At 42.7% G+C, this 61,255-nt stretch overlaps 1 protein-coding gene and 1 pseudogene across 7 annotated transcripts; both read left to right on the forward strand.

The window, feature by feature from the left end:
• The first annotated feature begins 10,578 nt into the window (after positions 1–10,578).
• Positions 10,579–32,692, forward strand: TMEM254 (transmembrane protein 254). Of its 7 annotated transcripts, none has more exons than XM_004049665.5 (4): positions 10,579–10,888; positions 13,962–14,065; positions 14,266–14,325; positions 22,923–24,676. In XM_004049665.5, the coding sequence occupies exons 1-4, from the start codon at positions 10,592–10,594 to the stop codon at positions 23,041–23,043; spliced, it is 582 nt and encodes a 193-aa protein (XP_004049713.3). In that variant the 5' UTR covers positions 10,579–10,591; the 3' UTR covers positions 23,044–24,676. The 7 variants fall into 7 exon arrangements, with proteins under 7 accessions (XP_004049713.3, XP_063566357.1, XP_055208421.2 ...); XM_063710287.1 differs by lacking the exon at positions 22,923–24,676 and adding an exon at positions 29,877–32,690 and having other exon boundaries at positions 10,743–10,888; XM_055352446.2 differs by having other exon boundaries at positions 10,752–10,888; positions 14,266–14,338; positions 22,923–22,999.
• Positions 32,693–58,272: 25,580 nt separating this feature from the next.
• LOC101147275 (large ribosomal subunit protein eL22-like) lies at positions 58,273–58,649 on the forward strand (annotated as a pseudogene).
• The last annotated feature ends 2,606 nt before the right edge of the window (positions 58,650–61,255 follow it).

Raw genomic sequence — 61,255 nt, forward strand, 5'->3', positions numbered from 1 at the left:
GCATCTGTAAAGAATCTCTATTAACATAGCTAGATCTTTTTCTTCCAGACCCTCCCAATCCTAAAGAGATTAAGATCTGAATAGGAAACATTTTTCACCTATTGTCTCTAAGGCAGCTACTATAAGACTTCAAAAGAACTTTGGTCTCCAGTATCTTTATCTTAACCTGAACATTCCCTTTCTATCTATACCAGGTCTTTAGACAAACTCAACCAACTGTCAACCAGAGAATGTTTTAAATTCACCTATAACCTGGAAGCCCCTGCTTTGAGTTGTTCCATCTTTCTGGACCAAACCAATGTATTTCTTAAATATTTGACTGATGTCTCATGCCTTTCTAAAATGTATAAAACCAAGCTGTGCTCCAACCACCTTGGGCACATGTTCTCAGGACCTCCTGAGGGCTATGTCACAGGCCATGGTCACTCATATTTGGCTCAGAATAAGACTCTTCAAATATTTTATAGAGTTCAACTCTTTTCATTGATATTAATATCAAAGACCCATCTCTAGAAAGACTATTATAATTTCTTCTTAATCACAGCCAACTGAATTATATAACCCCTTTAAAAAAAATTAAATTCCTTTTTACTAACCTTATTATGACTTACATAGACCATTTACAATGTGCTTAGACTGTTTGTTTTGTCCTAAAGATCCCTCTTTCTTGAAAAACCAGTAATCTTATTTTAGGAACAATTTACCATACAAGATTCTCATATAAAAATTTTTTTCTTTTTACTTTCTTTACCAAAAATAACTCTTTATATCTGTAGCTTTCCTTACATCTCATATTTCCTAGTTCTGTTTACATTGTTTTATGCATAACCTTAAATAAGCTTTGAATTAGACAAAGGTATTTACTTTTTTAAATTTTTTTTAAATTCTTTTTTTTTTTTTTTTTTTGAGACAGAGTCTCGCTCTGTCACCCAGGCTGTAGTGCAGTGGCATGATCTTGGCTCACTGCAACCTGCACCTCCTGGGTTCAAGCAATTATCTGCCTCAGCCTTTTGAGTAGCTGGGATTATAGGCACCCGCCACTACACCTGGCTAATTTTTGTACTTTTAGTAGAGACAGGGTTTCACCATCTTGGCCGGGCTGGCCTTGAACTCCTGAACTCATGATCCACCCGCCTCAGCCTCTCAAAGTGCTGGGATTACTGGTGTGAGCCACCACATCTGCCATATTTACCTTTTAATAAGAATATTTTTAAAAAGTTTTCCTATAATTTTTAAATTGTAAATTACCCAGATATTCAATTAATACCTATTATTTAATATGACTTTAGATTCTAAATTTTATGACAAGTTTGTTTATAAGCATTTAGTCTATACATTTACTTGATTATCTAATAGTTTACCTAGGTTATTTATGAAAACAGTGATAGTCATCACTTCAAGTTAATTCTCTGTTAATTATTTTTATAGCTGTGAATTTCAGGTGTTTACTTAAGTAAGAAGCTTAAGGTTTAATATAAGGGTGTTTTTACCAATAACTCAGGATTTAGCTGTTTTCATTAAACCAACAATGTTTTGTGTCTTATTTATCAAAAATTATACAAGCAAAGATCATTCAGTTTTGGGCTGGGTTTTATAGTTTTATAACCCTTATGGTAAATCTTATAGCATTCTGCAGGAATAAAGCATGAAACCACTTGATCAATAAATGCAAACAAAAATACTAACAATTCTTAAGACATTTCTAGTATTATTTTACCAACAATTTTAAAGCAAGCTTATTTATTAAAGATTTTACTTAAGTCACATGTGATACAGAAGGGCTGGGCTCAGGGCTAAACCCCACCATTCAGCCTGGACCATGGCCCTAAGGGAAAACAGCTGACCCTGTTTTTCCCCCTAAATAATGCCTTTTTGGCCTGCCACACCCCTATCCTGTGCCCATAAAAAGACTTCAGTTGCTAAAGAAAAAATAAAAATAAAAAAAAAAACAGGAAAGAAAAAAAGAAAAGAAAAGAAAAAAAGATTTCAACTGGCAGAGCAACACAAGCAGCTGAGTGGTGGGAATACAAGCGGCTGAGTGGCAAGCAGAGAAGCAACTGAACATTCGAGACTATGGATAGACATGACAAACTTCAGACAGTGCGGCTTCAGACAGCGGCCCAGCCAGAGACAGCCAGGCTTCAGGGAAAGATCACCTTCTTCCCACACCATCCCCTTTTCACCTCCGCATCCCGATGAGAGCCACTTCCATTACCCAGTAAAATCCTCCTTATACACTACCCTTCAATCCATTTGTGTGACCTGGATGTCAGACAAGAACCCAAGTGCCTAGAGGACAGCTGCTGCCACCCTGACCCTCCACTGAGCTAGCTGGCACTTGGCCATCTCCGGACAGCAGAGCTGAAAGAGCATTGATTGTAATATACTTGGATGCTGCTGCGGGGCCCACACAGAGCCTGCTCCTGCCAGACAGGAGCAACAAGCCAGTTCCAGCATTTGTTCGCTCCAGTTCCTGCACTCACTTGCATGCATGATCCCTCTTGCAAGGAGTGGACAGCGGCAGGCTGAATGAAACCAGCCACTCCAGTTCCCACCCATGAAAGGGGTCAAGGGAATTATCCCATCTCACATGAACTTGAAAAACATTTGACTAGTCTTTTTTTTTTTTTTGATAAAGTATTTGATTTAAGCACTTTCATTTTTCTTTAAACCACTTAATGCAAGCTCTTTTATATCTTTTTAGTAGTAAAATATTATATACACAACACATAAATACATAGACATATTAGGCATACCAATAGAAGTACAGCTTACAGATTCATAAGACCTATTTTTTTTCCTTAGACTTTTAAATTCTTGATAACCCATTTTATTACCCTAGGCAGTTTTAGCTAAAGTACTAAATTTGCATATTAAAGGAAACAACTCAAGTGAAAAATCAATTAGCAAAATTTACATCTCAAGAGGAAAGGACAGGTGTGCTAGAGTGAAGTTAAAATGAATTTAATTACCAATTAAAATTATATAAATCTACTATAAAAGCCTTTTAAATATATATACACAGATACACACAAAAAATCCCATAGCTTTTACTTCTGAACTTTAGTCATGAGATAAATACAAATGCACTGGGTTGAAGAAAAAAAAAAAAGTTTAGATCAAAAAGTGGTTTTAGGCCAGGCACTGTGACTCATGCCTGTAATCCCAGCACTTTGGGAGGCCAAGGCGGTGGACCACCTGAGGTCAGGAATTTGAGACAAGCCTGGCCAACATGGCAAAACCCCGTCTCTGCTAAAAATAGAAAAAATAGCCAGGCGTGGTGGTGGATGCCTGTAATCCCAGCTACTCGGGAGGCTGAGGCAGGAGAATCACTTAAACCCAGGAGGCGGAGGTTGCAGTGAGCTAAGACCGTGCCACTGCACTCTAGCCTGCATGATGGAGTGAGACTCCATCTCAAAAAAAAAAAAAAAAAACCAGTGATTTTTAATCTCAATAGAAAAGTAACAGCAGATGTAAGTCAGACAGAAAAGAAAACAAAGAAAAGGAGAACTTAAGAACTCTATAGTTTGCAGGTCAACCTTAGGTCTCTTTTTCCTTAATGTAAATGTGCACAAACACCATAATACTTCAATTTCACATAAACTCTAGTAAGTAGAGCCACCATAATACTGATGGAGTGCCCAAAGGGGGTTATTCTCCTTGTTTTCTCCTCATCCTTAGATTATTTGTTTCTCAATATTTTTTAAAGGAGGAACTGAGCTGTGGCCTAGGGCTTTTGTGGAATGGGTGGAAGTGTGCTGGTTGCAGGCAGGACTCCACGGTGTCACCACTGAGTCATTGTTGCACTCTTATGTGTCTCAATTTCTCTCTCTGAAGTTCTAGCACCTCTCAGAGGGCTCAAAACCTGGAGCTCCCATACGTGCTTCCTGGATGAGCCTTTTTAAAACTAATTTTGTTGGGGATTCCCTGTAGGGCTGCTGCGCTACATGTCATGATGGGTGGGTGAACCTCACAGACACTCCCATGAGGCTCCTGGTCACCCAGGGGTGCCTTTCAGCTGGGAGGAGGAAAATGCCCTTTCTCTTTGGAGCTAAGGAAACTCAGACTCTCATTTACCTATGAAAGCAACAGTTCAGTTTCTCATTCCATATCTATCAAAAATTGTACAAGAGAAGATTATTTGTTTTCTTTTTTTTTGTTTTTTTGTTTTTTTTTTTTTTTTTGAGACGGAGTCTTGCTCTGTCCCCCAGGGTGGAGTGCAGTGGTGCGATCTCGGCTCACTGCAAGCTCCACCTCTTCACACCATTCTCCTACCTCAGCCTCCCAAGTAGCTGGGACTACAGGCGCCCACCACCATGCCCGGCTAATTTTGGTATTTTTAGTAGAGACAGAGTTTCACCGCGTTAGCCAGGATGGTCTCGATCTCCTGACCTTGTGATCTGCCCGCCTCGGCCTCCCAAAGTGCTGGCATTACAGGCGTAAGCCAGCGTACCCAGCCGAAGATTATTCTCTTTTAAAAAATCTAGGTAGATTTTTAATTTCCTGGTTGACAGTTGTTATTGTATTTTTTATTTTTATTGATTTATTTATTTAGAGACAGGAACTCACTCTGTCACCCAGGCTGGAGTGCAGTGGCATGATCTCAGCTCACTGCAACCTCTCCCTCCCAGATTCAAGTGATCCTCCCACCTCAGCCTTCCAAGTAGCTGGCACTACAGGCATGCACCAGCACACCTGGCTAATTTTTGCATTTTTAGTAGAGATGGGGTTTCACCATGTTGGCCAGGCTGGCCTCAAACTCCTGGTTTCAAGTGATCTGCCCACCTCGGCCACTCAAACTGCTGGGATTACAGACATAAACCACCACACGCAGCCCTGGTTGACAATTGGTTGAGTTTATCTAAATACCTGGGATCAAGAGAAAGGAATATCTGGGTTAAGGATTGTGGAGACTCAAGTTCTTATTTGCAGAGGAAGCTTTCAGGTAGCAGGCTTCAGAGAGAACAGGTTGTAAAATGTTTCTTATCAGACTTACAGTCTATGTTGATGTCAATGCCAGAAAGGTATAATGAGGCATGTCTGACTCCCACTTTCAGTCATGGCCTGAACCAGTCTCTCAGGTTACATTTTAAAAGAGCCCTGGATGAGAAGAAAGTCCATTCAGATAGTTGGGGGGGGCCTTAGAATATTATTTTTGGTTTATATTCATATTTCCAGAGCCTAGCACCATAACTGACACTACACTGGTCTTCAGAAATTAAATTTTATTACTATTTTATTTTATTTTATTATTTTTGAGATGGAGTCTTGCTTTGTCACCAGGCTGGAGTGCAGTGGCGCAATCTTGGCTCACTGCAACCTGTGCCTCCCGGGTTCAAGTGATTCTCCCACCTCAGCCTCCTGAGTAGCTGGGACTACAGGCACGCGCCACCACACCCAGCTAATTTTTGTATTTTTAGTAAAGGCGGGGTTTCAACATGTTGGCCAGGATGGTCTCCATCTCTTGACCTCATGATCCGCCCAACTCAGCCTCCCAAAGTCCTGAGATTACAGGCGTGAGCCACCGCACCCAGCTGGTCTTCAGAAATATTTCTTGACTATTTGAGTGAATGATTCCTTGGTTTCCCTACCTAAAAAATGTAGCATTTTCCTTCTCCATTCTCATTAAACTGTTTCAATAATTTTTCTTCTTCTCCTCCTTCCTTGCTTCCAATTTTACCTCCATCCAATGTACACAAGATATGTTCACTCCACTAATTAAAACAAACAGACCAGGTATGGTTGCTCATGCCTGTAATCCCAGCATTTTGGGAGGCCAAGGTGGGAGGATAGCTTGTGCTCAGGAGTTCAAAACCAGCCTGGGTTACATAGCGAGACCCTATCTCTATTAAAAATAATAATAATAATAATAATAATAATAATAATAATTAGCTTAGCATGGTGGCCCAAGCCTGACCTGTAGTCCCAGCAGTTTGGGAGGCTGAGGCAGGAGGATCACTTGAGCCCAGGAGTTCAAGACCAGCTGGGCAACATAGGGAGACTCGTCTCTACAAATAATAAATACATTAATTAAATAAAACAAACAGAATTTCACTGACTCACCTTGGCTAACGGATCAAATCAAAACCCCTCGGTTTGATACCAAATGCCATTCATGATCAGGACTCCACCTGTCTTTGCAGCCTCAACTTCCTTCACTCAATTTCTTCACATTGTTTTTTTCTAGCAACAAAAAATTTCTCCTAATTCCCTGGACACACAATATTCTATTCAAATTTCTGTAAATTTGTTTAGGTCGCCCTTCCCCCACCCTGTAATCCTGGGAAGGTGTGGGAGTTTTTTGCTGTATCTCAGCACTTGTCCATCCTATAGCCACCTCATCATAACTCCCCAAGGAGGACTACTTATTAATACCTCTGTATCTCTCGATACTGCATTATTTGTGTATTTGTGTTTGGGAGTGGACAGTATTATTTAAAATATTTTTTCTGGAATAGATAACTAATTGCCCCAAAATAATTTACTGAATAATCCATTATTCCTTCCTTAATTTGAAATGTTACCTTTATTATAAAATAAACGCTTGGATATGTATATACCAGATCCATGTCTGGAGTCTGCATTATTTTTTCACTGATCCATTTGTTGATTTCTGCATGTCAAGTGCCAAATGTTTTACATTATTATAGCTCTTTACAGTGTGTCTTGATATCTAGTAGGCCAATCTTATGAGGAAAAACAATGTTATTTTTGCTTTATTTTGCGTATCCCATAGGGCCATTAAGATTGAACCATCCTTTCATTCTGCTTGGTCTCAAGTTTTCTCTTTTGAGGATGCCCAATTCATATCCTTTAATCATTTGTCAATTACATATACTGGAGAATTCCTTCTTCCAGGTATTCCAACTTTATTTACAGTGTCATTCATATGAATGAAGCTTTTCATCTGGATGCAGTTAAATTTTCAATCTTTCCTTCTATGGCTTTTAATTTTAATAACTTGCTAAAAGGTTTCCTTCCCCTCCCTCAAAAGTTGTAAAACTATTCTCCCAGACTTTCTTCATTATTTTTCATATTTAGGTCACTAATCCATCTAGACAGGGGGATAAAAATGTCCAGGGATGAGATATTTCTCTGCCAATTCAGATGGGACAGCAGTGTAGGGTGCCTGGACCTTAGAGAATTCAGTCACCCCTGCCATGTGTGAAGGGTGACTGTAATGAAGAAAGGAATGCCTTCTGAACATCCAGTTGACTGTAAGTTCTTCATGAATTTACATAAAGTACTCACATCTGAACAAAGATCTTCTGGTACTGTCTTCTGGATTCCTTATCTGTGCATGAGGGGCTAACAGTAAGATGTTTAGTGTTGAGCTGTTGGTGGCCAGGTACAGCCTCTAACTATAATCCCAGCACTTTGGGAGGCTGAGGTGGAAGGATTACTTAAGGCTGGGAGTTTGAGATCTGCCTGGGCAACACAGTGAAACCCCGTCTCTATTAAAAAAAAAAATAGTGTGGAGTTGGAAGACATAGGACACGAAGTAACAGGCTGGGCTCCAAGCAGGGTTGTAGAAGACGTGAAACTAAAACCTAGCTCCCTGTAGTCTGTTGACTGAAGCCATTTTGCCTCTCCAACATTTATTGTAGCATGAGTAATTTCTCCAATATCTCCCTCGTTGCAGATTTAATACCTAAATAGAAATACTGAAAAACGGCAGCCTAAAATTGGGGAAGTTCTTGAAACTTTTGGTAGGGTAGGCTGGGTATGGTGGCTCACACCTGTAATCTCAGCACTTGGGGAAGCCAAGGCAGGTGGATCACCTGAGGTCAGGAGTTTGAGACCAGCCTGGTCAACATGGCGAAACCTCATCTCTACTAAAAATACAAAAAATTAGCTGGGTGTGGTGGCATGCGACTGTAGTCCCAGCTACTAGAGAGAGTGTGGCAGGAGAATCACTTGAACCCAGAAGGCCAAGGTTGCAGTGAGCTGAGATTGCGCCATTGCACTACAATCTGAGCAATAGAGTGAGACTCCATCTCAAAAACAAAAAAAAGTTTTGGTATGGTAAAGGCTTGATCAGAACTGTACTTGAAAAAGATGATCCTGTTATTTGTCAGACAGATTCAATAAAGGGACTGCAGGTGGGCTGAAGTGGCAGGAAGTAGGAAGGAGTGACTGACTCATGAGACAGTGGAGATGAAGCCATTTAATCTAGAAGGATTAGATATTGTATTACCCAATCAGTAGAACTCTTGACAGCTGATTAGTCTGCAATCTTTATATGATACGGGGGAAGTCAAAGCAAGGAATCTGGGTACAAGGCAGAAAGAAAGTGCTGTTCACATAGACAGAGTAGGCCGGGCGAGGTGGCTCATGCCTGTAATCCCAACACTTTGGGAGGCCAAGGCAGGCAGATCACCTGAGGTCAGGAGTTTGAGACCAGCGTGGCCAACATGGTGAAACCCCGTCTCTACAATTAGCCAAGCGTGGTGGTGCACACCTGTAATCCAAGCTACTCAGGAGGCTGAGACAGGCGAATCACTTGAACTGGGGAGGCAGAGGTTGCAGTGAGCCGAGATCGCAACACTGCACTCCAGCCTGGGCAACAAGAGCGAAACTCCATCTCAAAAAAAAAAAAAAAAAACCATAGACACGGTAGCCTTGGTGAGGATGGACTCTGTGGATAATGATAATGGACTTCCTGTCTTTGAGGTGTGAGTAATCTTTGGTAAAGGTGACCAACTGGGAAGAGGTGAGGGCTGAAGAGATTATTTTAGTCATCTGAAGGTGAAAATTGAATCTGATAGGTACTGAGAACACAAAGAAGATAATAAGCAAAACTTATTTTAGGAGAGAAGAAATAAAAGGAAAGCTGAGAAAACAAGGAGTTATTCAGAAGGAGGAGAAGAATAAAGAGGGTGGTGTGATCAAGGATGATAAGGACTAAGAAAACACCAATTGTTACAATTGTTACTGTTAATCTTGATATTCAAGAGCACTGTGGTCTACCTGGGAAATGGATTTCCTCACATATTCTGAAATTCATTCTTTAAGACTTTATATCCCAAGATACTCACGTAAAAAATGAGGAAAGAGAACCTTGGTTGGTTCCAGAGTGCCCTCTCTGGAACTGGAACACTCAGCTGCCAATTGGTTTCCAGTATTCCTCACCCACTTGGGCATGACAGGACCCTGTGCTGTTTCTTCTTCTTTGAAATAAGGACAATAGTTTACTGCCTAGGATTGTTTTAAGAATTAAATGAGTTAATTATTGTATAGTACTTAGAACAATGCCTTGAACATAGTAGGTGTTCAATAAATACCAGCTACAGTATAGTAACTTTTTTTTTTTTTTTTTTTTTGACGGAGTCTCACTCTATAGCCCAAGCTGAAGTGCAGTGATTGGATCTCGGCTCACTGCAACCTCCGCCTCCGGTGCTCAAGCAATTCTCGTGCCTCAGCCTCCCAAGTAGTTGGGACTACAGACACGCGCCACCACCCCCAGCTAATTTTTTGTATTTTAGTAGAGACAGGGTTTCACCATGTTCCCCAGGGTGGTCTCGAACTCCTGAGCGATCCACCCACCTCGGCCTCCAAAAGTGCCAGGATTATAGGCTTGAGCCACTGTGCTTGGCCAGTAACCCATTTTTAAGGCCCAGGTGAAATAGTTTTTCTATTTCTATGATTTTCTATTTCTATGATTAAATAGTATTTAATCAGACACTTCAGCTGCATATACCTCCCACAGCTCATTGATGATACAACAGTTCGCACAGGGCCTGGCACACATGCTAAAGGCTCAGCAGTATTGATAATCACCCACACTTACAAAGCACTATGGGCCAGACACTGCTGTGCTTTCTTTAAGATATCAACTCATTTAACCCACCCTAAAAACGCTGAGGTTCCCAAAACTGGCATATCCTCATGTTACAGATACAGAAACTAAGACACAGCCGGGCTAAGTAATTAATCTAAGCTTACACAAATAGCCGAGACAGAGCCAGGACTTAAATCCAGGCAGCCTGTTTCACAGTCCCTGCTCATAACCATGGTGCTGTATAGTTCCAAACATCTTAACTAATGAGGACAGCATTATTTCTCAAGGTGCACAGCACAGAGAACTTCAAAAATTAGACTCTTAGTAAAACACCATCTTTTTTTTTTTTTTGAGACAGGGTCTTGCTGTGTTGCCCAGGCTGGAGTGCAGTGGCGTGATCTGGGCCCACTGCAACCTGCACCTCTCAGGTTCAAGAGAGTCTTGTCTCAGCCTCTGGAGTTGCTGGGACTACAGGCAGGCGCCACCGCGCCCAGCAAATTTTTTGTATTTTTAGTACAGACGGGGTTTCACCATGTTGACCACGCTGGTCTCGAACTCCTGACTTCAAGTGATCCGCCCGACTCGGCCTCCCAAATTGCTGGAATTTATTCCAACACCTCATTCATTCATTCATTCATTCGAGACAGAGTCTAGCTATGTTACCCGGGCTGGTCTCAAACTTCTGGGCTCAAGGGATCTTTCTACCTCAGCCTCCCAACGTGCTGAGATTACAGGGACACGCCACCGCGCCAGCCCGAACATCTCTATCTTAAACCCAGAAAAGTGACAGAGGAGTGTCTCCCCTACAAGATGATGACCAGCCCTCCAGACCTGAGCCCAGGTGTGATTCCAAGGCCCCTGTACTGGGGCCAGACAGGGAGACTCGCTCTCAGGGACTTCCCAACCAGCACCATCTTCTCCCTGAGGGAATGGCGAGGGAGCGCGGGCCCGCCCCGGCCCTGCCTCCGCGCTCGCGCTCGACGGTGTCCTGAAGCGCGCTCCCGGGGAGGTGTTGCAGCCATGGCGACGGCAGCCGGCGCGGCCTACTTTCAGCGAGGCAGTCTGTTCTGGTTCACAATCATCACCCTCAGCTTTGGCTACTACACAGTAAGGGCAGCCGCTGGAGCGCTACGGTCTGACGAAGGAGCGAGCGCTCGGTTCACCCCAGGACCTGGGCCCACAGGCCGCGGGCCGGGGGAAGTCGTGCAAGCACAATCCCGACTCCCGCGCGCTGGGAGCGGAGGGGAGGGGACCAGACTCCGCAATGAGAGCAAGCATACTGGTCCGCCAGGGTCTTGGGCGGGCGCCTAGGGCCCTGAGAAACCGGCTAGCCAGGCTTTTCTTATATGGGGGCGGGGACGGCTGGGGAGCTCCCAGCCAGCTCTGTGTCTGGGTTTTTCAAGAGGATGGTGAAGTCGGAGGCCAGCAATGCGGCTACCGCCTATTTCCGTCCAGCAAGACCCTTGCCCTCTCTGGTCACAGTCCTGGGGCTGGGCTACTTCGCGGTGAGGCGTGGGGTGGGGTGGGGCGGGGCGGGGCGGGCCTCTGTTTTGGCCCGCCGGGCCCTCGTAGGGCGAGGGGAGCTGTGGGAACGGGGCCTGTGCGCACGCGCATCTGACGGTTGTCTAGGTTACTCATGTAAGCGGAAATTCGGTGGGCTCTTAGGATAGTTTCTGCTTTCTAGTGTTCCTGTCTTTGGGTCCTCACCTCTGCATGGTTACTAACGGGTTATCCGAGCCTAAGCCTCTCACGAAGCGGAAAGTCAAGTTAACAGACTGCCATAGGCCTGCCAAGTCAGAATAGGGCTTCCGAAGCAGAATGTTTGAGCCAATAGGAATTGTTTGGAAAACGGGGATAAATCTAAAGGATGGGTAGGATTTAAGTGGTAAGGGAGGATAAAGAGGCTATAACTGTTCTGACATAGGTGTGGAAGCAAGAAGAAAGCTGTACCTAGAAAAAGAGCGACGTTTGTTTGGCTGAGAAATAATCTGTTTAAAGGATAACGAGAAAGATGCGTGGAAAAGTAGGTTGGGGGCTAAGGTGGTAATTTTGTGTTTTTTTGAGACGGCGTCTCGCTCTGTCACCCAGGCTGGAGTGCAGTGGGGCGATCTCGGCTCACTGCAACCTCTGCTTCCCAGGTTCAAGCGATTCTCATGTCTTTACCTGTAGCTGGAATTACACTATGCCCGGCTATTTTTTTGTGTTTTTAGTAGACATGGGTATTGGTGAGGCTGGCCTCGAACTCCTGACGTCAAGTGATAAGGTGGTAAAATTTTGAAGGAAGGCGAAGCTATTTGGATATACCAATAGATCCTGGAGATTGGAGATTTGTCTTGTCCACAGTGTTGTTTGTTGGTGTCAAATCTGACAACCTATGTCCTGATTTCCCCATATGTACAATGGAGGTGTTGAACTGAAAATTTTCAAAGATGCATTTCTGTTCTACGATTTAGTGTCTGTGACTAGTTAGAATATAGTTGGAGGAAAGCTTTGGGGACTTCAAACTGGGATCTTGTGGAGCTGGCAGATGCTCCCCTTTCCCTTTGGTTTGGGAGGATGCAGTGATATTTGTGCATTATTTAACTTTCAGATGTGAAACAACATCGTGAGAGAGGTAGTACTGCTCTTGACAAAGATTTGAATGGGACAATACATTTTGAAACTGTTGAGTTATTCTCAGAAAAGTCTTAGCTCACAGAAGTTACAATACAGAGGCTGAAAGTTAAGATTACGAAAAATTTATGTGATTAAGCAGTTGCTATTAAAATGTCACAACCTTGTCTCGCTTATTTTCCATCTCTATGCAGTGGATCATTCTCAGTTTTAGCCGTACAAAAAGGGAAAGCCGAGAAAGGAATTCTAAATTAAGCAGAGGTTTGGCTGGAGCCAGTTTCTGCAGTAAAGAAACTAGCCAAAGCACATGAACTCAAAATTTGCTAATATCTTTTATAAAATAATGGTTTTGGTGGAATGTATTAATAGGAGTCAGCCAGGCATGGTGGTTCACCCCTGTAATCCCAGCACTTTGGGAGGCCGAGGCGGGCAAATCGCTTGAGCCCAGGAGTTCGAGACCATCCTGGGCAACATGGCAAAACCTCATCTCTACACACACACACACACAAAATTAGCCATGGGCAGTGGCTCACACCTGTAATCCCAGCACTTTGAGAAGCCGAGAAGGGCGGATCACCTGATGTCAGGAGTTGGAGACCAGCCTGGCCAACATGGTGAAACTCTGTCTGTATTAAAAATACAAAAATTAGCTGGGCGTGGTGGCATGCACCTGTAGTCCCAGCTACTCTGGAGGCTGAGGCAGGAGAGTCGTTTGAATCCGCGAGGCGGAGGTTACAGAGAGCCGAGATCGTGCCACTGCACTCCAGCCTAAGCGACAGAGTGAAACTCCATCTAAAATAAATAAATAAATAAATAAATAAATAAATAAATTAGTCAGTCGTGGTAGCCATGCCTGTATTCCCAGCTACTTGGGGAAGCTGAGTTGGGAGGATTGCTTGAGCCCGGGAAGTCAAGGGTGCAGTGAGCCGTGATCATGCCACTACACTCAAGCCTGGGTGACAAAGCGAGATCCCTTCTCTACAAAGAAAACAAAAGAAGACAAGGAAGAAAAAAAGACTAGGAGTCATCCACTGTGGGCACTGAGTCTGATAACCACATACTTTCCTCAGCATAAGTCTCCCAGTAGAGTTGCTTTTAGAAAATAGAAGTCATCGTGGCACACTAGGTCATGCCTGTAATCCCAGCACTTTGGGAGGCCAAGATTGGAGAATTGCTTGAGCCCTGGAGTTGGAAACCATCCTGGGCAACACAGTGAGACCCCATCTCTATATACAATTTTTAAAAGTAGCTGGGCATGGTGGCACACACGTGTAGTCTCATCTACTTGGGAGGCTGAGGTGGGAGGATGGATTGAGCCCAGATGGTAGAGGCTGCAGTGAGTCATGATCATGCCACTGTACTCCAGCCCCAGCAGTGGAGTGAGACCCTGTCAAAAAAAAAAGAAAGAAATAAAATAGAAGCCAAGAATGGAGACCCAAATGACTGTTCAGAGTTTCTTCAGTCTGTAGTAATTTTTGTATTGTTTCACAGCCTTTCTCAAAAACAAAAACAAAAAACAGGTTTTAAGTGACCTAATAGGTATTCTGTGTCTCTGGTTCTCTTTCAGTGGGTTGTCTTCTGGCCTCGGAGTATCCCTTATCAGAACCTTGGGCCCCTGGGCCCCTTCACTCAGTACTTGGTGGACCACCATCACACCCTCCTGTGCAATGGGTAAGGAGAGCTGCACAAGTGGACTGTGGACACTGGAGCTCTGGTCTCATGGGAAACCTGGAAGGCCTGCAGCTGCCTTTTGGTATCTAAGAGTAGTGTCGGTTCACATTAAGGCACTTTTCTTTTTGAGATTGCTGTGTTAGATTTCATCAGCAGTTAACTATCACCTTAAAAAAGATTAACCTTTTTTTTGGTTTCAGGTATTGGCTTGCCTGGCTGATTCATGTGGGAGAGTCCTTGTATGCCATAGTATTGTGCAAGTAAGTCTTTGAAGTAGGTGCTTGTTGCCTTTCTCTTAGTAGCTAATATAAATTGAGAGTAGCCACATTTAAATAATTCACACACTTGTAGGCTGAGAACATTCTCAGGGTAGAGCGGAATCCCCATGCCTGATACTGAGCCTGGAGCAGAGGCAGTACCCAGTAAATGTTTGATGAATGCATTCATTTTGTTTATGTTGGTTAACCAATTACTTAGTTATCTAATTCAGATGACTTTTGTTATTTTTTAACAAATTTTCTGGGTAGCCCCAACTAGACCAAAAGACTAGGAATAGGAGCCTGGCTTCTAGTTTACAAAAGAGCTAAGTGACTGACCTAGGCCGATGACTCACAATCCTTGTTTTCCAATTGAGCCACCTGAGGAGCTTTTTCAAAATACACACGTCTGGTTTCCAGACCCAGAGATTCTGATTGGGTAAGTCTTGCCTCAGAGATAGGAATGTGCTCTTTTTAAAAGCTCCACAGATAATTCTAGGATGCAATGCTAGTTAAAAGCCCCCAAACCAGACCCCACTCAGGAGATGCTAGTATAGGTTAATACTGTGTGAGAATACAAGAAAAAATTATATTTGTACTTTATATAAGCATATACAGAAAGTAAGGTACAATGAAAAACATGGTTATGGAAATGCCAAATTGCTTTTTTCCAATTAATTTCTGGTCAAGATAATAATTAATTGAGTTAATTTCTGGTCAAGATATACTATCACCTCTATTATTTTTCTATTCTAAAAGTGGAAAATAAGATACTCTATTGCTATTACTATGTTTCAATAATAAAAATAATCAATATTGATTGGGTACTGCTATGTCAGAGACTGCTAAGTATGTTAAATAGAATGATCTTACTCTGTTTTCTTGTTTATTAAACAAATAAGCTAGACTTTTTTTTTTTTTGAGAGGGAATCTTGCTTTGTCACCCAGGCTGGAGTGCAGTGGCGCAATCTTGGCTCCCTGCAATCTCTACGTCCTGGGTTAAAACGATTCTGCCTCAGCTTCCCCAGTAGCTAGGATTACAGAAGCCCACCACCATGCCCGGCTAATTTTTGTATTTTTATTAGAGACGTGGTTTCACCATGTTGGCCATGCCAGTCCCGAACTCCTGACCTCTCAGGTGATCCGCCTGCCTTCGCCTCCCAAAGTGCTGGGATTATAGGCATGAGCCACTGTGCCTGGCCACAAGCTAGACTTTCTATGAAGAGGAGCAGAAAGTAACTTTATTCTTTCTTTCTCACCCCTCTCCAAGTAAATTTGTTTTGTAGATCGTTCCCCACCTTCCACCGTATCTCTGGATGGAATTTCAAACAGATCGTAGGATTTCCAGTCACCATCTGATATTATCTATGCTAGCCCAGTCTATTGTTAAAACTATAAACTTTCTTCTAATTCAAAATGTCTGTTTTCATCCAGCTGGGGCTCAGGAGCCTGCAGTGGGGAGAAGGGTGCAGTTGATATCTTCTCTTGCACTTCACCTTCTCCTCTATTCACTAATAATCGCTGCTTGTGGTCCCTTGGGATAGTGGGAATAGTTAGGGAGAACAAGGCTCAGCCTTAAATAGCTGCTGCTGGCCGGGTGCAGTGGCTTACACCTATAATCCTAGCACTTTAGGAGGCCAAGGCGGGCAGATCATTTGAGACCAGGAGTTTGAAACCATCCTGGCCAACATGACAAAACCCCATCTCTACTAAAAATACAAAAAATACTAAAAAAGCCAGGCATGGTGGTGCGTGCGTGCAGTCCCAGCTGCTTAGGAGGCTGAGGCACAAGAATCGCTTGAATCCGGGAGGCAGAGGCTGCAGTGAGCCAAGATCGCACCACTGCACTGTAGCCTGGGTGACAGAGCAAGACCCTGTCTCAAAAAAAATAAAAATTAAAAAAAATCAATAAACAGCTGCTGCCTTGTGATCAGGCAGCTAGGTACTGTGTATATTGCATATCCAGTATTGGCTCTTTCTCTCTAGAGGGGATGTGGTAGATTTTTGAGACACTACTCATCACCAGGGATCTCCCTTCTGCAGTTTCCTTGATGGTTCGTTCAGACATCCCCTCCAGCATGCCACTTGCAGTTTCACCCTCAGAGTCTGTGTTCTAGGGAGAATTACCCTTTTATTGAGATCACTTCCGTCCTTCAGGTGGGTCTGTGGTACAGGGTCCCTTTTAAACCTACTCATGTCCAGTGCCTTCTCCAGGATCTGTATGGCTCACAGTAAACAACTTCCGTATCCCTCCAGTGGGATAATCTACAAGTGCATGCAGTTCTCAGTATGGCGGTGCTTCCTTCTCTCCCAGCAAGCAGGCCAAACAGTGTTTACTCTTTGGAATCAGATATTAAACCCTTCCCCAAATTCCAGAGACTCATGTCAAGCTCTACAAATGGTTCTGTTGAGGCCATTCTCTGGGCTTGATTTGTGGGAAATGCCACAGCCCACTTGGACCTCTTTCCAATGACCTCTGCAGCATCGCAGTAGAATCTCGGATTGGAAGTGTCCGGTCCAGCCCCTCAACTTGGAATGTAGGAGTGTGTGACACCTATTTTGTTGTTGGCATTTGGAGTATCTGATGAAAACCAAAATACTAAAATTTTTATTTTTATTTTTATTTTTATTTATTTTTTTCTTTTTTGAGACGGAGTTTCGCTCTGTCGCCAGGCTGGAGTGCAGTGGTGCAATCTCAGCTCACTGCAACCTCTGCCTCCCTGGTTCAAGCGATTGTCTGGCCTCAGCCTCCCAAGTAGCTGAGATTACAGGCGCCCGCCACCAAGCCTACTTTTTGTATTTTTAGTAGAGACAGAGTTTCACCATGTTGGCCAGGATGGTCTTGATCTCTTGACCTCGTAATCCGCTCACCTCGGTTTCCCAAAGTGCTGGGATTACAGACGTGAGCCACCGCACCCAGCCCTCAAATTTAATATACAATTTTTTTGAAGGGCAGAGGGAGAACAGGCATAGAGGTTAGGTTACTCTTATGTACTTGAAATCATTTCTTTATGGTCTAACGTTAGAATGTATCATTAGTCACTATAAATCAGAATAAATATTCCTTTTGAATTATGAGATGAGTTGGGTACGGTGGCTCATGCCTGTAATCTCAGCACTTGGGGAGGCTGAGGCAGGCGGATCACCTGAAGTCAGGAGTTCGAGACCAGCGTGCCCAACATGGTTGAAACTCTGTCTCTACTAAAAATATGAAAAAAAAAATTAGGTGGGTGTGGTGGCACATGCCTGTTACCCCAGCTACTCAGGAGGCTGTGGCAGGAGAATCGCTTGGACCTGGGAGGCGGAGGTTGCAGTGAGCTGAGATCGTACCACTACACTTTAGCCTGGGCGACAAAGTGAGATTCTGTCTCAAAAAAAAAAAAGACAAGAAAAAGAAAGTGCCATTTTTGGTGAGGTGAGGGGGCAAAAAACCTTTTGCTATTTTGGTAGATTAAAAAGGGTATCTAGCCATTTTAACCTGTATTTATTTGATTACAAAGTAAGGTTCAACTCTTCTTTGAAAGGTGCTGTAATTCTTGTTACATAACAATACTTTAACAAGAAAAATAGAATGTTTTTTCCTTAGGGATAAATAAAATAGTATCTCTTTGAGGCCAATATTCATGTTCATTGTTACCTTTTTATAGTCTGGAGTTCCATTCAGAATATATGGCTTATTCTCTTAGTTCAGAAATTAGATTCTTGCTGCTTGCATACCCCAGTTGGCTCTGCAGCCCTTAGAAAGGTTTTTAAGGTTTTGCAAAAATTTGTATGTAGAGTAGATTTTATTACAATGTAGAAACAGAAAAGAAGTTCTTGACAAGTAGAAGTACTCTGTGACAGGGCAGCCTCGAATGACCAAAACAGGTAAATTGTGAAATTTTTCAAGTATCAGAGGTAACATTTTTTCCTAAGGCAGGAAAAAGTGTACTCACAAAGAGATTTTTGCATCTGCCTGGGTCTTGGTGGAATCATTAAGGGAAATGTGAATTAAATTAAGAAAACTTTCTTAAAAGACTTTTGTCTTTTAAATAGGCAAAAATGAGCTAAGAATACAGATAAAGGTATGCGAATGAGAACAAGTTATGATGACCCCAGGAAAACCCTTCTCCGGGTTACCTAGCCACCAACTGTGACCCTTCTGAAGGAGGAGGAAACAAGCACTGCTGTTCAGTGAGCCTGCTCTTCCAAGATGGCAACTCATCTTTATTTTTCTTTACTAAATATCATACACATTTACAGGATCATATGAATTTACTTTCCAAAACAAAATATTTTTGTTGTTTTGCCTATTTCAAAACAAACATGTTTGTTTTTAAAAGTTAATAATGTTGTGCTAAAAACTCAGCTAATAAAATTGAAAGTTGGCTGGGCGTGGTGGCTCACGCCTGTAATCACAGCACTTTGGGAGGCCAAGGCGGGCGGATCACCAGGTAAGGAGTTTGAGACCAGCCTGGCCAATATGGTGAAACCCCGTCTCTACTAAAATACAAAAAATTAGCCGGGCATGGTGGCGGGCACCTGTAGTCCCAGCTACTCAGGAGGCTGAGGCAGGAGAATCACTTGAACCCAGGAGGTGGAGGTTGCAGTGAGCTGAGATCACACGACTACACTCCAGCCTGGGCAACACAGCAAGACTCCATTTCAAAAAAAAAAAAAAAATTGAAAGTTGCTGGGCATGGTGGCTGATGCCTATAATCCAATTATATATATATACATATAGATATAATCTCTTTCATAATTGGTTTCCATTGTTATATATGCCTGTTTTAAATTTTATTTTATTTTTAAGAGATGGGTCTCACTCTATTGCCCAGGCTGGCCTTGAGCACCTGTGCTCAAGTGATCCTCCTGCCTCAGCCTCCCAAGTAACTGGGACTACAGGTGTGCCACTGTACTGGGCTAACATATCCCTATTTGTCTATGTCTATATATATAAACTTACCCATCCATTAATAACAGTGCATAGCATTCTGTTACATAGATATGCCTTAATGTATTTAAAAAATCTTTCTTCTGATGGACTTTTAAGTCTCTACTTTTTTACTATTACAAGCAATATGGCAGTGAACATTAATTTCATGCATTTGTCCCACTTTGGTATTTGTTCCCTTAGAAAAAAATTCCAAGATCTGGAATTTGAAGATTAAAGAATGAATACTTTTGGCTGGGCGTGGTGGCTCACACCTGTAATTCCAGCACTTTGAGAGGCTGAGGCTGGTGGATCACCTGAAGTTAGGAGTGCGATACCAGCCTGGCCAACATGGTGAAACCCTGTCTCCACTCAAAATACAAAAAAAAAAAAAAATTAGCAGGGCATGGTAGCGGGCACCTGTAATCCCAGCTACTCAGGAGGCTGAGGTAAGAGAATAGCTTGAATCTGGGAGGCGGAGGTTGCAGTGAGCTGAGATCACACCACTGCACTGTAGCCTGGGCAACAGAGCAAGACTCTGCCTAAAAATAAAACGAATGAATACTTTAAATTAAATGATATGTATTGCCATATTGCCTTCAAAAGTATGGAACTAATTTATGCTTCTAATTTAAGTATATGATAGTGCCCATTTCCCCACAATCTCACCAATACTCTTCAAATGGGCTGTCTGTCCTATTCTTACCTGTTTATAGGCACTCCTTGTTTTTTATGATCTTGAGTACTTTGTCCTTTAGGTGTCTTGAAAATATCCTTTCTCTCGGTCTTTTTATTCTGTTGGGCCTTTTGATAAACAGAAGTTTATCAATGTAGTCAGTTTTATTAATTTATTGATATTAAAGTTATATTCTTCTACAGTATCTTCTAACAGTTTTAGAATTTTTTTCTTTCACATTTAAGTTTTCAATCTACTTAGATCTTATTTTTTTTTAAGATCTTTACCTTTTCCATCTGGATGCCGTTATCCCAGAGCTACTTATTGAGACATTCAGTCTTCACTGATGTGCCCTATCTTATATCATACATACTTATATGTGTGGATCTATTTCTGAACACTCTATTCTGTTCCATTGGCCTGTTTATCCTTGGGCTAACACAACACTGTCTTAATAGCAGCAGCTTTATAATCAGTTATCTGACAAAGCATCTCCTCTCATCTTGTTCAATAGGATTGCCTTTGCCTACACCTTTGCATATTCTATGCATTGTCTTGTGCTACAAAAACCAAAAATAAAGATGTTGAGATTTTCATTGGATTGACCATGTGAAATAATTTGGAGAATATTGGCATATTTCCATTATGTTTTTTTCCTTTTTTTTTTCCTTAAGGTCAGGAAAGCATCAAATATTTCTATTATTGAGTCTTCTAAGTGATGAAATGATCTGTTTCCATTTATTTAGATCTCCTTTAATATATATGTAATTTTTAAGAGGTTTTACACATTGTTGTTACATTAATTTCCAGCAACATCTACTTTGAGATGTTATTATAAATGACTTTTTTTTTAAAAAAGATGGGGGGTCTCCAGGAGGCTGAGGCAGGAGAATGGCATGAACCCGGGAGGCCCCGCAGCTTGCAGTTAGCTGAGATCACGCCACTGCACTCCAGCCTGGGCGACAGAGCGAGACTCCGTCTCAAGAAAAAAAAAAACAAAAAAAAAAGATAGGGTCTCATTATGTTGCCAAGGCTGATGTCAAACTCCTGGGCTCAAGCGATCCACCTGCGTCGGTCTCCCAAAGTGCTGGAATTACAGGCCTGAGCCACCACACCTGGCCAACTTTTGTTGTTGTTTTTGTTTTTTGAGATGGAGTCTAGCTCTGTCGCCCAGGCTGGAGTTCAGTGGCATGATCTTGCCTCCCTTTGTTTCATTTTCTAATTTTCTAATGGTAGTTTGTATGAATATAGTCAATTTTTTATATTGACCTTATACCCAGCAATCTTGCTAAATAAATTTATTAAGTGTAACAGTTTATAGATTATTTTCAGTTTTTAGGTATAAAACTGTCCAGAAATACGGTTTTATTTCTTTCTTTCAATTCTGTATACCTTTTATTTATGTTTCTTCCCTTATTCTACTAGCTAGAACTTCCAGCAGTGCTGACCAGAAGTTTGCCTTGTTCTTGACCTCAAAGGAGAACTTTCAACATTTTGCATCATGTTTATTATAGAGTTTTGTAGATCTCCTGTGTCAAAATTAGGAAGTTCCATTGTATTTCTAACTTTGCTGAGAAGTTTTATTAGAAATGGATGTTGGGTGTGGATGCAGGTGGCTCACACCTGTAATCCCAGCACTTTGGGAGGCTGAGGTGGGAGAATCAGTTGAAGCCAGGAATTCAAGACCAGCCTGGGCAACAAAGCAAGACACTGTCTCTACAAAAAACAAACAAAAAACCTAGCCAGGCATGGTGGTGCGTGCCTGTGATGATCCCAGCTACTTGGGAAGCTAAGGTGGGAGGATAGCTTTAGCCCAGGAGTTTGAGGCTGCAGTGAGCTATAATTGTACCAGTACACTCCACTGTAGGTGACAGAGTGAGACCCCATCTCTGGGGTGGGGGTGGAAAAAGAATGGATGTTGAAATTTGTCAAATGCAGCCGGGCGTGGTGGCTCACGCCTGTAATACCAGCACTTTGGGAGGCCGAGGTGGGTGGATCACGAGGTCCAGAGATCGAGACCATCCTGGCTAACACAGTGAAACCCCATCTCTACTAAAAAAATACAAAAAATTAGCCAGGCGTGGTGGCAGGCACCTGTAATCCCAGCTACTCGGGAGGCTGAGGCAGGAGAATGGCATCAACCCAGGAGGCGGAGCTTGCAGTGAGCCGAGATCACGCCACTGCACTCCAGCCTGGGTGACAGAGCGAGACTCCGTCTCAAAAAAAAAAAAAAAGAAATTTGTCAAATGCCACTTCTGCATTTATTAAGATATTCATATGATCTTTCTCTTTTAATCTGTTACTGTAGAAAATTATATTGTTTTTACATATATTGTTTTTAAAGTTTGTTTTAAATAAAAGTCATCCAAGTGAGACTTATTTATGTACAGATAAGACTGTAGCAAGCCATTCCCTTCCATTGGTTCATCTTTTTTTTGCACTTCATTTTAGGCAGTTGAATTTGAATGACAATATAAGCAGGTGTTTATCATGACTGTGTGCCAGGCTCCTTCCTGAGCGTGTTGTGTGTATTATCCCATAAATCATCTCAGCTGACTCAGTGAGATAGCTACTGCTGTTCCTGTTTTTCAGATGAGAAAACTGATTCTGAGAGATACTGAGTGATTTGCCCAGGTCACAGCTGGTAGGTAGCCACGCTAGGATTTATATCTGGTCTATTTGCAAAACATTTGCTCTGAAACCATACCAGTGCTTTTTACTCCATCCGCTCATCAGAATCACATGAGAAACAGTCTTATAATACTGTGCCCTAGACAGTAGCCAGACTAGTTCTCAGGGAATAGTTTACCATCCAAAATACATTTGTTAGAAAACAAGAAAGATGAAAAATAAACGAACCATCCAAGATAAGAAGCCATAGAAAAGCAGCAAAATAAACCCAATGAAAGTAGTGGAAGGTATAATTTAAAAAATATATATATAGAAGACAATAACTCCCATGAAACTGTAAGATTAACATCTCGTGTTTAAATTTTGTTTTTTCTGTTTTAGACATAAAGGCATCACAAGTGGTCGGGCTCAGCTACTCTGGTTCCTACAGACTTTCTTCTTTGGGATAGCGTCTCTCACCATCTTGATTGCTTACAAACGGAAGCGCCAAAAACAAACTTGAAGTTGTCTGAAAGCTTGCTCTACACTTTTACATTCATCCTCATCTTTTTTTGTGTGGGGTAGAGGAGGTGCAGTAATTTACTCAGTGATCTTTCTACTTTCTAGAAACTGTCCTTCAAAGCTCTTTAAGACCCCCTCGTTAGTCAGTTTTTTCTCTTATATGCTCTGGTTGAGCTTGAATAGACCAGTTGTTACTTAAGAAAGAAACAGAGAAAGATTTTAGCTTTTCAGTCCTATTTGGCAGAGGACTTCAGCTACCTTCTTACAGTCTTTGGCTGTGTTGGTGCCCTCGTGTTCTCTGAGCTAAGCCACATACTAAATTGACTTTTTGGTTTGTATACCCTTGCTCCCGCCTTCGATGAAAACACCTTACCCTCACAACCACCATCTTTCCTCTCCTTTCTAAAGCTCTTTCCACCTTGCTGCACTAAGATAAAGTGACACTTCCACTATATGTCAATTCCACACACATTTATTAGGTAACTGTGAGGTAGGATCCTATCCTCTCAAACTTCCATTTCTCATGCTACAGAGAAAGATAAGGAAGATGAGCAAGTGCCTGGAATGGGGCAGGCTGAGCAGTCACACAGGCATAGAGGCACGCTGAGAACCCGGAGGGGAGACTGCAGAGTGCCTTCCCTGATGCTGCAGCCGGAAGTGATCCTTCCCTCCACCTGGCCCCTGGGACACTGTGCTCTGCAGTGTGCAGGGCCTGATGGCACTGCTAGATTGCTCCTTCAGCTCAGGGCCACAGCTTAAACAGCTTTACCTTTCCCCTCAGCACCTGTCCCACTATCTTGCACACAGGTGCTCTAACCATGTTTATTGAACAAAGGAGGGAAACTGATTTCACTTTCACTTGTTCATTATCATTCCAATTTTTATGTGAAAATGGCACAACCCATTTGGGGTACCCTCATCCCAAAAGAAAAGCCCAAGTCTACCTTTGACTGGTACCACCTTTTTTGTGGTTTCCTTGGTGAGAAACCTTTATCTTTTTCATACCTTTCTATTCTCAATCACTTCTCCAAAAGTGTCTCTTTCCAGCTCTGATTTATTCAAAACACAAGCATTTCTGTTTAGAGATTCTAGCCCATGGGTTATCTGGCTAGTTATTACCTCTCCTGTTCACTTAGTTATACTTTATTATTGCTCACAGGTTGGGGAGGCAGAATGACTCTGTCACCACTAGGAGCCATTAGGGCTTCTTCCCTGGAGGACTGCCTGCTTGCTTTCTGGGGACACTAGCCCTCATTTCCCTTCTGTGGTACAGTGGGGCAAGTTATTTGTATTAAGCAAACATTTATGGGAAACAACCCCCTCCCCAAAACGGAGCCCCCAAGTAAAGCACAACCCTGAAAGATTATGAACTATGAATTGTCTCTAGTAGAGATAAATTTCTGCAAATGTATCTCAGTCTTCCCTCTGTTTCTCTGGTGATTAAGAAGTTCCTTTTTGGTAAGGAAAAGGATTTTTAACCATAGAGTTAGGCATCATGGAAATTCAAACCAGATTTCTTAATACCTGGTCTTCCTCAAAGAGAAAGAATAACAGTAATAGTGGTGCTGGGAACAATATGGCAGATTATTGAATGAAACTGATTAACTTGAATAAAATGCTGTGAATTATGTCTAGCTGAATGCTTTTCTTGTATTTGTCAGTTTTAACATTGATGCACATTTGATACTTTTTCTCAAATAGACTCTACTAGGGAACAGTTTATACACTTCAGATATCAGTTTGTTTTTCACTGATAAAGAAATGCAAAACACTGTGGTTGTCGGGTATATACGTATTATATTTTAGAACTGTCCATGTCCCACTTACCTCCTCCACATACAAGGAATCACTAGGGTGGACATGAGTGTCTCCTTTTCATTGTAGGATTGTCTCCTTTTTGTTTCTGTTTTTATTCAACATTTGATAAAGTCTATGCACTAAGTAAGGAGTGTTCTGGCATTTTTTTAAATGCATGAAGTCCGGTATGCATCACTTAACAATGGGGATGCCTTCTGAGAAATGCACTATTAGGTGAGTGCATTGTTGTGCAGATATCATAGGGTGTACTCACAAACCAAATGGTAGAGCCGACTACACACCTAGTTTATATGATACAGTCTGTTGCCCCTAGGCTACAAACCTGTACAGCATGTAGAGTAGTACTGAATACTGAAGGTAACTGTAACACAGTGGTAAGCAGTTGCGTACTAGCTTTTCTTTAGGATGGGATTAAAAATAATATATATATATATTTTGGGAGGCTGAGGCAGGCAGATCACCTGAGGTAAGGAGTTCAAGACCAGCCTGGCCAACATGGTGAAACCCCGTCTCTACTAAAAATACGAAAATTAGCCAGGCATGGTGGCAGGTGTCTGTAATCCTAGCCACTCAGGAGGCTGAGGTAGGAGGCAGGAGAATTGCTTGAACCCAGGAGGCAGAGGTTGTAGTGAGCTGCGATTGCAACATTTCACTCCAGCCTGGGCAACAGAGTGAGACTCCATCTCAAGCAAAACAAAAAAAATAGCTAAACATAGAAAAGATACTGTAAAAATGTGTTCCAATCCTATGGAACCAGTGTCATATGTGCTGTCTGTGATTGATCAAAATGTCAATACGCGGCCGGGTGTGGTGGCTCACACCTGTAATCCCAGCACTTTGGGAGGCCAAGGCGGGCGGATCAGGAGGTCAGGAGATCGAGACCATCCTGGCTAACATGGTGAAACCCCGTCTCTACTAAAAATACAAAAAATTAGCCGGGCATGGTGGCAGGCGCCTGTAGTCCCAGCTACTCGGAAGGCTGAGGCAGGAGAATGGCATGAACCCGGGAGGCGGAGCTTGCAGTGAGCCAAGATTGTGCCACTGCACTCCAGCCTGGGCAACAGTGCAAGACTCCAACTCAAAAAAAAAAAAGGTCAATACACAGGCACGCCTGTATAAAATCCTATCATCTTATTTGGAGTATTATCATGGCTTAGATGTGAAGGGGGATCTAGTGAGCAAATGATGCAGATCATTCCTTTCATAGACCCATAAACATCTCAGCGAGGTGAAGTAACTTACCCAACACCACACAGAGACGCATGATTCTGGGCCTCATGTTGCCACTTCCCCCATCACCCCTGAGTTTAGTAGTAAGTCTGTGAAGCAAAAAATTTAAAAATGGAGACATCTTGGCTTTGTGTGGTAGTCATGGTGGTGATCTGGGAGAAAGAGCTTTATGTTGCATTTGGATGAGCAAAGGCCAGAGGCATCTTGGTGGAAGCAACCATGGAAAAAAAACAGACTAAACTGTTTTCTTACCCACCCCTTAGATTTCCAAACTACGTATAGTTTGGAAAAATAAAAAAGAAAGGACAAAAAAAAACAAACAAACAAAAAAAACTAATGACCTCAGAACTTAATAGCAGGCCCAATTTATAAACTAACCGTGTTTCCTACATTCAACATGTTTATGGTTCCACGCAGTCTAAGCATGGTTTATGAGCCATGGTGTTAACATAAACCTGGGTTAGGTTTAAGAGGTTATATTCCAGATGTGTGAAGAGGCTTCTTAGCAAAACAACTTGCCATCTCAGAGAGCCCTTATATCTTTACACTGAAGGTCTACAAACGAACACAAAAGAGAAGTCAGAGAACCTGCAACTGAGGTCAGAGAACACAGTGCAATCAAATTTTTATCTTGCTAGGGCCCTTTCTGGAGTCTCATTAATTAAAGCTCTTAGTTTAGCAACCTGGTTGTGAGTATTTTTCCTTTTTTGTCAGCACAGTGAAAAAAAATGCTAGTAGGGTAGCTGGGTAATACACTTGTAAGACCATGGAAATGTTCTCTCTGCCAGGCTCCTTGTCCACAACAAATTGTGAATTATGTTTCTGTTTTCATCCACACTGGACAATAAGAGTCTTTAATGTTCACATTTCTCTTCTTCAAAAGGACATTTGTGCTCCGAATCCCCAGTAAACATTTGAAAACCCTATTCAAAATACTGTATTTGCAATTTCTGTGAAACATTTTAAGATGGCTTCCAAGCTTTTATAAAGGATTATAAAATTGCCTCATTTCTATTTGTAGTAAGTCATAATGTTGGATTAAGGGAAATACTTTTGGTATACAATGAATACTGTTCAGTTACATTGGTGTGGGAAATGGAAAAGTAATTTTTAAAAGTAAGAAAGACAAATGCTGTTGAGGAAAATATTCATGAAATAACTTTTACTTACCTTTTCCTTGTATTAATACATTGCACAGGATGAATCGCTACTAAAATTGATGAAATCTTAACATTGTTATAAATAAGAGGAATAGCATCTATAATATAAGGTAGGGAACAGTTCCCTAAACCTCAAGCACATAGAGGCCACCTCCACAACTTTAATCACGTCTACACTCCATCTGAATTTATTATTTATTATTTAAAGCAATTCACTTTTTTTTTCTTTAGACTGAGTCTTGCTGTATTGTCCAGGCTGGAGTTGAGTGGCGTAATCTCGGCTCACTGCAATCTCCACCTCCCAGGTTCAAGCGATTCTCCTGCCTCAGCCTCCCAAGTAACTGGGATTACAGGTGCCCATCACCACGCTCGGCTAATTTTTGTATTTTTAGTAGAGATGGGTTTTCACCATGTTGGCCAGGCTGGTCTCAAACTCCTGACCTCAAATGATCTGCCGGCCTCAGCCTCCCAAAGTGTTGGGGTTACAGGCATGAGCCACTGCACCTGGCCAGAAATTCACTTAAAAAAAAAATTCCTAAACAAGAATAACTATGAAGTCCCAGGCTTGGTTTGTTCATTATATTTTTTCTAATACGTACGAGAAGAAAGGATAATTATTACCTAAAATACCATGCCTACTAGTGATACATTTGACACACTTAAAAATCAGAAAGTATTACCCTACTAGTTGAGGCTGAAGCATGGGATTTAACCTGGCTCTAGCCACAGGATTTTAGACAAGTTTGTTTCTGGACCTCAGTTTCATCATTAAAAGAATTGATGTTTTAGACTTGAAGCCTTTGCCCATGCCTATGTCCTGAACGGTATTGCCCAGGTTTTCTTCTAGGATTTTTATGGTCCTAGGTCTTACGTTTAAGTCTTTGATCCATCTTGAGTTGATTTTTGTATAAGGTGTGAGGAAGGGGTCCAGTTTCAGTTTTCTGCATATGGCTAGCCAGTTTTCCCAACAACATTTATTAAATAGGGACTCTTTTCCCCATTGCTTGTTTGTGTCAGGTTTGTCAAAGATCAGATGGTTGTAGATGTGTGGTGTTATTTCTTGGGCCTCTGTTCTGTTCCATTGGTCTATATGTCTGTTTTGGTACCAGTACCATGCTGTTTTGGTTACTGTAGCCTTGTAGTAGAGTTTGAAGTCAGGTAGCATGATGCCTCCAGCTTTGTTATTCTTGCCCAGGATTCACTTGGCTATGCGGGTCTTTTTTGGTTCCATATGAAGTTTAAAGTAGTTTTTTCCAATTCTGTGAAGAAAGTCAGTGGTAGCTTGATGGGGACAGCATTGAATGTATAAATTACTTTGGGCAATATGGCCATTTTCGTGATATTGATTCTTCCTATCCATGAGCATGGAATTTTTTTTCCATTTGTTTGTGTCCTCTCTTATTTCCTTGAGCAGTGGTTTGTAATTCTCTGTGAAGAAGTCCTTCACATCCCTTGTAAGGTGTATTCCTAGGTATTTTATTCTCTTTGTAGCAATCGTGAATGGGAGTTCACTCATGATTTGGCTCTCTGTCTGTTATTGGTGTATAGGAATGCTTGTGATTTTTGCACATTGATTTTGTATCCTGAGACTTTGTTGAAGTTGCTTATCAGCTTGAGGAGATTTTGGGCTGAAACGACGGATTTTTCTAAATTATACAATCATGTCATCTGCAAACAGACAATTTGACTTCCTCTCTTCCTATTTGAATACCCTTTATTTCTTTCTCTTGCCTGATTGCCCTGGCCAGAACTTCCAATATTGTGTTGAATAGGAGTGGTGAGAGAGGGCATCCTTGTCTTGTGCTGGTTTTCAAAGGGAATGCTTCCAGTTTTTTCCCATTCAGTATGATATTGGCTGTGGGTTTGTCATAAATAACTCTTATTATTTTGAGATATGTTCCATTGACACCTAGTTTATTGAGAGTTTTTAGCATGAAGCGGTGTTGAATTTTGTCAAAGGCCTTTTCTGCATCTATTGAGATAATCGTGGTTTTTGTCATTGCTTCTGTTTATGTGATGGATTACGTTTATTGATTGTGTATGTTGAACCAGCCTTGCATCCCAGGTATGAAGCCTACTTGATCATAGTGGATAAGCTTTTTGATGTGCTGCTGGATTCGGTTTGCCAGTATTTTACTGAGGATTTTCACATTGATGTTCACCAGGAAATTGGCTTGAAATTTTCTTTTTTTGTTGTGTCTCTGCCAGGTTTTGGTATCAGGATGATGCTGTCCTCATAAAATGAGTTAGGGAGGATTCCCTCTTTTTCTATTGTTTGGAATAGTTTCAGAAGGAATGGTACCAGCTCCTCTTTGTACCTCTGGTAGAATTCAGCTGTAAATCCATCTGGTCCTGGACTTTTTTTGGTTGGTAGGCTAATAATTACTGCCTCAATTTCAGAACTTGCTATTGGTTTATTCAGGGATTTGACTTCCTGGTTTAGACTTGGAAGGGTGTGTGTGTCCTGGAATTTATCAATTTCTTCTAGATTTTCTAGTTTATTTGTGTAGAGGTGTTTATAGTACTCTCTGATGGTAGTTTGTATTTCTGTGGGATCAGAGGTGATATCCCCTATATCATTTTTTATTGCATCTTTTTTATTTTTCTCTGTTTTCTTCTTTATTAGCCTGGCTAGCGGTCTGTCAACAAAAGCCAAAATTGACAAATGGGATCTAATTAAACTAAAGAGCTTCTGCGCAGCAAAAGAAACTATCATCAGAGTGAACAGGCAACCTACAGAATGGGAGAAAATTTTTGCAATCTATCCATTGGACAAAGGGCTAATATCCAGAATCTACAAAGAAATTAAACAAATTTGCAAGAAAAAAAAACTCCATCAAAAAGTGGGCGAAGGATATGAACAGACACATCTCAAAAGAAGACATTTATGCAGCCAACAGACATATGAAAAAATGCTCATCATCACTGGTCATTAGAGAAATGCAAATCAAAACCACAAGGAGATACCATCTCACGCCGGTTAGAATGGCGATCATTAAAAAGTGAGGAAACAACAGATGCTGGAGAGGATGTGGAGAAATAGGAACACTTTTACACTGTTGGTGGGAGTGTAAACTAGTTCAACCATTGTGGAAGACAGTGTGGCGATTCCTGAAGGATCTAGAACTAGAAGTACCATTTGACCCAGCAATCCCATTACTGGGCATATACTCAAAGGATTAGAAATCATTCTACTATAAAGACACATACACATGTATGTTTACTGCAGCACTATTCACAATAGCAAAGACTTGGAACCAAACCAAATGTCCATCAATAATAGACTGGATAAAGAAAATATGGCACATATGCACCATGGAATACTATGCAGCCATAAAGAAGGACGAGTTCATATCCTTTGCAAGGACATGGATGAAGCTGGAAACCATCATTCTCAGCAAACTATCACAAGAACAGAAAACCAAACACCACGTGTTCTTACTTATAAGTGGGAGCTGAACAATGAGAACACATGGACATAGGGAGGGGAACATCACACACCAGGGCCTGTCGGGGGGTGGGGGGCTAAGGGAGGGATAACATTAGGAGAAATACCTAATGTAGGTGACGGGTTGATGGGTGCAGCAAACCACCATGGCACACGTATACCTATGTAACAAAACTGCACATTCTGCACATGTATCCCAGAACTTAGAGTATAATAATAATAAAAGAATTGAAATGCCACTCAAAACCTGTGAGAACTTATAGACAAATTCAATAAAGTTGCAAGATACAAAGTCAAAATACAAAAATCAGTAGCATTTTCATACACCAACAACAAGTTATCCACAAACAGAAGGAAAGAAAGCAATCCCATTTACAGTGGTTAAAAAGAAGTTAAATACCTAGGAGTACATGCAACCAAGGAAGTGAAAGTTCTCTACACTGAAAACTACAAAACATTGGCGAAAGGAACTGAAGACGCAAATAAATGGAAAGACATGCCATGTTCATGTATTGAAAGATTTAGTATTGTTTAAATATCCATACCACCCAAAGCAATCTACAGATTCAATGCCATCCCCATCATAATTCGAACAATACTTTTTCTCAGAAATTTTTTTAAAAAGTCCTAAAATTTGTATGGCACTTTGGGAGGCTGAGGCAGGTGGATCACTTGAGGTCAGGAGTTCGAAACCAACCTGACCAATATGGTGAAACCCCATCTCTACTAAAAATACAAAAATTAGCCAGGTATGCTAGCCCCCGCTTGTAATCCTAGCTACTCGGGAGGCTAAGGCAGGAGAATCGCTTGAACCCAAGAGGTGGAGGAAGAGAAAGAAAGAAAAAGAGAGAAGAAAGGAAAGATAGAAGAAAGAAAAAGAGAGAAAGAAAGAAAGAAAGAAAGAAAGAAAGAAAGAAAGAAAGAAAGAAAGAAAAGAAAGAAAGGATGGAAGGAAGGAAGGAAGGAAGGAAGGAAGGAAGGAAGGAAGAGAAGAAAAGAAAGGAGGGAGGGAGGAAGGGAAACTTTGTAAACTGTAACATGTAAAGCACGAGTAGTTTTCCTGGAAAGTGTGGGATTGCCCACGATGCAGCCTGTGCTCCTCAAACTTGACCACACGGGTGGATCACACGGGATCTTGTGAAAAGGGGAGTTCTGATTAAGTGTGGAGCCAGTAGGAGATTCTGCATGATAGCAGGATCCCTGGTGATGTTAATGCTGCTGACCTGTAGACCACTTTGAGTAGCAAAATAGAGAAAATTTAAAACTACAAATCACATGGTTCAGCCTTGATTTCTGAGTCTTAGGGTTGATTTCTGTATGTACCAACACTGTCAATAAGAAAAACTGCTATGCACTGTTCCTGGGAGGTTAGTAGTTAATGCAAACAGTATTTGGAGTCATAACACAATCTGGCAAAGAGCGTTGTTCCAGGGCTGAAAATGCTGATGGAATTAGCCGACTCACCTATCTGCATATTCCTCCCTCCTGGAGAAGAAAAATTAGGGATTGGGTCTTTTGAAAGTAAAAAGAACTTAATACGTTTCAAATATTTATTTTGTTCTAGACACGGATATAAAATATCCAAAATCCACAACTGCTTTGAGGTAACCATTATCCCCACTTCATAGCTGAAGATACTACAAAATACTATAGATGAAGATACTGGCCGGGCGCCGTGACTCACACCTATAATCTCAGCGCTTCAGGAAGGTGAGGCAGGAGGATCGCTTGAGCCCAGGAGTTCAAGAAAAGCCTGAGGCAACATGGCCAGACCCAGTCTCCACAAAAAATTAGCCAGACGTGGCGGCGCATGCCTGTGGTGCCCGCTGCTTGGGAGGCTGCAGTGGGGGGATCACCTAAGCCCAGGGAGGTCGAGGCTTAAGTGAGCCGTGATCATGCCACTGCTCTCCAGCCTGGGCCACAGAGTGAGATCCTGTCTCAAAAAAGAGGAAAAGAAAAAGACAGTAACACCCCACCTCATTCATTCATTCTAAATAAATACATAAATAAGATACTATATGGCGGCAGGGCGCGGTGGCTCACGCCTGTAATCCCAGCACTTTGGGAGGCCGAGGCAGGTGGATCACAAGGTCAGGAGATTGAGACCATCCTGGCTAACACGGTGAAACCCTGTCTCTACTAAAAATACAAAAATAATTAGCCGGGCAAGGTGGCGGGCGCCTATAGTCCCAGCTACTCGGGAGGCTGAGGCAGGAGAATGGCTTGAACCCGGGAGGCGGAGCTTGCAGTGAGTGGAGATCGCGCCATTGCACCCCAGCCTGGGTGACAGAGTAAGACTCGGTCTCAAAAAAAAGATACTATACGGCAGAGAATCCCTGCCAAGATCCTCAAAATCAACCCTAAAGAAATAGTGGAAGGACAAGAGAGAGACACATGAATTCCTAACACTAAGTGGGGAAATTAGGGAATACCTCACTACCCGCCTCCGGGACTGAAGACTACTGACATTGGTGTGGGGGTGGGGAGGGCTAATGGCTGTAGCCTGGGTATCATGAAGAACTAGTTGGGCAGCCTTTACATTCTGCTCTTGTTCCCTCAAGCTGCCTTGAGAGAGACAGTCATCAGCCTGACTCCTTCAGCATGACAGTTAACATAGTGCCCGGAGCAGTGTCCACCCATATCAGCAATACAAACTCCGCAGGGGCATGGGAGAGAGTTCACAAAAATAGACGCACACAGCCCTCAGGTAGTTCCTCCACCGGTGCTTCCAACCAAATCGCCAGGATTGTGGATTATCTTACTTTCTCCTAAGGGTTTAAAAGTGAAAATTCCAGCCAAAGGAGCGACTAGTGGATTGGTGGTCCCTGGATTCTCAATCCTTACATCGCTGGGACCAACATAGGTGAAGCTGTCCTTGGCCCCTCCCAGTACGTATGATCAGACTTTTTCGCAAGGGAAAACGAGCCCACAGCCAAATAACTGCACAGCTGGGGAGGACAAGTCTCCACAAGCAACACGTATCATCTGATCACACATGTTGAAGCAGAAGGACCCAAAATCTAAAAATGCTCCTTAAATACGAGGTAAGAGAAAATGTTAGTAATATGCAGCAAAAACAAGACATCCTAAAAAAAAAAAAAAAACTAAGTGAAAATGTTAGGTAGGAAAAATAAAATAGTTAAAATGAAGAATTCGATAAATGGAAATAGCACAAATGAAATAGAATGGATATAGCTGAAGAAATAATATGTGAACACACGATTGTGGCAGTCTCACAATAAGACTAAAACATGAAATAGAAAAGAAAAGCTTGGAAATGTGGATGATAAACATTAAAGTGCAAACACCTGAGCAATAGTTCCAGCTGGAGTAAGAAATAAAAATAAAGTGGAGGAACTACTTGAACAAATAATGGAGATACATTTCCAAAAAATGACCTTATTTGAAAGGACTTATAAAGAGACAATAAGAGATCAGGAAAAATCAATTCCTAGGTACAACTATAAAATTTAAAAATAATAAGTAAAAAAAAATAATAAGTAAAAATAATGAGGAGACTGGGCACAGTGGTTTATGCCTCTAATACCAACACTCTGGGAGGCCAAGGTAGGAGCATCACTTGAGGCCAGGAATTCAAGACAAGCCTGAACAACATTTTGAGACACTATCTATCTCTACAAAAAAAAATAAGGCTGGGAGCGGTGGCTCATGCCTGTAATCCCAGCACTTTGGGAGGCCGAGGCAGATGGATCATGAGGTCAGGAGATCGAGACCATCCTGGCCAAATGGTGAAACTTCATCTCTACTAAAAATACAAAAAATTAGCCAGGCATGGTGGCACACGCCAGTGGTCCCAGCTACTCGGGAGGCTGAGGCAGGAGAATCACTTGATCCTGGGAGGGGGAGGTTGCAGTAAGCCAAGATCGCACCACTGCACTCCAGCCCGGGCGACAGAGTGAGACTCCATCTAAAAAAAAAAAAAATTAGCTAGTCATGGTGGCACTTGCCTGTAGTCCTACCTACTTGGGAGGCTGAGGCAAGAGGATCACTTTAGCCCAGGAGGTCAAGGCTGCAGTGAGCTGTGATCACACACCACTGCACTCCAGCCTGGGCCACAGAGTGAGACCCTCTCTCAAAATAATAATAATAGTAATAAAGACAAGGAGAAAGTTCTAAAAGCTTCCAAAGAGAGAGCAGATCACCTCCAAAGGAATGACAATGAGATAGACATCAAATAGCTACATGAGATCCTGGGAGACAGTGTAGTATAATGGTTAACTGTAACTACATAGTAGTTATAAAGTATTAGGAGACAGTAATTTTGAGGGTAGAATTTTATTTTATTTTTTACTTTTTTGAGACAGAGTCACACTCTGTCACCCAGGCTGGAGTGCGGTGGCGAAATCCTGGCTTACTGCAACCTCCACCTCCCGGGTTCAAGTGATTCTCCTTCCTCAGCCTCCTGAATAGGTGGGATTATATAGGCGCCTGCCACCATTCCCAGCTAATTTTTGTATTTTTAGTAGAGATGGGGTTTTACCATATTGGCCAGGCTGGTCTGGAACTCCCAACCTCAGGTGATCCACCTGCCTTGGCCTCCGAAAGTGCTGGGATTACAGGTGTGAGTCACCGCGCCTGGTCTTGAAGGTAGAATTTTATATTCAGCCAAATTATCATACAAATGGGAGAGAGTGATGGGAAGAATCACCTGCATTCAAGGGCTCAGAGCACTTGCCACACACAGACCCACATTAAAAACACTTTTGGAAGAAGACCTCAAAAAATGAAAGGAAAAAAAACCCAGGTAATGCTGCAGGAGGCAAAGGGGAAGAAGAGAGGAGAGAGTCATCAAAGAAAAATAAAAAGAGAGATAATAATGTTTTCAAAACAACTCTGGTTTAAAACTATATTTGTTCCATATAACCTCCATAGTGGCACATGTATGTGTATATGTGTGTGTGTGGTGGGATCGGCGGGGGGGTATAAATTAACTGGGCAGGAGAGCAACGCTGAACTAGTTGCATTTTTTTTTTTTTTTTTTTTTTTTTGAGACAGAGTCTTGCTCTATCACCCAGGCTGGAGTGCAGTGGCACAATCTCAGCTCACCGCAGCCTCCGCATCCCGAGTTCAAGCAATTCTCCTGCCTCAGCCTCCTGGGTAGCTGGGATTACAGGCACATATTACTACTCCCGGCTAATTTTTGTATTTTTAGTAGAGATGGGGTTTCACCACGTTGGCCAGGCTTGTCTCGAACTCCTGAGCTCAAGCAATCTGCCCGCCTCGGCCTCCCAAACTGCTGGGATTATAGGCGTGAACGACCACACCCTGGCCTGTACTGGCTGCATTATTAAGGGCAATATAGATGCTAATAAATGTAAGAAAGCAACTGGAATAAATAAACATGAAATGAGGAATTCAATGCAACTACCATAAGAATAAAAATAGAATCTATGTATAATTGTTTCTATTTGGAAAAAATTATTTTTCCTTTACTTCTTGACAATTTTCCAACAAGAGCTAAGTTGCCCACATTCCATGTTGCTCTCTTGGAGTGGGGAGAAATCTGTCTTCAAGAGAGCGTGAGAGCCAACTGGATCTGCATGGTGTGTGAACAAGACGGGTTACAATAGAAAAACAAAGTCCAGGCTGGCCACTTAGCATAGCTCATCTTGGATGCCTCCAAAAATCTCTAAATGTTGCTCAACTTAGCCAGAATTGTATTAAACAACACAGGATAAGAGATGAAATCATGTTTGAGCTCCACTTGTAATCAGAATGCCGGAAGGGATGGCAGAAATCTCCTCCCCCAACTCCCACCATGGAGGGAACTAGGTCATATGAAGGAAGGCAACCACAAATGACACCCAGCTAGCTAATTTGATGACAGACCTAGGTCCCTGACACCTTGATATTTCACCAAGCTGCCTGTCAGCGGTGTTGGGTGAAACATCCAAAGTAATGTTCTCAACAGCATGCCTCACCTCCCAAATATTTTACAAATATTATCCAAGAATGGTGTATTAAGAGTGAGAGTAGTTTCTGTGATTGTTAACTGCCTTAAACGCCCACATCCTGCTCACATTACTGGCGTCTGCCTTTGATACTGTATCCATAGCAATGTGCAAATATTGTAAACACTCTGCTGACCCAGGGGTTTTCTTGCCATTGGCTGAAGGTGCAGCACTAATATGTTGCACATGTACACAGAATGGCAGTAGTTACAGCATTTATGAAGCTTTAACATCTGCACAGCCAGAGAGCTTGCTGGCTTATGTTCTGCATATCAGAGTATTTCCTAGGAAACTGAAAATAAATACATTATGAAATTTCAATTTTCAGTGTGTCACTAGCATTGTTCTGGCGTCCTGTCATGCCTGCTGCAAAACACACTTTGACCAGGAAGGGATGCCTTATGAAATCTCATTATATCCTTTCAATCTGCAGGAGTCCCACAGAATTCCTTCTGTGTTAATAACAGGAAGGTCCAACATGAACTAAAAGCTCACTGTGTGCTGGGTGTTACGCTAAGAGCCTTGCTTGCATTCTTTCATTTAATTATCACTTTAAACCCTAGGAAGTAGGTGCTGCTAACCCATTTTTCCCAGTTAGAAAAAGGGGGCCGGCCAGGTGTGGCGGCTCACACCTGTAATCCCAACATTTAGGGAGGCCGAGGCAGGCGGATCATCTGAGGTCAGGAGTTCAAGACCATCTCTACTAAAAACACAAAAATTAGCCGGGCATCATGGCGCACACCTGCAGCCCCAGCTACTCGAGAGGCTGAGGCAGGAAAATCGCTTGAACCTGGGAGGTGGAGGTTGTAGTGAGCCAAGATTGCTCCACTGCACTCCAGCCTGGGTGACAGAGTAAGACTCTGTCTCAAAAAAAAGAAAAGAAAAGAAAACTGGGGCCAAATGAATTAATTACCTTGTTTACAGTCAGAGCTAGTGAGTGTAAAAACAAAAACAAAAACAAAACCTAGTGAGTGGTAGGAACCAGGAATCAAACCTAGATTTCAAGGCCTGCATTTGTATCATGTGTTCACAGCCTAACTATTGTAAATTGCAGAGGTGACTGTAGCATAAAATCGCTCCCCAGTATTAATATATTCACAGTGGGGCGACGAAGACCCTGGTGAAGGAATGATAGAGTGTGTAAAAGCAGAGGACCCTTCGTCAGAGGACACCTGAGGATGACTGAAAGAAGCTCGGTGGGAAAGCTGAGCACTTGGAAGAACCAGGGTAACAATGGGACAAAGTGAAAGCAAACATTCTGCTTCTTTGAATTTCTTAAGGCATTTATTATGAAAAGGGGGAATGAAAAGTTAGTACTCAGAATTTGTTGTCACTCTTTAGCACAGAAAGGCAGTTTTGCCCATGGTTTCCGGAACAAGGGACTATGGAGTTGGATGAGTGGGAGAGAATTGGAAGAGATTTTAAAAAGGCGTATAAAGATGGAGCAGAAATTCCAGTTTCCATTTGGTCAACATGGGCACTAATAAAGGCAGCTCTTGAGCCATTTCAAACAGAAGATGAGGCAGATTCAGATGAGGAAGAGGAGGACGAGTGTAAAAAACTAACTTCAGATTCTGAGTGTGAGGAACAGCTACTGGAGGAGATTAAAGAAAAGAAAGGAAAACTTAGAAAAGTATGTTTTACTAGCCCGTCAGCTCCATCTGCTGAATTAAGTGAATGGCCACCTCCTCTCTCTCCCCTTAATGGGAGAGAAAATGAATTAGCTGAAAAACTTACTGTTCCTGTAGTTGCAACATTAAAACCTGGAGCAACTGGTGGTGTTGTATAAAATTCTATTCAAAAAGCTAGAGCTGAGGGAGACCTTGAAGCACGGCAATTTCCAGTTACTATAACCCAGCAAGGAGGACAGAATATAGCTAATTGGGCCACTTTTCCTTTTAAGTTACTAAAGAAATTTAAGCAAGCCATTAGTCAATACGGACCAAACTCTCCTTTTGTGCAAACTTTGTGGAAAAATGTGGCTCTTGATAATAGGTTATTACCATATGATTGGGATACAAAATCTGTTCTCACTCTGTCTCAGTACTTACAGTTTAAAACCTGGTGGGCTGATGAAGCTCAAACTCAGGCAAGGGAAAACACACAAGCACAGCCACCTGTGCCTGTTTCCTTTGAACAGTTAATGGGAGTTTGCCCTAATTGGGGTCGATTAGAGAATCAAGCAGTAATGGAGGAGGTTGCCATTGTTCAGCTGCACTCTGTGTGCTAACGGGCATGGGAAAGGATAAATGTTACAGGGAAAAAATATCCTTCTCCCAGTTCTGTCCAACAAGGACCTAAAGAACCATATATTGATTTTATTGCTTGGCTCCAAGAGGCTGTGTATAAAGCCATAACTGATAAAACAGCTGAGGATGTTGCAATACAGCTTCTTGCATACGATAATGCTAATGCAGAGTGTCAAACTGCTATTAGACCCCTGAGAGGGAAAGTTCATTTAGCTGAATATATTAAGGCTGGCAATGGCATTGGAGGTAACTTACATAAGGCTACTTTTAGCTCAGGCTATGTCTGGATTGAAAGTAGGAAAGAGTATGCCCCATTTCTCAGGCTCTTGCTTTAATTGTGGGCAATTTGGACACACAAAAAAGGAATGTAGGAAAGGAAATGCTCTCTAGTAATGGAAAAGCCTCAAAAGGTTCAAATTCAAAGAGATAATTTTAAAACCTTAAATGATTTCCAAAAATTCAGCTGAACAACACCTGACAGGACAAAAGGAAAATAAAAAGGCTAGACAAGATATATGGTGGAGGGATGCACATATAAAGAGCTGGGAAAAAAGAAAGATAATTATATGGGGAAGAGGATTTGCTTATGTCTCTCCAGGTGACAATCAGGTGCCTGTGTGGGTGCTCACCAAAAATCTGAAGATCTATCATTAACCACAGCATCTAGTGGATCCACTTGTACAGTGCAAATTGAAGTTTTAAGGATTGCTTTTTTGCTATACTGTTGCACAAGAAGGATAAGCCTTGATTGGCTTTCTCTATGCCTTCTGTTAATCAGAAAAAGCCTGCTTCTCATTATCAGTGGTAAGTTTTACCCCACGGTAATTAACCAAAGAGGCAGAAGCTGGGTTACAAATGCTTCAGCAATTAAAAAAAACAGAAAAGGCCTTTGCTTCTGTTTCAGCAGATTTACTAACATGGGGATGAGGATATGCTTGTGTTTTTGCAGGAGATGAACAAACTGTGTGGGTGCCCTCAAGATGTGTATGACCATGGAACGGGAGACTGGAGGGACCCATGGAGGGACCCATGTACCCATGGTTGGGAAACCATGGACCAGGTTCCCCCAGTACGAGCCATGAGCCAGCTGAATCTGAATGCAAAGATGGAACGAGGACTGACCAGAGTCACGCTGACATCAACCCCCATAACATGGGGAGAGATCAAGAAAACCACACAGGAAGCTGAGAAACTGCTGGAGCACCAGGGTTTTACCTTTTGCTGGGATTCAGAGGTACAGTAGATGCTTAACGGACCAATGCTTTCTGACTGAACTCCTCTCTACCCTGAATAAAAGAGACCCTAATAGGTAGGCAGGAATATCATTGCCCCTATTCAGCATGAAAAAGTTACAGAAGACGGGCCTTCATCCTTCTGCAACCCTTAGAATTAAGGATCCTCTTGTGAAAGGGAAAGGGGAAATATGTAAGAAGCATTCAAACCACAGCAACTCCATTTTGAATAAGGACTAAGAAAAATGAAGCTGGATCACCAACTGGCAATTAAGGGCTGCACAGCCTGCAATTGCCTTGCTCAATTAATTTAAAAACAAACAGGACCTTTTGGATTCAAAGCTGTGTTATGTTACTGTTAAATGCCATCTGGAGGGCAGAGATGAAAATCTCACCCTCGATACAGTAAAGCTAAAACAGCAGGTTTTTGAAGCCTCTCAGGCTCACTTGAACTGCTCCCTGGAACTGATATTTTGAACAAGACAGCCAATGGGTTGTCTGCAATTGATCCTCTTAAATGGACTAAGGTCATTGGAAGCTCTACACTTGCAGATTTTATTCTAATAATTATGTGCTTGTGCTGTCTCCTTTTAGTCTGCAGATGCGGAAGCTGCCACTGGAGAGAAAGCTGCCGTCGAGAACAAGCAATGATAGCTATGCTGGTTTTACAAAAAAGAAAAGAGGGGCATGTTGGGAGAAAAGCTGAGTGTTGGGAGAGAAGCTGAGGCAGGGCTTGGAACATGTCCAGGGTCCAGGGTAAAACCACTGGTGGCCTTTGGAATGTGCCCAGACTTGCTGGCTCCTTGCTTCTAGCACTCCCATTATCTCAAGTAGCCATATGTTTCAAAGAAAATGCTAAACCATTACAGCTGTAGTTCATTCGCTTGATACACCACTTCCTTTTAACCCCCACATCCTCACCACCTGTTTCTTTGTTTGATCACCAATGAATAGCATGGGCTCTCAGAGCTCAGGGCCTTCACGGCCTCCATACTAGCATTGGCCCCCTGGTCCCACTTTCTCTCTCAACTTGTCTTTTCTCATTCCTTTGACTCCACCAGACTTCATAGCCCCCACGGTCTGGTGTTGGGTCTGATCACCCCAACATCCACCACCATGCCCGGCTAATTTTTATATTTTTAATACAGACAGGATTTCACCATGTTGGCCAGGCTGGTCTCGAACTCCTCCCAAAGTGCTGGGATTACATGTGTGAGCCACCATGCCCAACCATCAGTAAACCTTTAATATTGTCTGGGATCCAAACAGGCCCAGCAAACAAACAGCCTTGCCAGGAATTGTTCTTCATGGGTGGGGATTTGTGGATGCAGTGCCAAGACTCTCAAATGGAAAGGAGTAAGGACTTAGAGAGCAAGATTAGAAGGCAGAAGTTGTGGCACTTCACTAGCCATGCAACCTTGAACAAATTATTTCACCTCTTTTTTATTTTGAGACAAAGTCTCTCCTCTCTATCACCCAGGCTGGAGTGCCGTGGCACTATCTCAGCTCACTGCAACCTCTGCCTCCCAAGTCCAAGTGATTCTCATGCCTCAGCCTCCAAGTAGGTGGGATTACAGGCATGCACCACCATGCCCGGCTAACTTTTGTATTTCTAGTAGACATGGGGTTTCACCATGTTGCCCAGGCAAGTCTCGAACTCCTGACCTCAGGTGACCCACCCGCTTTGGCCTCCCAATGTGCTGGTACTACAAGCATGATCCACCATGCCTGGCCTCATTTCACCTCTTAAACTTGGGTTTTCTTGTGAGGCAGTTACACTTGATTTATAAGATTCCTCTCAGTTTTAAAATTCCATAAAATTCCAGAAGCACTATCTGGGAGAATTAGTGAGTCCCCTGGGAGAAGTAGTGAGTCCCCTGTCTCTGGAAGCATTCAAGCAGAGTGAGAATAGTCAGTTGTCTGATATGCTGTAGACAAAATTCGTACATTAGGTAGGAGGTTAATATTTGATTTGAATAATTAAGTCAATAATAAAAAATAGCATTGAGTATGTAATATGTGCCCAGCACTGTTCTAAGCATTTACACATGTCTCATTTATTTGATCCTTTCAGTAATTGCAAGGGGGTTGGGGGGTAGATACTATCCCCATTGTACAGAGGATAGTCTGATCAGAGGCAGCACTAACCAGAGATCTCACAGCTAGGGAGAGATGGAGATTGGAAATCAGATTGCTGTGGCCCCCACCAAGTCCTAATCACCACCCAATTCTGTCAGCAGACTCCGGGCTCTGGGGTGGGCGTGTCTTCCCACTGGCCTGGGATCTGGGTGCAAGGTGACCTGCCTGCCTCCTATCCATCTCCCTCTGAGGCAGGGAATTGAGTGTGGAATGCAGACAGCGGGCTTGCCAACAAAGCCGCTTTGCCACAGCCTGCAGCAGAAAGCTGCCTTCTGCTGCTTGGGGCTACAAATGCTCTGAGCCCTTCACCAGCATCCTTATTTTACAGAAGGCGAAACTAACACCCAGAAACGGCAAGCTACCTACCCAAGGTCACAGAACAAACAAGTGGCACAGTTGCCTGGAGTCCTCACTTCCTGGCAAGTGCTCGATGTTCTGTTTTTTTTTTTTTTAATCTAAATCACATTACTGCAATCGCTTGCATATGGCAGTCCCTCGGTTTTCTGTTCTGAATATACATATTTTCTTTGTTTCGTTTTGTTTTGTTTTTTCCTTTGAGACAGAGTTTCACTCTTGTTGCCCAGGCTGGAGTGCAATGGCGTGATCTCAGCTCACTGAAACCTCCACCTCCTGAGTTCAAGCGATTCTCCTGCCTCAGCCTCCTGTGTAGCTGGGATTACAGGTGCCTGCCACAATGCCTGGCTAATTTTGTATTTTTAGTAGAGACAGGGTTTCTCCATGTTGGTCAGGCTGGTCTCGAACTCCTGACTTCAGGTGATCCGCCCACCTCAGCCTCCCAAAGTGCTGGGATTACAGGCATGAGCCACCATGCCTGGCATGAATATACATATTTTCTAATCAAGGCCTATGTATCAACTACAGCAAATTGGAGATTCACAACAGCGGCAATCATTCAAAATGAAACTCTCTGCCTATTATATTCTAAAAATTCTAATCCAACCTCACTGCTGCACAAGATATTTATCTCTTGTTGGTCCTGAATCCACACTTGTGCTCCTTTGAGGCAAGTTTCCTCACTAACATTGAGCCCCCTAATTACATATTAACCTTTGCCCCAGCTGTCACCCAGCAGAATTCTCCCTGCAGTCCTCTGCTTATCTGGCCTGCTGGGAACTCAGGATCAAACAGCACTGAGAATTCAACAATTATTTCTTTCTTCTTCTTTTTTTTTTTTTTTCTCAAGATCTGCTTTTAGGAGAAGCAATCATTTCAACACTGCATTACAAATGAGTTTATACCTCAGTCAGAAACAAGCAACCCCACACCCCACTCCACTCCCCACTAAGCTTATCTTTTTTTTTTTTTTTTTTTTTTTTTTTTTGGAGATGGTCTCATGCTGTTGCCAAGGCTGGAGTGCAGTGGTGCCATCTTGACTCACTGCAACCTCTGCCTCCTGGGTTCAAGCAATTCTCCCACCTCAGGCTCCAGAGTAGCTGGGACTACAGGTGCGTGCCACCAAGCCAGGCTAATAATTGCATTTTTTTTTTTTTTTGAGACAGAGGCTGGCTCTGTCGCCCAGGCTGGAGTGCAGTGGCGCGATCTCGGCTCAATGCAAGCTCCGCCTCCCAGGTTCGCGCCATTCTCCTGCCTCAGCCTCCCGAGTAGCTGGAACAACAGGCGCCTGCCACCACGCCCGGCTAATTTTCTGTATTTTTAGTAGAGACGAGGTTTCACCATGTTAGCCAGGATGGTCTTGATCTCCTGCCTCGTGATCTGCCCACCTCGGCCTCCCAAAGTGCTGGGATTACAGGCGTGAGCCACCGCGCCCAGCCAATTATTGTAGTTTTAGTAGAGACAAGAGTTTCACCATGTTGGCCAGGCTGCTCTCGAACTCCTGACCTCAAGTGATCCACTCACCTCAGCCTGTCAAAGTGTCAGGATTACATGCGTGAGCCACTGCACCTGGCCTCTTTTTTGGTTTTTATGGGCAATGTGTACTCTCAGATCACACGTTGGTTTGGGGATCAACCTCAGAGTAAGATGCACATTCACATTCTGGAGGATGACACAGTTAGGAACAGGCTTTAGAATCCAGTGTGACCTTGGGCAGATCTTTCATCTGTTCTCAATCGCATTTGTAAAACACAGGCAAAGACTGTGGCAACCTCACAAACAATGTTTGCTGAAAGGAGAAATGAGTGGTTTTCTGGGCCGCTCCATTCTCATCCCGTCACTCTCATGTCTCACTTCATCCTCAAGTGTAGTTGGAGATTGTCATCAACTTCATCCCTCCCGCCCACCCCTCGTTGGCATCAAGGTCACCTCCAGTGGGTACTCCACACTGAGGAACTGTGCCCTTTGCCACTCAGCTGGGGCCCAAAGCTCTGTTCTGCACAAAAGTCATAAAGGGACACTAATGGAGATACTGGAAAATCTTACTACATAGAAATATGAAAAGTTCTGTGTTAAAACTATTGTAAGCAAACTGAGAAGACAATCATGAAACTGGGAGAAATATGTGCAACTCATAGCACGGGCAGAGGTGAACTTCCCTAATATATAAAGAGCTTCGACTATTCAATACAATGAAGCCTACTAACACAAAAAGAATAAAAAGAAATAAAGGATATAAACATCTAGGTCACAGAAAAGGAAATACAAACAGTTCTGGACATTTTTTTTTTTCTTTTTTTTTTGAGATGGAGTTTCACTCTTGTTGCCCAAGCTGGAGTGCAATGGTGTGATCTCGGCTCACTGCAACCTCCACCTCGCAGGTTCAACCGATTCTCCTGCCTCAGCCTCCTGAGTAGCTGGGATTACAGGCATGCTCCACTACACTGGGCTAATTTTGTATTTTTAGTAGATACAAGGTTTCTCCATGTTGGTCAGGCTGGTCTCGAACTCCTGAACTCAGGTGATCCGCCCACCTCGGCCTCCCAAAGTGCTGGGATTACAGGCATGAGCCACTGTGCCCGGCCAGCCACTGAGCCTGGCCTTATTTTTTAATTAAAAAAAAAATTGCCAGGCACAATGGCTCACATCTGTAATCCCAGCACTTTGGGAGGCAGATCATGAGGTCAAGAGATCGAGACCATCCTGGCCAACATGGTGAAACCCCCACTCTACTAAAAATACAAAAATTAGCTGGACGTGGTGGTGCGCACCTGCAGTCGCAGCTACATGGAAGGCTGAGGCAGGAGAATCTCTTGAACCCGGGAGGTGGAGGTTGCAGTGAGCCGAGATCACAGCCACTGCACTCCAGCTTGGTGACAGTGAGTCTCCGTCTCAAAACAACAACAACAACAACAACAAGAAGAAAACCTAACTAACAAAAAGCAAAAACGACTGAACTAAGAGAACAATTTTCCATCATGTTGAGGAATATGTTTAAGAGTTTTATGGCCAGGCGCGGTGGCTCATGCCTGTAATCCCAGTACTTTGGGAGGCTGAGGCAGGCGGATCATCTGAGGTCGGGAGTTCGAGACCAGCCTGACAAACATGGAGACACCCCAACTCTACTAAAACTACCAAATTGCCCAGGTGGGGTGGCGCATGCCTATAACCTCAGCTACTTGTAAGGCTTAGGCAGGAGAGTCACTTGAACCCAGAAGGCGGAGGTTGCGGTGAGCCGAGATCGCGCCATTGTACTCCAGCCTGGGCTACAAGAGCGAAACTCCGACTCAAAAAAAAAAAAAAGAGTTTATGGGACGGTCGTGGTGGCTCACTCCTGTAATCCCATCACTTTGGGAGGCTGAGCCTGGTGGATCACCTGAGGTCAGAAGTTTAAGGCTAGCCTGGCTAACATGGTGAAACCTCGTCTCTACTAAAAATACAAAAATTAGCTGGGCATGGTGGTGGGCCCCTGTAATCCCAGCTACTCAGGAGGCTGCGGCAGGAGAATCGCTTGAACCTGGGAGGCAGAGGTGGCAGTGAGCCGAGATCTCGACATTGCACTCCAGCCTGGGTGACGAGAGTGAAACTCCGTCTCAAAAAAAAAAAGAGTTTTATGACATGCTTGTTGGAGCCGTGGGAGGAAAAAGGCATTTTATACACTGAGGATGACAGTGTATATTAAAGTCAGTTCTGTAAGGCAATTTGGCATTATCAGTCAAAATCACAAATGCACAGACCCTTTGACTCAGGAATACAGATATATTCTGATTCATGCAAAAAATGTATGGACAAGATTTTTCATTGCAAAATTGTCATATCATATAATAGGATTTTCTGCACCTGTAAAAAAAGAATGAGAAAGTTCTCTCATATACTGATAGGAAAGATCTCTAAGATGTAAGCGGAGACAAATGTGTATAAGTATGCTAACATACACATATGTATCTTCTTATGTAGTGTATGAATAAAATAACTCTGGAAATGTATACCATATTATTGTATAATGCAAGCATACATTTTTATTCTGCTTGTATATGCTTTTCCTAAACTTATACATATTTACTGATAAAATAAGCTAGCATGCTTTTACATAATGTTTATGTAGATTTCAATCTGTGTTTAACAAAATTGAATTATTACGCTAATGAATTTTATTTCAAAAATTATCTTTTGGCTGGGCGAGGTGACTCACACCTGTAATCCCAGCACTGTGGGAGGCTGAGGCAGGTGGATCACCTGAGGTCAGGAGTTTGAGACCAGCATGACTGATATGATGAGACCCTGTCTTTACTAAAAGTACTAAAATTAGCTGGGCGTGGTGGTGTGGGCCTGTAGTCCCAGCTACTTGGGAGGCTGAAACAGGAGAATCGCTTGAACCCGGGAGGCGGGGGTTGCAGTGAGCAGAGATTGCACCTCTGCACTCCAGCCTGGGTGACACAGCGAAACTCCATCTCAAAAGAAAAAAGTTCTCTTTCGTGGTATGTCTACTTTAGAATAATTTCAAAGATCTTTAGGTAACTCAAAACCTTGTACTCATTTAATTGATGGATATCTGCTGGGTATATAAATAATTTCTAGGAAAAATGAAAGACTAAAACATACATTATGAAGCATAATTTAAATGTATATACTTTTTTTTTTTTACACTTGTGGGTTTTTTTTTTTTTTTTGTCTTTTTTTTTTTCCTTTTTGTGGAGATCAGGGTTTCACTATATTGCCCAGCCAGGTCTCAAACTCCTGGGCTCAAGCTATCCTCCTGCCTCTGCCTCCCTAAGAATTGGGATTACAGGCCTGAGCCACCACACCCGGCCTTATTTATTTGTATATATTTTTTGAGACAGAGTTTCACTCTTGGTTGCCCAGGCTGGAGTACAATGGCATGATCTCGGCTCACTGCAACCTCCACCTCCCAGGTTCAAGTGATCCTCCTGCCCCCAGCCTCCCAAGTAGCTGGGATTACAAGTGCCCGCCACCACGCCTGGCTAATTTTTGTATTTTTAGTAGAGATGGGGTTTCGCCATTTTGACCAGGCTGGTCTTGAACTCCTGACCTCAGGTGATCCGCTGGCCTCAGCCTCCCAAAGTGTTGGATTACAGGCGTGAGCCACCGCACCCGGCCTTCTGTTTTTTAAGGAAAACAAAGAACTGTAGTTTTGTCTTAAAGCAGCAGTTTTGTCTTAAAGTACCCAGATTTGGTTTGGGGCAGGGGGTTTGGGAGTTTTTTGTGGTTGGTTTGTTTGGTGAAACCTCTTTACACACCTCCAACATATTGAGGACACCAAAGAGCTTTCTCTGTGGATTATAGCTATTAGTATTTACTGTTAAACATTTAAACATAACTTTCTAAAATACATTTTTTCATTCCTCTCAGCACATACCTATAAAACATACTTTTTTTTTTTTTTTTTTGAGATGGAATCTCGCTCTGACACCCAGGCTGGAGTGCGGTGGCGTGATCTTGGCTCAGTGAACCCGAGACATCCCAGGTTCAAGTGATTCTCGTGCCTCAGCCTCCTGAGTAGCTGGAACTACAGGCACCTGCCACCACACCCACCTAATTTCTATATTTTTAGTAGAGATGGGGTTTCACCATGTTGGCCAGGCTGATCTTGAACTCCTGACCTCAGGTAATCCACTCACTTTGGCCTCCCAAAGTGCTGGGATTACAGGCGTGAGCCACCATGCCCAGCTGCTATAAAACATAACTTTTAAGAAAGCTTATTTAATTATTCATTTAAAAATAGCAACAATGAATGAAGTACAATAAATATACCTCAGCAGAACTATGAAATTAGTTCTGACCTCATGGGCCACTTGAGATTGGTCCTAAAATAAAGGGCGAGTTTACTATAGAATGCAAAAGAGCATGCTGACATGATTTTTTTTTTTTTTTAGATGGTGTCTAGCTCTCTTGCCTCGGCTGGAGTACAGTGGCACTATCTTGGCTTACTGCAACCTCTGCCTCTCGTGTTCAAACAATTCTCCTTCCTCAGCCCCCTGAATAGCTGGAAATACAGGCATGCACCACCATGCCTGGCTAATTTTTGTATTTTTAGTAGAGACAGGGGTTTCGTCATGTTGGCCAGGCTGGTCTTGAACTCCTGATCTCAGGTGATCCACCCACCTTGACCTCCCTAAGTGCGGGGATTACAGGCATGAGCCATGCGCCTGGCCTGAAGTGAATTTTATTTGCTTTGATTTATAATACCTGAGTTTGGGGGCTGGACGCAGTGGCTCACACCTGTAATCCCAGCACTTTGGGAGGCCAAGGCCAGCGAATCATTTGAGCCCAGGAGTTCCCAGTCCAGCCTAGCCAGCATGGGAAAACCTACTAAAAAATACAAAAAGTAGCCAGGTGTGGTGGTGCGTGTCTGTAAGTTCCAAACTATTCGGGAGGCTTAGGTGGGAGGATCACCTGAGCCCAAGAGGCGGAGGTTGCAGTGAACAGAGATCGCACCAGTGCACTCCAGCTTGTGCGACAGAGTGAGACCCTGTCTCAATTAAATCTATATTTATATATATATGTAAAATACTTGAGTCTGAAATATGTTAGACACTATGAAATGTTATTAAGATCTTATAGGGCCGGGCGCGGTGACTCACGCCTGTAATCCCAACACTTTAGGAAGCGGAGGCGGGCAGATCACGAGGTCAGGAGATTGAGACCATCCTGGCTAACACGGTGAAACCCCGTCTCTACTAAAAAGTACAAAAAATTAGACGGGAGTGGTGGCAGACACCTATAGTCCCAGCTACTCGGGAGGCTGAGGCAGGAGAATGGCGTGAACCCAGGAGGCAGAGCTTGCAGCGAAGCCGAGATCGCGCCACTGCACTCCAACCTGGGCGACAGAGGGAGACTCTGTCTCAAAAAAAAAAAAAAATCTTATAAAAGTTTGCTTTTATAAGACCATACAGTTTATCATATAATGTATAATATTTTATAATATATAATGCATATAAAACACATCATATGCATTTTAACACATGAAATTTACTAACAATCTTAAAAAATTTTGTTTAATATTCATGGCCTTGTTTCCTTAGTTTACTATTTGTTGTCTTCACCTATACTATGAAGGGTTATTCTTTTTTTCTATGTAAATCTACCTAGATAGCAAAGATTCAGTGTTTTACCAGAACTATTTTTTGATTTTCATGTTGATTTTATGATGCCCTTGGTTATTTAAAGAAACAAGATTTGTTATTTAGGAGGGAGCTAAAGTTCTTTACGATCATGTTATTTTCTATCTTTATTTTTATTTTTTTTATTTATTTATTTTCTTTTTTTTTTGGAGACAGAGTTTCACTCTTGTTGCTCAGGCTGGAGTGCAGTCATGTGATCTCTGCTCACTGCAATCTCAGCCTCCTGGATTCAAGTGATTCTCCTGCCTCAGCCTCCCAAGTAGCTGGGATTACAGGTGCCTGCCACCACGCCCAGCTAATTTTTTGTATTTTCAGTAGAGGTGGACTTTCACCATGTTGGTCTCAAACTCCTGACCTCAGCTGATCCATCTGCCTCGGCCTCCCAAAGTGCTGGGATTACAGGAGTGAGCCACTGCACCTGGCCTATTTTTAAATGTTGTATTGTCTCTTACAAATGGGTAGGCAAGTATTACTTCTCAGACACCTATGATCCTACACTAAGTATTCAAATCTCCTGACAATTTTGGATTTTGCATTCCCAAAATTGGTCCTAAATGTGAAATAAAATAAAATAAAAGGAATGATAGCTGAGCTTTCCCAGACATACCATTGAAAATCACAAAAGATTTGTTACTTCCCCTTATGAAAAGAGAGGTGCCAGAAATAAATAGGTGTATTTGATATGTTACTATTGGTGAATTACACAGGAATAGATGAGATTATTTTTTATCAAAAGAGAGGGAAAGTGTGGGAAAATTTTCTTTCAATGGAAAATTAAGTATTGTCTGTAGCACACCCTTTCACTTTATCTGCTTTTGATTCCATGGGAGCCATTTTACAGCTTGTAAAATGTAGATAACTGATAGAAATGAAAACTAATTCTTGGCTCTAGATCTGTACATTTAATCCTACCAGTAGAGGTTCAATTGACTTCCCTTTCCCACCCTGGAAGAAGCTGGCTTGAGCTCTGTTGGTGAATGTGTTTCAACATTCCTTTGCTCCATATAATTTAGCTTTTCTGACTTCTCCTTTGAATCAGTTATAATCTACCATTGGAGAGTCATGATTTTATCTTTTTTTTTTTTTTGAGATAGCGTCTTGCTCTGTCGCCCAGGCTTGAGTGAAGGGATGCAAGCTTGGCTCACTGAAGCCTTGACCTCCTGGGCTCAAGTGATTCTCCAAACTCAGCCCCCTGAGTAGCTAGAACTACATACATGAGCCAGCATGCCTGGCTAATGATGATGATGATGATGATGATGATGATGATGATGATGATGTAGCAGGGGGTTGCACTATATTGCCCAAGCTGGTCTTGAACTCCCAGCCTTAAGCGATCTTCTCACCTCAGTCTCCCAAAATGCTGCTATTATAGGCATGAGCTGCCACTCCAGGCTGATGATTTTATCGTTTTAATAAATGAATCTTTTAACAATAAGGACAATATAAGTTAGTTCATTACAAATGATGGAAGCTTATTGCATTAGAGTTTTATTCTCCTTAATCCTTGTTGCAAATACCTGGAAGGCAGTAACGGAAAGACCATTAGCTGGTATTAACCTTCAACAACTCTGGAATATGGCGCCATCTCCTACCTTGCCCCTGGCAGTTACTTTCCTCCCCTACACTTATGCAGCCTCCTAGCTGGTTGGGGCTATACTATCTTCCCTCCCTACACCAGCAGGTGGGACTGGATCAAGAGTCCTAGGCAGAAAAGAGAGGGAGAGAGAGAGAGAGAAATCAAACTTGTGAAAAGAAGGGGGAAGCTGGGCGCGGTGGCTCACGCCTGTAATCCCAGCACTTTGGGAGGCCAAGTGGGGTAGATCATTTGAGGTTAGGAGTTCAAGACCAGCCTGGCCAACATGGTGAAACCCTGTCTCTACTAAAAATACAGAAATTAGACAGGTGTGGTGGCGCACACCTGTGATCCCAACTACTCGGGAAGCTGAGGCAGGAAAATTGCTTGAACCCAGGAGATAGAGCTGCAGTGAGCTGAGATTGCGCCATTGCACTCCAGCCTGGGCAACAGAGTGAGACTCCATCTCAAAAAAAAAAAAAAGAAGAGGGAATAAAAGAAAATTAAACAAGAGTCCCAGTCCTGGAAGGAAAATATCAGTCCTAGTCTGGAAGGGAAGAGAAGCAGAGCAGGTTTAGAGGTTAGTCCTATTGTATTCATTTTATGGGGTCGGTGCAGCAGCTGAGTTGAAATAAAGATATAAATGAGGCTTAGAGCAAGGAGATGAATATTTTAAGAAACTTTTTATTGATGGATCATGTATATACATTTTAAGAATTAAACACACCCATGAAATCAGCACCCAGACCAAATGACAGAGCATTACCAGCAGCTCAGAAGCCCCCTCGTTTCTCTTGCAGGAAATTGATACTGAGTTCTTGTGGCATGGATTAATTTTGCTTGGTTTGTACTTTATCTCAATTGTATTATACAGCATTTTTTGAGAAAATTTCTTTCATCAGTTGTATTTTCATCCATAATGTTGCATGTAGTGGTAGGTCATTCATTCTTTAGTCTGATGTCAATGGGAATTTAAGTAGTTTCCAGCTTAGGACTATTATAATAGTGCAGCTATGATCATTCTTGTTTTTCTTTTCTCTTCCTTCCTTCCTTCCTTCCTCTCTCTCTTTCTGTCTTTCTCTCTCTCTCTTTCTCTCTTTCTTTCTTTCTTTCTAGGGTCTCACTCTGTTCCCCAGGTTGGAGTGCAGTGATACAATCTCGGCTCACTGCAGTCTCTGACTCCCAGGCTCAAGCCATCCTCCTACCTCAGCCTCCCGAGTAGCTGGGACTACAGGCATGCACCACCACACCCAGCTAATTTTGTATTTTTAGTGGAGATGGGGTTTCGCCATGTTGCCCAGGCTGGACTCAAGCAATCTGCCTGCCTCAGCCTCCCAAAGTGTTGGGATTACAGGCGTGAGCCACCACACCCATCTTGATTATTTTTATCCATATTTTTTATGACCATGCACTTCTGCTAGGTTTATGCCTAGGAAGGGAATTGCCAGGTCATATTTATTCCTATATCTGTCAATCTGTATATATATTAAATACCAGGAGCTCATGCCAATGCCTCTTATTCTAATTTAACACAACAGGGTTCACTCTGCCCTTCCCTTTTCATTTGTAGTTCTTTCTTTGACAGTGAGAAGCCTACCTCCCACTAAATACAATATATTTACTTAATTGCTCAATCCCAGAATACTGATAAAATAGTTCCAGAGTTGGTAACCTATATTCCCCAGCTCTGTCTGCTGAGAGGGCCTAGACGCAGTGACACCCCAGTAACAATGAGGACATCCAGCACCCAGATCTTAGTTTCTAAACACCATTCCCTCAAAAAAGGAAGCAGAGATTTTGGAGAAATGATTAAGTATAGGGCGGGGTCAGTGAAATTATAAAATAATCCTGGAACATCTTATGTCAGAAAGAAAGTGCTCAAAATACAATAAGGGCATTTCAAACAAACACAGGGGGTGACTTGAAGACTCTCATAGTGGCTGTACCTGGGACAACTGGAGCAATGAAACAAATGATGTTGGTCATGAATTATCACTGGCAGAATAAACTAAATATTCACGAGTCTATACTGAAATAATTGCAAAAGTAATTGGGAGGCAAGGGACAGCTGTTCCTTACCAATGAATTACAATTAATAAATAGAGAAGGAATTATGAAAGTAGAAAAATCACCTGTTGGAAAACACAGCGGTAATGATTATTGCAGACAAGAATCACCAATGAATGCCAAAATTGCTGGGTGAAAGTATGATGATAAACAAGGTATTTGCATAGTGTCCAAGATATCTCCTCATAAGATACTCATTAAGTTCAAAAGGAAAGATAGGATTTTGCAATGGAGAAATCTTTGCCACATCGTCTCTCAAAGTTATCATCTCCAGTAACGGGATGCTGCAATATTACATGTGCCTCCTGATATAATGCATGGGGAAGGGTATAACCTCACTCCTGTGGTGTTCTCACCAAAAACACATAACGTCATTCTCATTTTGAGAAAGCATTATACAAACTCAAGTTGGAGGACATTCTACAAAATAATTGGCCAGTACTCTTCAAGAGTGTCAAGTTTACGAAAAACAAAAATAACTAGCCTGGATGCTTCAAAACTGTCAAAATTATGAGAGGAGGAGAAAGACTGAGGAGCTGTCCTGAATGGAAGGATCCTACTGAGACACGGCAGCGGAATGCCACTTGCAGTCCTGGATTGCATTCTGGAGCAGAAAAAGGACGTCAGTGGCGCTACTGGCAACACTGAATAAGGCTTGTGGATTCTCACACAGTATTGCATTAATGTTTGTTTCCTGACTTTGATAATTCTGTAGCTATGTAAGATGTTAATATTTGGGGAGGGTGATGAAGGTTGTACAAGAATTTGCTGTACTCTTTTTGTAAGCTCAAAATTATTTCCAAGGAAAAAGACAAAAAGAAAGAGGGAATTGGATGGGATTGTGTCATTCTTCAGCCAAAAACCCTGCTGGCACCTCTGCCTACAGCAAGAAAGTTTACTCTTTTGAGAGTGGCATTTGAGGCCCTCCCTAATCTGACCAAAACTTCCCCCAGATTTACTGCCCACTCGCCTGTCACCCACCCAGCTTTGTTAAACTCCATGGCATGCAGGATGCACTGCTTAGAAAACTCCTACTCATGTTCAAAGACCCCTTTGTGAGGCCTTTACTTTACACCTCCTTCAGGAAGCAGAGTTAGCTGCCAGCTCCTCCTTGGTCACCAGTCATCTCTCCTGGAAACCTTGATCCTCCTCCAGGACCACTGCAGGCCTAGCTGACATTACTCACAACCCTTTCTGCCCTCAGGAGATTTATAACCTACAAGTACATACAGCAAAGAAAACATAGTGACAGGCCCAGGAAAGCAGGTTAGAGGCAGGTGAGCAAGAGAATTTACATTGTGCTGTGACCATAGATGTTATTATTACTCCATCTTTGTTGATGAGGCTCAGGGAGAGGAGGTGAACTGCCTGAGGCTACACCACCAATAAGGACAAAGTCACGATTTGAACTCAATTCCTCTGCCTCCTTTACTAAGAGATACTAACTCAGAAATGCTCTGAACAGTCAGCCAAGCAATGTCTTCAGACAGTTTATATTTTACTTCAACTCTCACCTCAAGGAGCCAAAATAAGATCATCTCCCTAGAGAGCACTGCAGAGAAAATTCTCAAAGAGCTTGAGGGAAATGCCAACCCACTCCTACCCGCTGAGCCCACAGGGAATTCAGGAATCATAGCTTGACAGATTCTCAGGAAATAGTCATGGATTTCACAATAAACTGAATTGACACTTAGCAATGTGAATCTGCTGCAAAAACATCTCAAAACCGAGTAAGTGGATACCAGGCACTATGGGTGGCTGAGTTCTTTTGCTGGACCCTCCATTTAGGCCAGTTTTCTCCTCTTCTAAACATGGATTTATCACTTCAAAAGACACTGGTTAGAAAACTGCTATTGCTAAGCTCTGGGATAATCACAGAACCCATCACATAGGGTAGCAGCCAAGATTAACTGAAAAATAGACTATGTAGCCATGGAATACTACTCAGCCATAAAAAGGAATAAAATAATGGCATTTGCAGCAGCGTGGATGGAGGTGGAGACCATTATTCTAAGTGAAGTAACCCAGGAATGAAAAAACAAAAATCATATGTTCTCATGTGTAAGTGGGACCTAAGCTATGAGGACGCAATGCGTAAGAATGATATAATGGACTGGGGGAAGAGAGTGTGGGAGGGGTGAGGGATAGAAGACTACACATTGAATACAGTGTACACTGCTCAGGTGACAGGTGCACCAAAATCTCAGAAATTGCCACTAAATAACTTATCCATGTTGGCCAGGCACAGTGGCTCACACCTGTAATCCCAGCACTTTGGGAGGCCAAGGCGGGTGGATCATTTGAGGTCAGGAGTTTGAGACCAGCCTGGCCAACATGGTGAACCTCTCTCTCTACTAAAAATACAAAAAAAAAGAAAAAAGAAATCAATGTAACCAAAAACCACCTGTTTCAAAAACCGTTGAAATATATATAGCTAAAATGAATAAGATCTACTATTTGATGGCAAAACAGGGTGATTATATTCAACAATAATTTATTGTACATTTTTTATGTTTTTTCTTTTTTATTTTTACTGTACCCTTTCTTTTTTCTTTTTTTTTTTTTTTTTGAGACAGAGTCTCGCTCTGTTGCCCAGGCTGGAGTGCAGTGGCGCGCAGTCTCTGCTCACTGCAAGCTCTGCCTCCCAGGTTCACGCCATTGTCCTGCCTCAGCCTCCCGAGTAGCTGGGACTACAGGTGCGTGCCACCACGCCCGGCTAATTTTTTGTATATTTTTTAGTAGAGACGGGGTTTCACCATGTTAGCCAGGATGGTCTCGATCTCCTGACCTCGTGATCCACCCGCCTCAGCCTCCCAAGGTGCTGGGATTACAGGTGTGAGCCACCATGCTCAGCCTACTGTACCTTTTCTATGTTCATTTAAAAGTAACTGAAAGAGTACATACAATTGGAATGTTTGTAACACAGAAAATGATAAATGCTTGAGGTGATAGATACCCCATTTACCTTGATGTAATTATTACACATTGTATGCCTGCATCAAAACATCTCATGTGCCCCATAAATATATATCTACTATGTACCCATAAAAATTAAAAAAATTTTAATCAGAAGAAAATAAATCTATAACAAAATTTTTACAAATTAAAAAAACCAGACTATGTAGTACTTCACACTGGGTTAGACATGAATTCAAAATCATGAATGTTGGTGGTTAGGAATATAACTATTTATTATAACTGTTAATATTATGATTATTATTATTATTGAGACAGAGTCTGGCTCTGCACCCAGACTGGAGTGCAGTGGCACGATCTCGGCTCACTGCAACCTCTGCCTCTCATGTTCAAGCGATTCTCCTGCCTCAGTCTTCCTGTAGCTGGGATTACAGGTGCACACCACCACATCTAGCTAATTTTTTAAGAATATTTTTGGTAGAGATGGGGTTTCACCATGTTGACCAGGCTGGTCTCGAACTCCTGACCTAGAGTGATCCACCCACCTCGGCCTCCCAAAGTGCGAGGATTACAAGATAAGCCACCGTGCCTGGCCAATATCATTATTATTATTATTATTATTATTTTGAGACAGTCTTGCTCTGTCATACAGGCTGGAATGCAGCGATGCAATCTCAGCTCACTGCAACTTCTGCTTCCCAGGTTTAAGCAATTCTCGTGCCTCAGCCTCCCAAGTAGCTGGGATTACAGGCATGTGCCACCACACCTGGCTAATTTTTGTATTTTTTTTTTCTTTCTTTCTTTCTTTCTTTTTTTTTTTTTTTTTTTTTTTTTTTTAGTAGAGACAGGGTTTCACCATGTTGGCCAGGCTGCTCTCAAACTCCTGATTTCAGGTGATCCGCCCACCTCACCTCCTGAAGTGCTGGGATTATAGGCGTGAGCCACCACACCCGGCCATAACTGTTAATATTAAACCTCTACCCTCATTCTACACTTTGCTTCTCCCTGTACCAAGCAGATCTTCCTATCTTCCTACATCTTCTCCTACCTGGGAGGATTCAGGGCCACAAGTAAGAAAGGGGGCAAAATAAAGGGGTTATGCTTATTGCAGCACAATTCATAATTCCCAAGGTACAGAACCACCTTAAGTGCCCACTGATCAATGAACAGATAAAGAAAATGTGGTATATATACACTATGGACTACTACTCAGCCATAAAAAGGAACGAAATAATGTCTTTTTTTTTTTTTTTTTGAGATGAAGTCTCGCTCTGTCACCCAGGCTGGAGTGCAGTGGTGCGATCTCGGCTCACTGCAAACTCTGCCTCCCGGATTCACGCCATTCTCCTGCCTCAGCCTCCCGAGTAGCTGGGACTACAGATGCCGGCTACCATGCCTGGCTAATTTTTTTTTTTTTTTTGTATTTTTAGTAGAGATGGGGTTTCACCGTGTTAGCCAGGATGGTCTCGATCTCCTGACCTCATGATCCGCCTGCTTCGGCCTCCCAAAGTGCTGGGATTACAGGCGTGAGCCACTGCACCCAGCAGAAATAATGTCTTTTGAAGCAACTTGGATGGAGTTGGAGACCATTATTTTAAGTGAAGTAACTCAGGAATGGAAAACCAAATACCATATGTTCTCACTTATAAGTGAGAGAGAAGCTATGAAGACACAGAGACATACAGAGTGATTTATATAATGGACTCTGGAAACTCAGAACGGGGAATGGGTGGGGAGTGTGGAATAAAATACGACATATTGGGTACGATGAACACTACTTGGGTGGTGCACGCACTAAAATCTCAGAATTCACCATTATACAATTCATTCATGCAACCAAATATAACTTGTACCCCCAAAGCTACTGAAATTTTATAAAATTAATAACAATTTAAAGAGAAACAGTTCTCTTTCTGCCTCCACTGCCACCATGGCTCCCGGGAAAAAGCTTGTGGTGAAGAGGGGCAAAAAAAAGAAGCAGGTTCTGAAGTTCAGTCTTGATTGCACCCACCCCGTAGAATATGGAATCATAGACGCTGCCAATTTTGAGCAGTTTCTGCAAGAGAGGATCAAAGTGAACTGAAAAGCTGGGAAACTTGGCGGAGGGGTGGTGACCATCGAAAGGAGCAAGAGAAAGATCGCCATGACATCTGAGATGACTTTTTCCAAAAGGTATTTGAAATATTACACCAAAAAATATTCAAAGAAGAATAATCTATGTGATTGGTTTGCATAGCTGCTAACAGCAAAGAGAGTTATGGATTACATTATTTCTAAATTAATCAGGACAAGGAAGACGAGGATTAAATTTCATTTATCTGGAATATTTTGTATGAGTTCTTGAATAAAACTTGGGAACAACAACAAAAAAGAAAAACAAAAAAACTTCTTATTTTTTTCTTTTTTTGAGATGGGTCTCACTCTGTCACCCAGGCTGGCATATGCTGTAATGTAATCATAGTTTACTGCAGCCTCGACTTCCCAAGCTCCTGCCATCCTTCCACATCAGCCCCCTGAGTAGCTGGGACTACAAGTGTGTGCCACCACACCCGGCTAATTTTTAAATTTTTTTGTAGAGACAGGGTATGGCTATGTTGTCCAGGCTGGTCTTGAACTCCTGAACTCAAGCCATCCTCCTGCCTCAGCCTCCTAAAGTGCTAGGATTACAGGAGTGAGCCACTACTTCCAACTTCAAAAAAACAAATCTCAACCCATCAAGTCGCCCCCTCCTTTTCCTTCCCCCGAGAGACATCCACATTCACACTTCACTGGCTCACTTTCTCTGGCTATAACTTCTGTGCCTTGGGTTAGTAGCCCCTCTTCATCTGTGCAGAATGGGCTAGGTTTGCCCAGGGCTCACTGAGAGCTCTCCCGGCGTGGGTCTTTCTGGTACCTCTGGAAATCTTCTCTTGTGCCAAAGGAAGAAGACAAGGAGGCTTTGTACAGCTCAGGCCCTCCCAGCCACTGACGCTCTTTTAATTGGGCTGTCCTCTCACCCCATCTCTCTCCCCAAAGAGATGACCAGCCCCTATTTCCTGTTTCCTTTGGCCCTTTGCCTTTGGGTATGGATTGGGAGAGCAAGCCCCTGCCAGATTTCCCACCACTTGTGCCCTGGCCCAGCCAGGCTGGGAGGACCTGAGCACATCCTGTAGCATTGCCGGTGGAGGCAGTACAGGTGCCTGGGAGGCAAATCCCTAACTAGTCTCTGTGTGCCCTGGGCCACCTCCTAACTTCTCCAAGCCTTACATTCTGTATGCTCCCATGACCCTGGCAGGTAGCCTCACAGTCCACGCAGATTGTGACGGTACCTGCCAGGGTCATGGGAGCATTAAGTGAAAGAGAAACGTCTGCACATTAGGGCACTTCATTCATGCAGGTGGTTATAAGCGTTCTCCCCTAACTGCACAGGGCTTGCCACTCTGTGCCCCCCATATCCCATTCATCCCTTTCTCACCTCCACTCTTCAGATTCTCTATTTAGTGCCTTTCCTGGGACTTGAGAGTCAAGAGGCCTGATCATGCAGAGGACCATGAATTTTGGAATCAGATCTACCTAGCTTCCAAACTGGAATCTGCCACCCTCTACCCTTGAATCAGATATACTTAATAGATCTTATTTTTTTAAATGGGGATAAGGATATCTACTTGATAGGTTTACTGATGCAAGGATTAAATAGGATAATGCATATACAGCCGTAGCACAATACCAGGTTCAGAGAAGTTTAGCAAACAATAGAATAATAATAAATAATAAGAGGTATGATTAGATCCAGCTGGCTACCCACCTTGCTTTGAGGCCTGGTATATGGTTGGCATATTTCTCTAGTTCCTGCCACTGATGCTGGTCTCCCCTATCTTTAATTTCACTGGTCACTTTCAAGAATATTGGAAGGAGGAGGTTTGTTAACCGGGTCCACTGGCTCCATACTATCATTTTGCCCAGGAGTTTCCCTTTACATGTTTGGGCCAGTTTCTGTTGGTATACAGAAATAAATTGATTTCCAAACACTTATCTTAATTTTTTTTTTTTCTTGAGACAAATTCTCACTCTGTCGCCCAGGCTGGAGTGCAGTGGCGCGATCTCGGCTCACTGAAACCTCCGCCCCCTGGGTTCAAGCAATTCTCCTGCCTGAGCCTCCCTAGTAGCTGGGATTATAGGCGTGTGCTACCACGCCCGGCTAATTTTTGTATTTTTAGTGGAGACAGGGTTTCTCCATGTTGGCCAGGCTGGTCTTGAACTCCTGACCTCAAGTGATCCACCTGCCTCTGCCTCCCAAAGTGCTGGGATTAACAGGCATGAGCCACTGCACCCAGCCAAACACTTGTTGATAGTGGCATCTTTTTTTATTTTTTAAATTTTTAATTTAATTTTAAATTTTTAAATTATTTATTTATTTTTTAGAACAGTGTCTCACTCTGTCACCCAGGCTGGGGTGCAGTGGTGTGATTATAGCTCACTGCAGCCTCAAACTACTAGGCTTAAGCGATCTTCCTGCTTCAGCCTCCCCAGTAATAGGTGTGTGCCACAACGCCCCGCTAATGTGTGTGTGTTTTTTTTAATTTTTAGTAGAGATGGGATCATGCTGTGTTCCCAAGGTTGGTTTCAAACTCCTGGGCTCAAGTGATCCTCCCACCTTGGCCTCCCAAAGTGCTGGGATTATAGGCATGAGCCACCATGCCTGGCCAATAATGGCATCTTTACCTCATTCCTGATTTAATAAAGAATACATTTCTCCTTTCTCTGTTATGTACAGATGAACTACTTAAGATAAAAGTAGCTGGCCGGGCATGGTGGCTCATTCCTGTAATCCCAGCACTTTGGGAAGCTGAGGCGGGAGGATTACTTGAGCCCAGGTGCTCAAGACCAGCCTGGGCAACACAGCAAGACCCCTCATCTCTATTTTTATTATTTTT

The sequence above is a fragment of the Gorilla gorilla genome, chromosome 8 (genome assembly GCF_029281585.2).
Source record: "Gorilla gorilla gorilla isolate KB3781 chromosome 8, NHGRI_mGorGor1-v2.1_pri, whole genome shotgun sequence".
NCBI lineage: Eukaryota > Metazoa > Chordata > Mammalia > Primates > Hominidae > Gorilla > Gorilla gorilla.

Bases quoted from the DNA above. Each gene is read 5' to 3' on its own strand.
- TMEM254 (XM_063710286.1), top strand. From the start codon at position 11,128: ATGGGGGCGGGGACGGCTGGGGAGCTCCCAGCCAGCTCTGTGTCTGGG. The intron at 11,287-13,961 runs GTGAGGCGTGGG...GTTCTCTTTCAG, and splicing joins TGGGGCTGGGCTACTTCGCG to TGGGTTGTCTTCTGGCCTCG. The intron at 14,326-29,876 runs GTAAGTCTTTGA...CTTCTTTATTAG, and splicing joins TATGCCATAGTATTGTGCAA to CCTGGCTAGCGGTCTGTCAA.